The 64,632-nt window shown below is 49.4% G+C and overlaps 1 protein-coding gene across 1 annotated transcript; it reads right to left on the reverse strand.

Annotated features, from left to right (window-relative positions):
• Positions 1-5,950: 5,950 nt before the first annotated feature.
• Positions 5,951-52,883, reverse strand: LOC145721581 (multidrug resistance-associated protein 1-like). Its single transcript, XM_081819983.1, has 5 exons — positions 52,781-52,883; positions 14,692-14,868; positions 12,087-12,212; positions 7,623-7,760; positions 5,951-6,424 (listed from the first exon to the last, which is right to left on the reverse strand). The coding sequence occupies exons 1-5, from the start codon at positions 52,826-52,828 to the stop codon at positions 6,251-6,253; spliced, it is 663 nt and encodes a 220-aa protein (XP_081676109.1). The 5' UTR covers positions 52,829-52,883; the 3' UTR covers positions 5,951-6,250.
• Positions 52,884-64,632: the final 11,749 nt, after the last annotated feature.

Consider the following 64,632-nt stretch of genomic DNA (forward strand, 5'->3'; position numbering starts at 1 on the left):
CCTATGTGACATCGAAGGAAGGCCTTATATGATCACAGACAACTCGAATTCTGAAGTAGTCGAGAACTAATAACTAAAGAAGAAAAACGAAGGGCATGGGTGCTAGATGAGAACCCAGAAGGCATCCCATTCAACCGAAACCAAGCAGAACATTCTCGAAGCTGCCAGCTCGGGGCCTCCCAGCCACTGAGGCTGGAGCAGAGTAACTCCCGTCCCAGGAAGGAGGAGACTTAATAACGGGTCCCCCAGTCACTCAGAAAGGAGAAAAATTCAGACAAGCCCTGGAGAAAGGGCAGGGGGAGAAGAACGTCTGATATAGGCAACACAGAGAGAAAGCTACATTCCTTGGCATCTGTATCTGGCACTGGCCGATTTGGCCAGAAACCACGCGGCTTAAACCGATTTGGTACAACAGTCCCAAGCACTGGTTCTTTAAGGATGGGTCATTCATGAGCTCACACCGGGCAGTTTGGGGACCTTGTCTGGGTCCTTCGGCACTCTGGCCTTCTTGTCACACAGTCTCGGGGTCCCCGCACCTCTTTTCTGGTGTTGATTTCTGGGGTGTTTTTTTTTTTTTTTTTGGTTTCCTGCTGGCGAACTCCCACTCTGCACTGCCTTCACGTCCTGCAGTAAGGGGGTGTGTGATACAGTAACACAGCTTAGGGCGGGGGTGCTCCGATGTGGCCCCCCATCACCAGCAGCCAGGGTGCCTGGGAAGTGGTTAGAGAAGCAAAGGCTTGGGTCCCACCAAGACCTACTGATGCAGAGCCTCTGGGGGTGGGGCTCAGCGGTCGGTGGTTTACCAGGCCTCCCAGGTGATGCACACTCAGCTGTGCTAACCCAGGAGAAGGGCTTTTGATCTTAGGCAAGACCCTCCAACACTCTGGCCCTCCATACTCGCATCTGTACAATGAGGGGAGACTCACAGTCCTGCCTCATCGAGATGCTTCGAAAGGACTAAGTTAAAAAACAAAAACAAAAAAACCCACAACACCGCAGAGGGTCACTGTATGGCTCAGCCTCCCTCCTGACCCGCCTGCGCCGCTGGAATGGCTGTGTCACCAGCCTCTCTGTGTCCCACGCACCCTCCTCCTTTCAGCCGGGGAGGGGATGGGGGGGGGAGGCGGGTCCTCCAAAACACCTCCAACCTGAGCGTGTCACTCCCCACGCTGAGAATCTTCCATCGGGTCAAGATCGCAAGTCCTCATGGTGACACACAATCCTACCCTTGATTTTGCACGCTCGGCTCCTTGGCCCATGCAACCCAGCCAAGCAGACCATGCAGTTCCCAAACACCCACAAGTTCCTTTATACGGCTGGATCTCTGCACATGCTCGGTCCTCTGCCGGGAGCACCTTCCCGTGCAGCCTTATTGGCCTGGCCAACGGCCTCTCATTTCTTGGACACAGGCCTCGCCTCAATGGTCAGGTTTGTTCATTTCGGTCCTCACAGTCTGGCTGAGCACCGAGCACCACCCGCCCCCACCCCACACCGAATTACTAACGACCAACAGCATAAAGGAGAAAAGCCTTCAACACAGAGTTTACGACGCTTTCATAAACAGTCCAAGCTCCGTGGCTGCCTCTGGGCTGTGCGGGGTACAGACTGACCAGGAGGGGCAGCAGGGAACGTTCTGGGGGTCCTGGTAGTGTTCTAGATCTCAACAGGGGCTTGGGTGACTCGTCTGTCAGCAAACATCAAACAGTAACTTCAGATTCAGGCATTTCACTATGTAAATTCTGCTTTAAGAAAATCAGAACTGTTAAACAGATATGGAACTCTAGCTCGTGGTTTGCACGGTGAAGTGTTTGGGGGAAGGATCCTAAGGATTTCAAAGTAAGTTTCAGATACCAAAAAAAAAAATTAGCCGGTCGGCTAGTCGGCTGGCTGGTCGGTTGGTCGGCTGGTTGGCTGGCTGGTCGGCTGGTCGGCCAGATACGTGATCAAGCAAGATTAGCAAAATGTTAACTGTGAAATCGGACTGGTGAGTAGATGGGTATTCATTGTGTCATTCTTCCAACTTTTCTGTGAGTTTGACATGCTCACAGCAATATACTGGGGGGGAAATATATTCCATATTTATGGACAGGGCTAAAAATACTTCTTACGCCAAATGAACTGAGCAATTTTCCTGAATGTGCTAAACCAATGCTTTTCAACCGTGAACCACCCGTGGATCTTGTTAAAACGAGACTCTGACCCAGCAGGGCTCAACTGGCCTAAGACTCTGCATTTCTAACAGCACCTGGAGAATGCTGATGCAGCTGGTCCAAAGACCCCACTTTGAGAAGTCTATGCTAGGACCACATTAGCCCTTGACACCTCCAAGTGCAAATGGAAACACCCTCCTGCACCCACCCCACCCTAACTAGGAGGCTCAGGACCAGCAAGCGGAAGGATCACAGGCGGGGGCCAGACAGGAACCTCAAGAGAGCCCCGTGAGGCTTGGTCAGCCACTCCCAGATTCCAGGCAGCCCAGGCCTGGAGGAGAGGGGTGAGCAGCCCTACCAAAAAACCAAGGCCAGAACAGACATCTGAGTCACGCAAAGGGCACAGGGCCAGCTGGGGAGGACACCGCCCTCGGTGACTCAGCAAGACAGAGCCCGGAGAAGCCCAGCGCTGCCGGCTCCCGTGCAGGCCGGGCCACCCCAGGGGCATGGCTGACCGCTCCCTCCGAGGACAAGCAACGTATGACCGCAGCTCTGACCTCAGGAGAGCAGCTGGGGCTAGGCTCTCCGCATCTCTGGGGCTCCAGTGTGATGCAAGCCCTGAGGATGAAGGGGAGACAGGCAGAGAAAGCACCTAACAGTGTGTCCCTCCCCGATCACAGGCCTCAGATCCCAGGGGGAAGGGGCTGCGCCAAATGGAGCCTCCAAATGGGGCCTCAACCCATTTTCAAGAAGGGGGCACTGAGGTCCTGGAAGGAGGAGGGACTTGCCTGAGGTCACAAATCTAAGTCCTAGACCCTGATTCTCAGGCTTCCCAGGCTTCATCACGACTGGAGTTACACAGCTGTTTGTCCAGTCGCCCATTCAATGGCCGTCCCCTGCAAGGCCACAAGCTTCCTGAGGGTACCCCGTAGACTGCACTGTCCAAAGACGGCCAGACATCATGTGCCATCCCACAAGCTCTTCTTAGGACGAGACCTGACATCTCCCCCATCTAGAGGTGGGGGCTGTGTCCCCACCCGCCGAACCCAGGCCGACTTTTGGGATGGCCTCCACTGAGAGAGTGGCAGGAGTGACACTACGGGATGTCTGGGACTGGGTCATAAGCGGTGACACAGCTTCCACCTGGCTCTCTGTCTAGGAACACTCGCTCTCAGACGCGAGCAGCCCCACCGTGACGTCACCCAGGCCACCAAGACATGGACTGTCAAGTCCATTGGAGGCTCAGGCCAGGGGCCAGCGCTAACCACCAGACACGGGAGCGAGGGTGGCTACTGTCGGAGAGACCCCACGGGGGAGCCGCCCAGCTGGCCCAGGCAACGCCCAGGACTATGAAACCTAATAATAAACTACTGTTTCTTGGAACCAAATTCAAGGTGGTTTGTCACGGAGTCATAGATAACTGTAGTGAGGCACGAACCACATCGACTTCACACCCTGCTGTGTCCCCAGAACCAAGCACGGTATCCAAGAGATGCTTAACGAATGTCTACTGAAGGGCTAAAGGGAGCCTGGGGTCTACCCAACCCCAACCGGAGGCTCCTCTTCCGTGACACCCTGTTGCTTCCACCATCTGATTCAGGGTGTAAGTTAGGGTCTAACAGGCCAACCATCTTCTCTAAGCTTAGATTCCTCATGAAAAAAAGAATGGCTGGACACAAGAGTCAGGGTGTCCCAGGCCCCGGGCGTGGCAGAGCAGGCCCCAGGCCCTGGCTGCTGAGAACACAGAAAACACAACAGGACGAAGAAGCCAGCTCTGCGAGCACCCAGGCAAGAAGCTAAAGGAACTTTATCCAAATCCCCAGAGGGAACCAGAAATCAGAAACTCCCTCCCCCACAGAGCACCTGAGACCGTCCCCCGTGGAGGGTGGCTTTCTAGGTCTTACAGGGAACCTGAGGAGCCAGTCGAGCTCCAGGCCGCCCTGCCAGCTTCTCTCAGGCTCAGCTGACCCTCAGAGCAACCCAGGGTCCACCGTCACTCAGGTGGGTCTGACTTGTTCGGCGTGCGCTCTCCAGCTTGAAAGCACAGGCTGACATTTAATAAATGTTTCCTGATGGGGACACGCCACAGCCATGTACACAAACACGGAGGCACAGGAGACCCCAAGCCATAGACATCTGAGCCCTTCCTCCGTGCCAGGCGTGAGCTGGGATCCAATGGGTGTCCCAGGCATGGTCGCTGCCCTTGTGAACTTTATACACACGCAAACACACACACACGCACAAGAACACACGAATGCACATATGCACACAAACACAGACACATTTTCGTGCAAACATGTGACCAAAAACATATGCACATGCACACATACAAAAACCTGCACACACACCTATGTGCACAAACATACATGCGCACACACGGGCTCACACACACACACGCTGCAAATTTCTCCAACACCGTTCCTCCTTGAGCAGGTAAGTCCAAGATTGGAGCCTCTCAGAATGCACACCAAGACACTGGTTTCAAACAAACACTTTGGCAAGTGTCAACCTCCTCCATGCCAATTCCCCACAGGTGCCTTCACCACCCACAAAGGCAGCCTCGGCCTTTTGCTGAGGAGCAGGCCAAACCCAACAGAACCACAGCAGCTGAAAACTGCCCCTGCTGCAATTTCCCTGGTTAACAGCCGACTAACCACAAACAAAGCGTCAAATAAATGCTCCAAAGCTTCCCCTCCCACTCAGAATAAAACCCAATGGCTCAGGCAAACACAGGCAACTGTCCCCACATGTGAGATGCTGTGTCTTAGCCGTCTCTGGCCTCTCGCTGTTCCAGCCACACTGGCCTTTCCTGCAGCTCCCCTGACATTTCACGGCAGCTCCTTCCCCAGGGCCTTTGTACTTGCCAGCCCTCTGCCTGGACCCCTCTTCCTCTGGGTATCTGCTCAGCTCGCTCCCTCGCTCCAGTGAGGTTTCATGAGGGAGGCCTTCCCTGACGGCTCCTATCACTTCGAAACTACCCATGACCTTCAACCAACATATCAATTTCCTTTCCAGGCTTTCTTCTCCTCCTCAGGATTTACTGCCACCTGACTGATAATACTTGGCTCCTGGGTTACTGTTCGTCCGCCCCTCTCCCACCCACCCCCATGACAACGCAGGCATCAGGTGGACAAGAACTGCTTTATTCACTGCCACAGTCCTGTGCCCAGATTGGGGCCTGGTACGTGGCACTGGATGGAAAGAGGGAGGGAAGAAGGGGGAGGAGGGAGGGAGACGGGGAAGGTGGAAGGAAGAGAGGGAAACAGAGAGGAAGAACGGAGGCAGCCGTGGTAAAGGACTATGTCCCCCTTTATTCCATCAGCAGGAAGACTGGCTGTTTCTCCAGCCCACCCACTCATATCCATGGGTACATACAGAATTTCCATGTGCCTCCAACAGACAGAACAAACCAAGGGTCTCCAACTCAAATCCCCCAGGGGCCAGGCACAGACCGTAAAAGAAGCAAGACTATATAATGCAAGAGGGAGTGGTGGGGATTGCAGTAAAGTAGGGCCATGCGCCCCAGCTGAGGTCAAACCGCAGCTGTGGGGGATAATGGTCCGAACACTGCCAGAACTTCTCGTTTTTCTAGAAAACCTGCATAGTTAGAATTTATGGGAAATTGGGCGCCTGGGTGGCTCAGATGGTTAAGCGTCTGCCTTCAGCTCAGGTCATGATCTCAGGGTCCTGGGATCGAGTCCCGCATCGGGCTTCCTGCTCCTTGGGAGCCTGCTTCTCCCTCAGCCTCTCTCTCTCTCTCTGTCTGTCTCTCATGAATAAATAAATAAAATCTTAAAAAAAAAAAAAAGAATTTATGGGAAATTTCCTAACTTTTAAATGTTTGCTCACATGTTCTAAAATCACTATGGCAATCAAATGAGAAAACCTACATGCCTGCAAGACACAGCAGTTTACAGTTATAAATTCAATTCCCTCCTTAAGTCCCCCTAGCCAAAGCTTGGCCTCTATTTTTCCATCTGTAGAGTGGGATGATGATACAACCTCTCTCTGGGCCTTTGGGGAAATGGAATGAGATCCCAGATGGACGATATTGGCACAGATGTCTAACCCACGGAAGCTTGCACGGTGCAATATTTTTCTCACACGCGCACATGCACGCACACACACGTGTCTCTGATCACACTTACGGGGTCGTGGATGGTTTCAGAGAACAGGGGTGGTCGGTCCGAGAAACAGGACAGCACGAGCTGCATCAGCACGAGGGAAAAGTAAATGTAGAAAGTGACATCGCGAAACACGTCGATTTCAGCATCCTAAACGTGAGCGGAGGAAGGAAGAGATCACTTTCTGAAAGCAGCCTGCAGAGGCCGGGGTAGGGGAGCAGGCTGCAGACCCAGAAACAAGCTCTCCTGCCCTGAGCCACCTCCCCCAACAGGAGAGAGGCGGTTACATCACGGTGTGGTCCCCGATACCCCGTGAGGGTGGCCCACGTGGTGAAGGGAGGCTCGGGCGTGGGAGTGAAGCAGGCCCACATTCAAGGCCTGTCTCTTTGTACCGGCCCCCGATGTTGCCAGCTCACTCAACCTTTCTGCATTTCAGTTTCTATAAACGGATCAGCAGTTCTCAGTCGGGGGCGATGTTGCCTCCCAGGGAACACCCGGTAGTATCTAGAGACATTTCTGTTCACCCTGACTTGGGCACTGCTCCTGACACCCAGTGGGTGGAGGCCTCGGATGCCACCCCCACCCCCCAAACATCCTACGAAGGTCAGGACAGCCCCTTACAACAAAGACGTCTTGGGCCCAAAATGTTAATTAGTGCTGAGGCTCAGAAACTCCATCGGAATAATCGTGAGCCGTCAATAGGATTACTCATGGAAAAAAAAAAAAAAAACTTCGTCCCTGCCTGGCACCTTGGAAACATGACCTCAATATAGGTCAGCTGCCCTGAGTACAAAGACCGCCTGTACTGAACACCACAGGTGCTCAATAAATGCTCAAGATACCGACTGGCTTGAAGGTGGCAGAGAACAGCAGGGTAGCGTCTAAAAAAGCACGCTCCTCCGATTTCCTGGGAGCGGCGTATGGTAGCCAATGTGAGCCACTTCTTAGCCAGAGTGGCGGCTGATGGCACCGAGGTAACCCGGGGACAGGTATCGGGCCCCGCAGGGGGGCAGCCGCTCTGCAAACACCACTCCCCACTCAGCTCTGTTCCAGACTGACGGTAACTAGAGCTGAATTGCCTTGCTGTTTACTACCGAGAGAGGCTTAGAGGGTGGTGTGCATTTGCCTGTGGCTCCCATCCCTGGCCCCTGAAGCTACATAACTAAGTGGGGCCCTGAGGAAAGAAGGTTCTAGAACAAAGGCTGGATGAGCTAGGGAAATCCCTGGTTAAGAAGCTGGGCCCGGGTAGCACCCATCCTCTGGTTCCCATGGCAACGTAAGCTGGAAGGAGCAAGCATCCCTCCCAAGGGGCCGCTGCGGGAAGATGTGGAATAAGGCCACCACTTACCTCTTTTAAGGCAGTCATGATTTTGGATCGCAAGATGGCAAGGGCACACAGTAGGGCTACAAGCCAGAAAGTGAGCATGATCCCCGAGGACTGGACTCCCTTCCTTCTCTCGAGCTGAATCAAAAAGGTAGCAAGCAACTGCGAGAGAGAAGCATACAACAGGATTTGTCAGAAGACCAGGCCCCAGGCCCCCACAGTCCTGGCAGATGTTAGGCCTGGAGTAGGGCTGCCCTCAGCTCAGTGGTGCCAAAAAACAGCCTGGGGAGGACCCAGCTCCAGTGCCAGCCCTGCTCTTGCCTTGCTGGGTGACCCTGGACAAGTCACTGACCTCTTCTGAGCCTCCGATGCCTCTAACTACAGCATGTAACATGGAAGTGGTGGGAATTTAAGGAGACTGTGTATAGATGTGGGACAGGATGGCAGAGTCAGAGGGAAACTCAGTTTACAAGAGAGAGGCACACTTTTTCCTGAATGAATGGGCATCGCTGAGTGCCAATAAAACTTTATTTACAAAAACAGGCAGTGGACCGACCCTTCATTTACAGGTACTCCCAGCCCTGACAGAGACTAATTATATTCTCCTCTGGGCAACAGTGAAGACTGGTCTCTTTCATAAGGAGATGAAGGTTCTGTCATCTGCCTACATTTATACATCTCATCTGCAGGGAACTTTATTAGAATGACGGTGGGTGGGGGAGGTTGGGATTTTCTTTTATTCCTGATACGTGAGGCTCTCACTCCATTTCGCACATGACTTAACGATCAGGGAGAGAAAATAAGCGAGAAGGAGGAGAAAGAAAGACAAAGAAGGAGAAAGGTCATGGTCACTCCCGGGACAAGCAGAGCTGGCCTCCCAAGGCCCATCCCCAAAGCCGGTCATGAGCCAGACTTCTGAGGAGCTAAAGGTCACCCACGGTACCTGCCCTTACTCCCCAGAAGCATATCCACCCGTCTGTCCTCATCCATCCTCCTTGGGGGGACCCCTATTTCCCTCACTCTGCACATTTAATCCATCAGCAGCTCGCACTGGCCCTGAAACCAGGACTGATCCTCAGTTTACCCACCACTCCCCCTGGCCCCAGCCCCCTCCCCTCGCACTGCGTGACCCCATGGGCCCCCCACTGGCCTCCCAGCTTCCCCTCTTGCCCCAATAATACAATCTGTTCTCCACTCAGAGGCTACAGTCGGCTTTTCAATACACAGAGCCAGGCATGCCACACCCTTGCTCCAAACGTCTCCCTGTTTTAACCTGGGGTCCAAGGACAGGCTGCGGCTAGAACCCAGAGGTCCGTGAACTTGGACGGGAGAACAATTACATCTTCGCTTTCGCTCAAATCAGCACCACCGGTCACTGAGTGAAGGCAATAAACTGCACAGCATTAGCGGTACCTGGGGCCCTGTCACCATTAGAAATTGTATCTGAAAATATATAGGTGAAGGTGTCTCCCATGATCACGTATGCTCATCACAACTTGGAAATTCAGAAGCATTCCTACCCGCTGGTATATCTTGATTTGAAGTGCACATATATGTTTCCCTTGTTTTTTTTAATATTTTGCTAACTGTGTTTAAATACAGTTGGTTTTCCAAACCCAGGGCCCTGCACCTGAACAATGGATAAACACTGTGTGGTGAAACCATGCCATCAAACCCACAGAGCAACTTAAAAACAAACAAATGAAACATCTCTGGACACACACAAGGCGGCTGAACAGCAGGTCTGAGAAGTTCGCCTCACACAGCCCCAGCCAGCATGGTGCCATTCACATGACATTCTGGAAAAGGCAAAGTGATAGGGACAGAAAACACACCCACGGTTGCCAGGGGATGGGGGTGTGGAGGGAGGGGCTGACCACAAAGCGGGGGCAGCACGAGGGAACTTTTTAGGGGGATGGGACTGTTCTGGATCTCAACTGTGGAGCTGGTAGTTACATGACAGTGTGGGTTTATCACAACTCATGAACTTATCTTTTTTTTAAAAAAAGTGAATTTTACCATATCTAAATTACACCTTAAGTAAAAACATGGATGTCATCACAAAATCTTCATACGTGTGTGTATGCTGGGTTTCCTTTGCGATCCTTTGTATTTGTGTTAGGAGCATGATCCTCAGACCTGACTGGCAAAGGAGAAAGGGGCCCATGGCACAGAAAGTTTTAGAACCCACGTTTGGGAATGCAAAACAAAACCCACTCAGCCTGAAGCTCAAGGTCCTACGGGGTCAGGCCTCTGCCCTTCTTGCCGTCCCCGCTCCCCTCCTTACTCCCTCAGCCATACAGGCCACCCCCCCCATTTCTCCCTCTGACCCCAGGACTTTTGTACGTGCTATTCTCTCCAACTGGACAGTCCTCTGCCCCCAGCCTCTTCAACTTTTTAACATCGTGCTCATCGTTTAGCCTCAGCTCCATCACCCCTTCTTCCTTAACCCCCAGACCAAAAACATTCGCCAAACTTCACCCCATGGCACTCTGCACAAGAGCAAACACTTTGTGCCTTTTGGGGGAATCGTCCATTGAGTATTTGTTTGCACAACTGGACATATGCTCCGTGAGGGCAGGAACCGTGTCTATCTTATCTCCAATTCCTGGCAATCTGCTGGCTGCTCTCATCCCATAGCCCGGGTGCCTGTATACGCCTGCCCCCGGGGGTGTGGAGAGAATGTCACTGTAGCACAAACAGCAGGGCCGATCCTTCACTCCGTCATGGAGCCCACAGGGGAAGAGAGACACTGCGGCTCTCACAGGCCAGTTCACCTCTTAGCTAGCTCAGAGCCTCAAATGGCATAAAGCCCAGTGACCCTCAGCCCATCACACCCATGTCGCCAGCATCACAGACATACTCATGAATGAAGAATCAGAAGACCAGGAAGAGGGAAAATTTAGGCATCACGAGCCAATCCAGCCAAACCCAGTCCACCTTTACACCTTCTTGCCCAAATTTCAGGCCAGCAAAATCAAGCTCTTCATTTGCCAACTCCCTCGACACATTTATGGAGTGCTTATTACATGCGAGGCATGGTGCCCGGCTATGGGGACACAGAGGTGAACAAAGCCCACAGGGAGAGCCAGGTTTTGGCAAAGAATCCCACAAACAGTGGAGCAGACCCTGGGGTGTGAAGCCGGTTCTGCCACTTACTGGCTGTGTGACCTTGGGTCAGTTCCTTCATTTCTCTGTATCTCAACGTGCTTATCTATGAACATAGGGATAGTGAGCAAAAATCCCTAAATGAGTTAATATGTAAAGGGATCAGGACTGTTAACAAGTATAATAAAGATTCATGGCCCACAGGACACCTGGACAGCTCAGTCGGTTAAGCAGTTACCTTTGGCTCAGGTCATGATCCCAGAGTCTTGGGATCGAGCCCCACATCGGGCTCCTTGCTCAGCAGGGAGCCTGCTTCTCCCTCTCCCACTCCCCCTGCTTATGTTCTCTCTCTCTCTCTCAAATAAAATCTTAAAAAAAAAAAAAAAAAAGATCCACAGCCCTCCATACTCTGGTTCCAACTTGCCTTTCCTTTCCCATCTTCTGTCACCTCTGCTGTCCACCCCCTGAAGCCCCACTCCACATTCCTACTTCACAGATGACCACTCCTTCATCCCCAGCCTCTAACCCTTCCTTGGACACACTGCTCTCCCAGCTCAAAACGTCCTGCCCCGAACCTGCTTCCCTCCTCATTCTCCAACATGCAAGGGCTAGGCTCACTGAGAACTTTCCAGGCTTCTCCGAGAACCAAGGTATGGGGTGCATATGCAGGAAGGGCCCTTAATTCAGAGCACATCACTGTGGCATGCGGGCACTAAAACCATGGCCTCTGCAGCGACCACCCCCCGCTCAGCTATGACCCTGAGGACATTTGATGCCTCTATGCCTTAGTCACCTCCCCTGCCAAAGGGGGACAAGGTTGTTCTGAGAATAGATGAATTCTAATTTCTAATTTCAAGACATGTAAATCACCAAGAATGGTGCCAGGCACACATTAAGGACTTAAGCTGTAAGAAAGCTGTTACCCTGGCTGTGTTTCCCACACAATAATGGACCCCTGTGGGGCAGGATAGTTTCCTATTCAGCTTGGCATCCCAGCCCTTAAGCCAGAGGCTGAAAGCTCAAGAGGCCTTTAGGTCCCAGACAATTAATATAAACGGCTGAGCCAGCCAGTAGGAGAACAGAACACAGCCGAGACAACAAAGGTGGTGCCCACCATCAGCCTCAGTGGCAAAGGAGGGCAACAGGGCACAGGGAAGACTGCGGCCAAGTGCACGGCACATGCCCCCTTTAAAGGCTGCACTCATCTCTCAGCTCTGGCTGACTGTTGCTCCAGAAGACTATGAGGCTGGGGTTGCCATCTTTGAATTTTTCAAGAAAAGCCAGAGTTTTGGATTTTTATTGTGAGATGTTCTCATTTCTACACGCTGGCCACTAATTTTGGCCTCCACGGTGCCTGGCGGATAGCTAGCTCCCACTTACCATGGTGATGCCCAAGAGGGTTGGGCTGACCAGAAACACTGGGGCCAGGAATTTGCCCCAACTTCTTTCCCAGAAAGAGTAGAAGAGGTCTGCCCAGCAGACGATCCACAGCAAAAATCCCAAGGCCTGGAAGAAAAGGACATATATGTCTTACAAGAGATGGCACTGGAACTTCCCCCAGCCGACCCCTGCAAAAAGCTCAGCCTTGGAGGGACCAGCCAATCCCTCAACTATCAGCTGCGGTCCTTAGATACAGCACATAGCCTCTGGAGCATGGACAAGGCCTAGGTAGGGGGAGCCACCCTCGGGACCATCACACACTAGCCTGTAACCATGCACCCAGGGCATGACTGTTTGGTCGGTCCCTGGTCTTCCCATCCCCGGAAAAGTCAAGAGCTTGGTCTACAGCTTACCTCCATCTGCTACACTGGACACTTGTATAAGGCACCTCACACAGTAAGCATTCATTCAACAACATTCACTGGGTACCTACTAATGGCCACATTCTTTTCAAAGTGCCAAGGATACGACAGTGAACGAAACAGACAAAAGTCCCTGCCTTTGTGGAGCGGACATTCTAGTGGGGGACAAAATGGGTAAGAAACAAACTGAAAAACACATAATGCCAGAGAGTGATAAGTGACAGGAGGAAAAAGAAAACAGGTAACACAGGGTGGTCAGGGAGGGCCCTTGCAATCAGGTGACATACAGGTAAGGAGCCAAATGTGGATATTTGAGGGAAAGAACAATTCAGTTCCAAGGAACAGGAAGTGCAAAGGCCCCGGGGTAGGGAACATGTGTGACAGGTTTATGGTTGCTGTAGAAGGAGCGATGAGTATGGTAGAGAGCTGAGGAGGAGCCTGGGACCAGATCAGGCTGGGCCACAGTGGGTGAGGATTTTATTCCCCATGGTGAAAAGCTACTGGAGGCTTTCTGAGCAAGGCTTTTTGTTTGTTTGTTTCTTTGTAAAATCTGTTTTACATTTTAAAGGGAGATGTTGCTCCCCCCAAAAAAGTACAAAGTGCTCCCAAAGGTCTGAGAGGAAGACATTAAATCTGGATAGCATAGGGAAATGGATAGCATTTGGTGTGGTATGAACGAGACATGTTTGGATGGGGGTACTGTAGGCAAAGCTTCAGTAAAAACACTCAAGTTCTCCTGTTTTGGGGGAACTAAGTCTTGGGAAACATGGCTTTAGAAATGAAGTGAGATACTTGCTAAGTGGAGAAGAGCGAGTAGAATGAGGAGTGTGACATGCAACTGTTCTCCACATGTCTTCCCTGAGAAAGCTTATTCTTGAAGGGGAGACACGGTCCCTGTACGGTGGACATACCAGGCAACACTTTGACTAGCGATCAAAATGAACGCCCTCAATCCGGGGTGGATGAACACCACATGACCCTAGGTGTAATACCCCCAAGGGACACCACCCCCTCCGTGGTTTTCCAGCTGGACATGCGTTACCCACATCATGAGGACACATCATGCAGGCTCGAGCTGAGCAACTCCCTTCCAAACAACTGGTCCCCGTTCTTCCAACCCGTCAGTGTCAAAGGAAGGTGAGGTGTTCTTCCAGATTAAAGTCTCCCAAGAGACACCAGGACTAAAGACACCACATGAGGGACACCCGCGTGGCTCCATCGGGTTAAGAGTCTGACTCTTGGTTCAGGCTCAGGTCATGATCTCAGGGTGGTGAGATGGAGCCCCACGTTGGGCTCCACATGCAGCATGAAGTCTGCTTCAGATTCTCTCTCTCCCTCTCCCTCCCGCTCACTCACTCTCTCTCTCTCAAATAAATAAACAAAATCTTTTTTAAAAATGAAAAATAAAAGCAATGCATGAATCTAGACTGGATCTTGAATGGGATTGGGGGAGTAGTTCTAGAAAGGACAGGATTGGGACAAGTGACAAATTGAAATATGGACAGATTTTTTAAAAAGTATTGTGTCCACATTAAATTGCCTGAATTTAGTAACTGTACTGTCGTTACGTAAGAGAATGACCCTGTTTTGAGAAAAGACACGCTGGAAGAACCAACGAGTAAAGATAACACGGACGCTACCGGTTCTCAAATGATTCAGAAAAAACAGATCAGGTGTGTACGGAGAAAGGAAGAGCCAATCATAAAAAAGTGTGGCAAAATGTTAGAACTTGGTGAGTAACGGGTATTCAGCGCTGGGGGGATTTCCTGGGATCCTCCTTGCCACTGTTCCACAGTTTGAAATTGTTTCAAGGTAAAAACTTTTTTTTTTTTTTTTTTTTTGGAAATAAAAAGGATAGCCTCGGGCCAGGTAGGAAGACCTCCTGATTATCCCCCGATAATCTCTCAAGGTCGAGCCTCGCATGCTCACTGTAATGATGGGGAATCAAGGGCTCAGGGAGGTCGGAACATATGTTCAAGGTCATACAGCTAGGAAGAGGCACAGCCCGCATTTGCACCCACGTCTAAAACCAGAGCCTCAGCCTTCAACCACGACGTCATGTCTGCCTTCTAGAAAAAGGAACTCGGGTGGTTAGAAGAAACATGTCGGTCTTCACCAACCACCGGTCCCGAACCCAAGCACACCCCGCCTCCCCCACCACGAGGAAATCCTAAGTGACTTACAGTTTTGGTTTTGTTGAGATAGGTCATCTGAATGTAGCCCCGGTCATGGCGTGAGAGATAGAGGAAGTAGAAGGGAAAGCAGACCCAGAGGTAAGAACAAGGCACCCACACGAGGAACGTGTTCTGAAAGCACTTGGTGAAGTCGGGGTTGCTGGTGTTCCACGTGATGTCCCACGCCTGAGGAGAGAAACAGATACAGGGTCAAGGGGCCGCACCAAGGAGGGACAGGCGTCTGTGTGGAGATCAAAACCGTGCAAGAAAATAGACAGGACCCTACACCCGAGGCCCTCTCGGGTAGAACGTGCAAACTGGAAAGATCAGGAACCAGAAAGACTATGAAACAAAAATAAGACACGAAGGTAGGTCTTGTCTCACAGAACAGCTAAGTCCTGGGACCTGGGGCAAGTTCCACTGTTGCACAAAAGATGGCGTCTGCCATTGAAGAAACCCAGAAGGGTATTCCCCTGTCAACTGAAGAGTCCTTTCGTCGTTATGCATCATTCTGCTTTACCATCTTGTCACCTGAGGACTTCAGAAAGCCTTCTTGTTCGCCCCCATCACCACCATCATGGTCACGGCCATTACCACCATTAGCAGCCTCAGCATCATGGATAACGACCAAATTGTAGTCCTCTGTGCTAGGTTCTATTCTAAGTGCTTCGTCTGCATTATCCCCCTTAACTCCGTCAGTACTTCATCAGCCCTTTTTCAGAAGGGTAAGCAAAGGCACAGAGAGGTTTGGTGATTTGTTCCAGGATCACACAGCAGGTAAGATCTGGAGCTCAAATCGAACTCAGCCAATTTGGTTCTGAAGTCCCTACGGTGACCCACGAAGTTACCCAGCCTCAGAAACAAAATTTGTTTGAAGTGCTTTTTAAAGAACCCGCACGTGTTTCACTAGAAACGGGCCAAATAGATAAGCAGAGACATAATAAATAGATCGGGTATATCGGCCCAAGAATAAACGACAGCCAACGTTTAGGACTTCTGTAAAGGGAGAAGTGAATGACCACTGACCAGTTCTACAACTTTGGAAAAGTTATTACCCTATCTTACGGTTTTAATTGACTATTTCTACCATGACTGGGTCAGATAAGGTCAGAGATCTGACACAGGTGCCCCCCCCCGCCCCGGGGCCAATTTGGCTCACAGCTGGTTTGTTGTTAATGCTGCTGGTTCAGCACACTTCAAAAAAAAAAAAAATCTGAGGTTCGCTGCCAGCATTTAAAATCAGAAAATTTCATATAAAAGTTTAGATCTGGCTTTTCTTAGAAAATTAGAAAATGTGGGGTGCCTGGGTGGCTCAGTCAGTGAAGCGTCTGCCTCCGGCTCAGGTCATGATCCCAGAGTCCTGGGATTGAGTTCCACATCAGGCTCCCCGCTCAGCGGGGAGCCTGCTTCTCCCTCTGCCACTCCCCCTGCTTGTGCGTGCACGCTCGCGCGCTCGCTCTCTCTCTCTGACAAATAAAATCTTTAAAAGAAAATTAGAAAAGGGCGCCTGGGTGGCTCAGATGGTTGGGCGTCTGCCTTCGGCTCAGGTCATGATCCCAGGGTCCTGGGATCGAGTCCCACATCGGGCTCCCGGCTCAGCGGGGAGCCTGCTTCTCCCTCTGACCCTCTCCCCTCTCGTGCTGTTTCTCTCTCGCTCGCTCTCTAAAAAATAAATAAAATCTTAAAAAAAAAAAAAAGAAAGAAAGAAAATTAGAAAAATCTGACGGCACCGGACCCAAATTCCTGCTTCACAACCATCAGCAGGGGCTGGGGAGCAATACCTCTCAGGACAAGGCCCACATGCTTCAAGCTGGCCCCAGGCCCCATGCAGCCTACCTCCCTCCTAGCATTTTTTCCCCATCACTAGTCGGTGAGCCTTCTAGAAAGCTCCAGCTATGTCTGATCCCTACAGCCGCCCCAGAATCAGGTTAAGTGAGACCACCAAGGAACTCCAAGGAACCTGGAACCTTACCACTCTGTATCAAGCGTTCAAGCCACATTCAAGACCGTTGAAGATAAGCAGGTAATGGGAACAAAAAGATCATTTCACTTAAAAAACATATTTGACAATCTGATCAAAATACATGCTCTGAGCTTCTCAGAAAACAGACCTAGTTATGCACAACAATGTGAGTATATTTAACACTCCTGAAGTGTACACTTCCAAACGGTTATTAAGATGTTTAGAAAAGAAAGGATTTGACTTTAAAAAAGAGCGAGCGAGCGAGCTCTAGGTCTTAACCAGGTACCTAAACTGGTTCTTCAGAGGTGTAATTATTCTGTGATATAAACAGTTATTTCTCCAGAACCAAGAACAGGAAATCATTGAAAAATAAACTTTAAAAGGTCAACGCACACAAAGGGATTAGCTAGGAAACTTCTAGACACAAAGAAACCCTAAAAAAGGACAAAGGTTATGCCTCTGTGGATTTGGACATTTGGAAGACAGTCTTGTAAATAAGTGTGGTTTATATCAAAGACTGATTATTTTAACTGGTTTCACATCACTTGTAATTCTTAAGGTGATGGTGGAAAAGGGGATTAAACTGTTGGTGGTTAATTATACACAGAACCATTTCTGAGCAGTTGCCAGAAAAAGCTCATTCCAAAGGAATTTGCCCTTCTAGTAAAAACAATGCTGGGCCTTAGTATATGCAGTTATGTATACCAGAAGCCTGGTTCATGTGTGAGTCATTTCTTTTTTTCCTTTTTTTTTTTTTTAAAGATTTTATTTATTTGACAGAGAGAGACACAGTGAGAGAGGGAACACAAGCAGGGAGAGTGGGAGAGGGAGAAGCAGGCTTCCTGTGGAGCAGGGAGCCCGATGTAGGGCTCGATCCCAGGAACGTGGGACCATGACCTGAGCCGAAGGCAGACGCTTAACGACTGAGCCACCCAGGTGCCCCCATGTGTGAGACATTTCTATAACCTGATCCTTGCCCCAGTCATTCCTTGCCTGGACTACTACAATAATTTCCTAACCATTCCCTGCTTCCAGCCCTCCTGTCCCCACTCAGTCCTCCCCCACTACAGCCAAAGTTATCTCACTTATCTGGACATCCACATGTGCGTCCATAGATATATATCTACCCACCCACCCATCATCTACCCATCTATCTCTCCACCCACTCTCTTCCCATGCATCCATGCATCTGTGCATCTACCCACCCACGCACCAACTCATCCATCCATCTACCCACCCATGCACCAACTCACCCATCCATCTACCCACCCATGCACCAACTCATCCATCCATCCATCTACCTGCCCATGCACCAACCCATCCATACATCTACCCACCCATGTACCGAACCAACCAGGCATTCATTCATCCATGTTTCTATTAATCTACTTTTAATAGGTCATAACTTTTATGTGTTAAAATTTTTTCAAACTACACAAAATGGCATACATACAGTGAAAAAGAAGACTCCCTCTATGAATTTGCAACCCCCCATCGCACCCCCAAGGCAAAACTACCGCTACTAACATCTTGTGTATTCTTCCAAATACCTTCCAGATAAAGTGTTATCAATTTTGTTTCCCTAACAAGTACAATACATAGTCCGTTCTGTACCTTGCTTTTTTTTTTAACTTAATATTAGAAACCGATTTTTTCAGTAACAGGGATATGTTTTATTCTTGAGAACTTAATTGTATTTCTTTTGAATAAAGGTAAAAGTGACAAGCCATCTTCCCATCCCAGTCCCTAACCCCCCAGGGTCCTGTCTCTAGAAGCACCCATCACTGGTTTCTTGTGTGTCGTTCCAGAAAATATTTTATGCGTGTGTGTGTGTGTGTGTATATACATATATATATATATATATATATATATATATATATATATATACGTATTTTCTGTTATCAAATGGAAGGAAGCATACTCCTCACACTGTTCTGTACCTTGCTTTTTTTTCTCTTAAGTTTTCCTTTTTAGTTTATTTACTTACATAATCTCTACACCGAGCCGGGGGCTCGAACTCACAACCCCGAGATCAAGAGTCACGTGCTCTATCAACTGAGGCATCAGGGTGCCCAGCTTTTTTCTCTTAATAACAGGCCTTAAAGGTCATCCTGTACTGCAAAGGAAGGGTTTCCTCATTCTTTGCTCCAGGTACTTGCTATTCCACTGTATGATGGACCTGACTGTATCTGACCCGCCTCCTGCTGACAAGGACACTGGGTTGCTCTAACAGACAAATAATACAGCGGTGAACTGATAATCCGGTAAGTGCTTCATTTCACACACACGCAAGCCTATTTATAAGATCACTTTCTAGAAGCGAACCTGCTGGGACAAAAGGTGCATGCATCTAAAATTTAGACACTGCCCTCCAAGGGGGTATGAGTTTATACTCTACCTAACAAGGAACAAGGGTGACTCCTTCCCAAACACCATGTATTACAAGCTTTTTGATCTCTGCAGATGTGGTAGTAGAAAATATCTCACTGTAGTTTAAATTTTTTTTCCCGTTATAATGAGGGAAATGGAAGATCTAAAAGCAGTAAGATTTTCCTGCTCAGAAGAATATTCACAGACTTAAATATCTGTGTTAAGAAATGGGACAGATCAGACTGTCCTCTCTCCTCTGGGTAACAACCACGGATGGCTCCCTATCGCCTTTCAAAAGCTGATCCTTGCTGTGCTTCATGAGGTCTTCCACGTCTGAGCCCCGTCTGTTTCTCCTACAGTTTCTCCCACCCTGTTCCCCAGTGTGTCAACTCAGGCATTCACTCAATGAGGCATTTACCACGCATGTGTCAGGCATTGTTCAAGGCACTGGAGATTCGGGAGGGCCATGGTCCCTGCTTTCAAGGCACTCCCTAGCTGCCGGTCAAATGAATGGTTCTTTGGGATACCTCTTCCTAGATGCTCTCCCTGCAATGTCTTTCCACTATAACAAACTCCTATACATCCTTCAAAACCCAACTTGGGTATCTCCTTTAGGAAGCTTTCCTCCCCACTCCCCAAATCATCAGGCCCACCCCCCAATCTTTGCGATGGTTTTCTTACTTGTCACTACCTCTGTCCTACAAGGACCATGCAAGGACCTCAGTGCTAGGACCATGTGTACTTATACTCTTGACTCCTAGCCTCTTCACCTGGCAGGTACCCAAAAGTTATTGAGTAATTGGCTCATGCCATGCCTCCTCTTGCCTCGCTTCCCCTCCCCAACATTATTTCCTGCTTTGCTTTTAAAAAAATAACAATCCAGGGCACCTGGGTGGCTCAATCGTTAAGCATATGCCTTCAGCTCAGGTCACAATCCCAGGGTCCCGGGGTCAAGCCTCACGTTGGGCTCCATGCTCAGTCGGGAGTCTGCTTCTACCCCCACCCGTGCACTCTCTATCAAACAATTAAATAAAATCTTAAAAAAAAAAGGAACAATCCATCCAGGTAGAACCTGGCTAGGAGCCTGGGCTTCCAGGTCAGGTAGAGGCGGACTGAAATTCCAGCCCTGACCTCGTGTAAACCTGTGCAGGTCACTTCACTTCTCCAAGCTCAGTCTCCTCCCCAGTAAAGTGGTCAGGTAAACCAAGGGCCTGGAGGGGTTGCGGCCAGTAGCAAACGGCACAGTGTGTGAGAGATGCTTCGCACAGGACCGGCACGCTCTAGAGACAAGGGGTGACTTTAGCAGCTGACGCCAAGAATTCACCATGATCCCCACCACTGCCAACAGCGTGGCCCAGACTTGGGAGGCTCAGAGGATAGGCAAAGGCGCGAGTTAGGAAGCAAGAGGAAACCGGAGAGCATCTCAGGACACGCAACTCCTGGCACAGAGAGGCCGAAGAAACGCTCAGCTCAGCGAAGGCAGGAGCCAGCCCTTCAGAAGGCAGCTTCCTGCTCCAAGCCACAGGCCCGCCCCAGCCCAGAGGGAGAGCCGGGAGGGAGGAGCAGGGGGAGGAGGCAGCGGGTATGTGGAAAGGGGAAATCTGCTTGTGAACGTGAAATTTCATGGCTGCAGGAGGCAGCCAGCATGTCACCTGCCCTCACCCTGCCTCAGCCAGCCAACGGCGGCCCTGACCACTGTCACCGGAGTGAAGGCAATAGCATCCGGGCCTCCGGTGTGTCCCTCACTGGCTGGGACCCTAAGGAATCTTCTGTGCAGAGAGATCCCCTTGGCCACCCCTGGAGACCAGCAGTGTGACCCATCGCTGTTTGGGGTCTGCGCAGGAAACAGCAAATGCAGAGGGCCACTGGAAGGCTTAAGGAAGGCTGATAATTCATGGAGAGTCTGCTGGCTACTTGCTGCTTGCGACCCCGGGGCGGACAGCTACCCTGCTCTTCCTTCCAGCAGCTCCGGATCCAGGAGCTTCAGAAATCAGGCTCTCTCCCATCGGCCCAATACTGGTGACAAAATTCAACCCTGGGAGAAGCGAGTCCAGAAAACAGTCACCAGCGCTGATCCAGGCAGCACACCATGGGGAACCCGGCCCGAGAAAATCTCGACATAGAAAGTGCATTGCTGGCTCCCCCAACCCAAGCTTCTCTTCACAGGACACCTCGACAGCTTGGCCACCCTTTTATGTGTCTCCCCTCCCTACCCTCAGCCCTGATGCTTGAGGATGGGGAGGCGGGAGGGGCAAGTCCAAGGCTGCTTGGCCCATGAGCTCTGGGAGTTCATAACATTTCTACTGAGTGCTGTCATCTCACATCCCTCTCTCTCAGGGCAGAATAATGACAACCAGCACACTCCAAGCACCGATGTACCAGGCATGTCCCTCAGTCCTCACAAGGAGAGGCACTGCTGCTATGCCCATTTCACAGATGAGGAAACCGAGGCACCAGAAACTAAGACATCTTGACCCAAATCAACCCAATCACAGCAAGGACACTACTCTCTTGTCCCCAGTGAGGCGGGGTGAGGATGTGGGATCTACAGGGGTCTCAGCTATTTACAAGGGAAGCACCAAAAGTTGGGAGGGGAAGGAAGGAGTGTCACCTCCGTGGAGAGTTGAGAACGCAGTGGACATTATAAAAGGTGGAGATGAAAGAAACTGGTACTTGGTACCAACAGGGGGGAAGGGAGGTGCTGCTGGATCAAACTTAACCTGCAGTCCTCCCTCCCAGTGGACCTCTCCAATAAATTCACTCAATTGTTTACACAAGTTTAAAATGAATTTGCCCTCACAATACAAAGCATCCTAATGATACAAATTCCGATCCACTGAGTCAACTTTTATATAATATGATTCAGAATTCGACATGCATGAATAGGGTTTATACCATTACGAGTAGCATACTTCTGGGTAAATCACTGATCTTCTCTGAGGTTCAAATAGCCCACCAGCAAAATGGGGCTACTACCATCTTCTCCCCAGGGGACCATAAAAACCCATATAAATGTTGATTATTACTATTATATACAACCTCTTCAGCTGACTTTTTTAGAGCCTACTTCCTTCCTTCTGTTCTCCCCTTTTTCTATTCTTCTCATCACCCCACCCCATCTCACAAAAAGACTACCTATCCCCTTGTCTCCTAGACCCAGTTTTCTTCTCTTTGCTCTGTGACCTTAGACGAGTTACTTAACCTCTCTGAACCTCATCTCTAAGGTTGAGAACACCTATCTCCTAGAGCTATTCCAAAGATTAAATAAAATTACATACACACAGGGTCCCGCACACTCAATAAAGGACTATTGGCAGTAATCTTAATTCTTACTTCAGTAATAAAAATAAATGAAATTTATACCATTATACTCTCAAGATGGTGATCTTATATTGTTACTGATAACAATACCACCTACCATTAACTGAGCACTAATTATGTGCCAGCACTACTTCTATGCGTTTTAAGTGAATCAATTCGTTTAACCTCCATGACCACCTAGAAGGGAGGTTTTATGTTGATGCTCCTTTGTTAGATGAAGAAACGGAAATATAGAAGACAAATAAGCTGCCAGAGGTCACCCAGCTTGTATGTGACGAGGCTGGGACTCAAACATAGGAAGCCTGACTAGAAACTGGGCCTTCTGGAGCTGGGCCTGTGTCCGTGAAAAATCTGGGCCAAGAAGAAAATGTGAGTCCTCCTATCATCACCAAGTTCAGAACCCATTCCCTGTACTCATTGCCTATGACTGCAGTTACAGATCACCATCAACTTGGTGACTTAAAGTAACACACTTGTTGAATTCTACAGTGGTAGGGGTCAGGAATCTGAAAGGGGTCTCGGTGGGCTACAATCAAGGTGTGGGCAGGGCTGCGTTCTGTCGGGAGACTCTAAGGGAGGACCCATTTCCTTGCCTCTTCCAGCTTCCAGAAGCCATCCACATTCCTCGGATCACGGCCCCTTCTGGCATCTTCAAAGCCGAGAGCATCAGACCAGCGCTGGTCAGGCTGCCACCTCTCCTCATTTCTGCTCTTGTGTCTCCTTCTTCCACTGACAAAGACCCCCGTGATTTGGGGGCCCACCCAGATAAGCCAGGACACCTCCCATCTCAAGGTCAACTATGAGTAGTAGCCTTATTTCCATCTACCATCTTCATTCCCCTCTGCTGTGCAACATCCCATATTCACGGGTTCTGGGGACTAGGCCAGGGGCACCCCCTCCTCAGCTCCATTCAACGGCTCTCCATCGCTGCCCTGTGCTGGGTCAGGTCCAGAAGCCACCCCAGGGCTGCCAAGCCCCACACGGAGTGGTCCTGAGGCTGACTGGCCCTCTCAGCTCCATTGGCCGGTCACCGAAGCACCGTATGCCGGAGTGTCTCCTCAGCGGGGGCCCCACGGGGCTTCCCCCCAACAGCCTGCCGCTCTGGCCTGGCCCACACAGCTTCTAGTGGGAAACAGCCCTGCCCAGGGCTCCACGGGCTGACCTCGGGACAGGAGGGGTGGCTCCAGAGGGGAGGGCAAGCAAACGGCCAACAACAGCCAGGTACACGATGACAAATCTGAACCAGGGCTCTGGGTCAATTGCATCTGGGAGTGAGGGTTGCTCTGACCTATTTAGTTACAAGGACCTCCTTTGAACTTGGCATCCCACTGGGGCCTGAAGGTCCTTTCCCCAATATGATCGCCTCAGTAAGTCATGACAGGTAGCTTTCTACCACTCAAGCGGACAATTCTGTATCAGGAGACTACTGTGTTCCAGTAACATTTGGAGGTCAAGTTTCTACTCTCAGAGGATCATTCTATTAAAACAGGCAAATACGAAATAGATAAATTAACAGCTATATGCATGTGCAATGACAGCAAATGCCCTAAAGAAGAGTACAGGGGCGGGGGAGGGGCGGGCAGAGAATAATGGTGGGGTCTGGGTGCTATTACAGAAAAGAGCTCTGGGCCAGGATGACAATCGAGCAAAGACCTGCAGGGAAGCAATTACATGGCACCTTCCTCCATCAACAGAAACAAAAAGACCGAGGGCTTATGAAGGTTCTTAGTGGCCTGTGCCAGGACCAAGTTAAGTACTTTACATGCCTTATCTCCCATTTAATCCTCACTAACAACTCTGGGAGGCAGCCCCTAGAATGAAACCCATTTTACAGATAACAGAAACTGAGGCCGAGTCACATAACCTGCAAGCAGCATGGGTAGCCGGGAATTTGAATCCAAGTGTAGATGCCTCTGCATACCTAGACAGTTGTTCTGTTTGCTTTTTTTTAAATCACATGCATCTACTACTGTTCCCATTTAAAATTAGTATAAAAGGGTATACAGATGCTTCTACAGGCAGGGAAATTTTCTTAGAAGGATTAAAAAAAAAAAAGGCAAAAAGCTAACAGGGACTATCTCCGGGGAGGGCAGAGCTGGAGCTGCTGAGAAGACACTATTCATTTTGTTTTATTATCTTTAGCACAGTTTGGATTTTTCACTCTGCATGTATTACCCCTAAACTAATAATAACAAAAGGAATTCACGCTTTGAATAAATAAACAGTGACAGCAGGAATTTAAGGGTAGACATTTCTAAATGCTGAGCTGGGAACAAAGAGAAAGCACATATTTACCGGACGCCCAAAAGTTGAAATGTCCGGCACAGTGCTAAGTGTTTTCCAAGCACAATTCCATTCAAACCCTTACAAAATCAGGACTCTTAGAACTCTCTCTTTTCGGACCAGGGGACTCTGAGGCCCAGAGAGGTTATGGAACTTGCTGAGGGTCACAGAGCCGGAAGGAGGCAGAGCCAGGCTTTGAACCCAGAGAGTCTGACAGTGAGCCCTAACCTCCCAGGCTGCACCACCTCTCAGCCAGGTGCTTGCGACTCTAGGGGATTTGCAAGGCCCACAGCCTCACTGCCCAGCCTGAGGCCGCTTGGAAGGTGACATTCTTTGAGGCAGGGCATCAACTAAACGTCCTCAGGCCTTAGGGAGTCCAAGTTCATTTGTGCAGAATGGAGAAGCAACGTTCTGACCCAGACGTGGAAATATGCTACAACTACCCCTCACCCACCTACCCAACGTGCTCAGTGCATGGGGATGGTTAAGAACACAAGGCTGGAGGGTCTAGGTTCCAGTTTCCACCCCATCACAGATCGGTGCCTGAAAGCAGGGTTTCTCAACCTCAGCACCACTGGTATTTGGGGCCAGAAAATTCTTTGATTTGAGGAGGCTATCCCGTGCATCAGAGGATGTTAAGCAGCGTCCCTAACCTCTGTCCAAGAGATGCCAGTAAGCACATATCCCATTTAATCCTCAAACAACTCTAGGAGGCAGGTGCTATAAACCCATTTCACAGAAACTCAGGTCCGTAACCTGCAAGCAGCATACACAGCTGGCTGTGACAATCAAAAATGTCTCCAGACATTGCCAAATATCCCCCCAGGAGGCAAAAACTGTCCCTACCACCCTAAAGCAGTGGCCCCACCAGGCCTCAGTTTATCTGTGAAACGAGACTAGTTCTAGAACCCAGCCATTACAGAATAATCAGGAGGGTTAAATGACATGACCCAAAAGGCTCCAGGTTCAGTTCCTGGCCAAGAAACTGATCAATAAAACACAGGGTTGGTTGGTTGGCTGGTTGGTTGGTTTCTTTCTTTCATTCATTCATTCATTCATTCATTCACTCTCTCCATCACACAATGAGTATTTATTGAGTACCTACTCTGTGCCAAGCTCTGGACTAATCAAGGGGATGTGGGGATAAATCAGACACAGTCCTGCCCCCTTGAGACTCACACTAAAGACAGGTCACGACACATAACTGCGAAGAGCAGTGTTCACTATACAGGAAAGGGAAAGGTGTGGGGACAGCAAGTAGCAAGGTGAGGGTCCGGGAAGGTGACATTTCAGCAGAGCAGAGCACAAGTGTCAGAGAGAGACAGGCAAGCAAAGATCAGGGGGGAAGCGCGTCCAAGGCAGAGGGGCAGCGGGGGCAAAGGCATGGAGGAGAAGATGCCGTGTGGGTATGCACCTTTCCAAAAATGCAGAGGGGAGGGACAGAATAAATAAGATGAATACAAGCAAGAGCAACAAAAACTAGGGACCCTGGAGTCGGAGGGCCTGAGTTTGAATCCAGCCGCCAAGGCTCACTTTTGCCCCTTGACCTTCAGAAAATCAGCTAACCTCTCCGGTCCTGGTCTCCTTCATCTGCAAATAGATCTAGTAATGGAACCTGCAGTGCAGACTGCAGGGTCAAGGGCTTAGCTTGCTCGGAGATGCCTAACCAGCTCTGGGCAGCATGGGCCAGGGTCCGCGCAGGTGCAGGGCACGCTGGCCACGAAGCCAGGGCGAACCCATGGGGGCTGCCGCTCAGGCTGATCAGAGCACTAACAGGACAGAAGCCCGTAGAAAGCACAAATGGTGTGCCAGGCACTGTGTTCCTGCTTTATTTTTTATTTATTTATTTATTTTTAAGTAGGCTCCATGTCCAACATGGAGCCCAACACGGGGCTTGAACTCACGACCCTGAGATCAAGACCTGAGCTGAGATCAAGAGTCAGACGCTTAACCGACTGAGCCAGCCAGGCGCCCATGCTCCTGCTTGAACGCCCACTGCTCTGTTCGTCATCAGAGCCACGCCCTATGAGGCAGGTGCTGCACCATCCCCATTTTACAGAGAAGGACACAGAGGCAAACAGGGGCAAGAAGACTAGCTGGAAGGCACATGGGTGGGACCTGGAGTGAAACCCAGAAGGGCCGGCTTCAGAGCCCCAGCAAAGGCACAGAAGGAAATCTGCGGGGCCAAACCAAGCAATGAGCCCCGTCTTTGAGGCGCAGAGGTGAGATGACAGGTCGCTTACAGAGTCTTATTCAGAACCGATCCCAAGGCGAGATACCCGGCAAAGGGAGAGCTGTAAAGCAGAAGCAAGCAGAGAAAAGGAGCACGGGGAAGCCAGGAGTCAGGTCAGTCGGGTCGGGGCCTGCTGGGCTTGTGGACATTAATCCTGTTGACAGGGACGGCATGGGGCCTCCGCTTTCCCAGGCACAGGCCAGAGACAGCCAGGGAGGTCTCAGGCTACACCGCGGGAGGCCGGTGCAGCCCATGGTGGTGTTGGGGGGGCGGGGGAGGGAGGACAGTAGGTGCCAGCATCACGCGGGCCACCATGGCCCCTGCCTGCTCCTGGGCTGAGCTGCAGCCTGTCCTCAGCCTCTGAGTCATCAGAGCTAAGAATAAAGCCCAGAAATATTAAGGGGGAGGGGGGGTGGGATGGAAGGGCCACATCCAGACCTTACCCCCAGCCCCCAGGAAGGCAGGGCATGACCCTGCACAAGCAAGAGCCCCAAATCCTCACTGAACTCTGACACCCAAGGTGCAAAATTGAACATCTTAGCAAGACAGGGACAGGGGTGACCTGCCAAGCCAAGACTCCTGTCTTAAAAGGACTGACAGCCAAGCAGAAAACAGAGCCATGGCTGCCTGTCACAGGTGTCCCAATGTCAACAGCAGTAGACAGCGTGCTCTGACCTGCCTTGACCCCAACTCTCCCCGTGACAGGCCCTGCCCTACGAAGCACACACCTGCCCTCATGGTCTCCATCCGGCCCTGACCACTTTTGCAGATTTCGTCCCCAGCCACTTCCTCTCCTCTATCAGACCCTGGAGCTTCACAGAATCCTCCATGTGGTCCCATTCCAGGGACCGGAGAGGGGTCAGGCGTGTGGCAGCCAGAGGAAGAGATCTGGGGACACAGCAGTAAACAGGACAGACAGCGTTCATCCATTTACTGAGCACTGCTTCCAGCTGCTGAGGACCTAGCTGTGAACAGCAGGGCAAAGGGCCTGCCCTCCTGGAGCTGACAGCCTTGTAAGAGGAGACAGAGAGTAAACAAGATAAAAGGAAAAAATATACACATATAAAATATATATATATACACAGTGTGTATAAATACACACACATGCACATATATGTATGTGTGTGTATGTGTGCTGGTGTGTTATAAGAAAAGGACTCAGAGGGGCGCCTGGGTGGCTCAGTCGGTTAAGTGCCTGCCTTCGGCTCAGGTCATGATCCCAGGGTCCTGGGATCGAGCCCCGCACTGGGCTCCCTGCTCAGCGGGGAGCCTGCTTCTCCCTCTCCTCCCAGCTCGTTTCTCTCTCTAGCTATCTCTGTCTCTCTCTCTCAAGTAAATAAATAAAACATTAAAAAACAAAAAAAGAAAAGGACTCAGAGAAGTGGGAAGACCTTGCTGAGAAGGTGTCTTTCAGTAACACATTTAAGAAACCAGGGAGTAGGCCAAAAGGCCATTGGGGGGGGGGGGGGGAAAGCACAGGAAACAGCAAGTGCAAAGGTCCCGTGGTAGGAACACATCTGGCATTTTGCAGCAACAACAGCGAGGTCAGTATGACTCAACAGTAATGGGAAATGAAGTCAGGGAGGAAGGCAAGGGGCAGGGAGGGACAGACTATAAAGGACTCCCAGGCCATTACAGGCATTTTTTTAACTTTCACTCTGAGTGATGTGGGGACCATGGATTTCATGCCTTCATCTGATTTATTTTTTCCATGGAGTGGTTCTCTGGAAATCCACCTCCGCAAGTTTTCCTGCACGGAACATCTGACAACGTTTGGAGACATTTCTGGTGTTACTACTGGGGTAAAACTTATGCTCTAGGCCTTTTGCGGGCAGAAGCCAGGGATGTTGCAAACACCCATAATGCAAGGACAGCCCCACAGCAGGGAGGTGCTCAGCCCTAAAGAGCAACAGTGCTGGGGCTGAGAAACCCCATTTAACAGAGTCCTTCCCCTCATCAAGTTTAGAATCCATACTCCCCAAACACGCCCCTTATCACGCAGAGTTTCAGCTCCTCCCGACGTGACACTGGGCAAGCAACCGAGCCTCAGTTTCCACAGCTGTAAAGTGCAGATACCAATGGAACGAAGAAAATAGGCCCGCAATTAAGTACAGGCCGGAGCATACAGTAGGTGCTCAATAAATGTCACGGCTATTATTGGGATTACTTCCAGATCCACCTCTTCCTATGTCCCTGCCACATTTTCATGAGTTACATGCAAAATATTATCATTTCAAGCTGCAGTGGGTGCATGGTATCGCATACAGCAGGTGGTATGGACAGAGCCAGCAGGAGGCAGGGCTGGCTGTGCCCGAGCCCAGCCGACACTCCTTCATGCCTCCGTACCCCTGGGCGGGTCGCGGCCCCCGCCTCATCCTGCCCTTGCCCAGCCCTGAATTAACACAGCCCCCAAAGCACCCACTCTGCTCGCCAGGGGCTCTGCTCGCCCGGGGCACTTTCCGAAGGACCATCCCTTCCTCCTCTGCAGGGAAGGTGCTCTGGAAATACCATTAAATGGCAGGAGCAGGGGCGCCTGGGTGGCTCAGCTGGTTAAGCGTCTGCCTTTGGCTCAGGTCATGATCCCAGTGTCCTGGGATCGAGCCCCGCATCGGGCTCCCCGCTCGGCAGAAAGCCTGCTTCTCCCTCTCCGTCTCCCAGCTTGTGCTCTCACTCTCTCTCTGTCAAATAAATAAATAAAATCTTAAAAAAAAAAAAAAAAACCTTTTTAAATGCCAGGCGCTGGGAATAACAGAAAATATCAACTTCTTTTTAAATTGATTTTCATAGGCAGTATGGGACTCTGATTTAAATATATGTGTGTGTACAGATATATGTGTATATTTCTGTGTGTGTGTGTGTGTGTGTGTGTGTCAAATAGTAACAAGTTACTCTTGCCTCCCTCTCCCCACCCTCTGCAGGGTCCCATGCATCCTGGCCCTGTATACAAACCCAACCACATTTGAGTTTCCTGAGTACCCTTCTAGAATTCTTTAAGCAAATACAACTACATACTCTTATTTTTCCCTTTCTTTACCCAAGAGGTTTTATACCAAATACGACAACTGTATCCTGATGTTTTCAGTTAAAAAAAAAAAAAAAATGGATCTTGGGGGCCGGCCTTGTCCTCACTTGTTACCTTCTTCTCGAAGCATCCCCACTCCCCCACGGAATGGGCAGGACCCGGTCTATTTACCCAGGCCCCTACCAGGCCCACTACTTGGGTTGCTGCCGATCTTTTGCTATTCCAAACAATGACGCAAGGAATCCCCTTAGAAAGTACTCCTCAAGCTGAAGAAAACACAGAAAGCCTGACCTGAAGGTCAACAGCTTCACTTCATCACTACTAAAGCCTCACAGGCGGAAAACAAGGTGGTGAGGGTTAAGCTTGATAACCCGGAGATACACAATGAGAATCATAAAAGTGGTGATAAATGCTGGCCCGGTCAACCCTCTGGGAATCCAGTCCATACAACATCATGAAGTATATCGGAAGGAAATGGGATCAAATAAACGGGATCCCGATCCTGGAGAGTGACGGGCACCCCCACGATCCCGCAGCAGCAAAAACACAGAAACCACCTCAGCGCCCACTGGCCGATGGAGGGATAAAGAAAATGTGCTGTAAACGGTCACGACAGAGTATCATCCCGACATTAACAGAGAAGGGCATCCGGCCGTGTGTGACGACACGGATGGACCGTGAGAGCTTTATGCTAAGTGAAATAAACCAGAGAAAGACAAATACTGTATTCTCATTTACGTGTGCAATCTGAAACAGCGGAACTCGGGCACCTGGCTGGCTCAGTCAGTGGAGCATGCAATTCTTGATCCCCGGGGTTTCCTGAGTTCGAGCCCCACGTTGGGTGTAGAGATTATTTAAAAAAAAAAAATACACTTTAAAAAATAAAAATAAAGGGGTGCCTGGTTGGCTCAGTCGGTTGAGCAACCGACTTCCTGGTTTCGGCTCAGGTCATGATCTCAGGGTCTTAAGATCGAGTCCCGTGTGGGGCTCCACGCTCAGCGGGGAGGGAGTCTGCTTGAGATTCTCTCCCTCTCCCCCTGCTCCTCCCCCACGTGTGAGCCCATGTGCATGCACTCTCTCAAATAAATAAAATCTTTATAAATAAAAAATAAATAAAAATTTAAAAAATTAAAAAGCTAAACTCCTAGAAACAGAGCACAGTGCTTGCCAGGGGCTAGAGGGTGGGGGAAACGGGGAGACCTTGGTCTAAGGGTACAAACCTTCACTTATAAAATGAATAAGCTCTGGGGATCTAAAGTACAGCATGGTGATGATAGTTAAAAATACTGTATCATATACTTGAAAGCTGTTACGAGAGTATATCTTAAAAATTATCACCACTAAATAGGGGGGAAAAGGTAATAATGTGAGGGAATGGAGGTGCTAACTAACCTTACTGTATCATCACTCCACAATATACACATTTATCAAACCTTCACGTCATACACCTGAACTTTACCTATGTGATATGTCAACATCTCAATAAGGCTGGGGGGAAAAAAAAATCACTAAATGCAGGAGCATACATTCCTGGCAGCTTACAGCTCTACAAATTTTTTTTTTTTTAAGATTTTAATTATTTGACAGAGAGAGCAAGGGAGAGAACACAAGCAGGGGGAGCAGCAGAGGGAGGGGGAAAAGCAGGCTCCCCCTGAGCAGGGAGCCTGACGCAGGGCGTGACCCAGGACCCTGGGATCACAACCTGAGCTGAAAGCAGACACTTAACCTACTGAGCCACCCAGGTGCGCCAGCTCTACAATTATTATTATATAATGTTTGATTTTTTTTAAAATTTTATTTATTTGAGAGAGAGAATGAGACAGAGAGAGAGCATGAGAGGGGGGAGGGTCAGAGGGAGAAGCAGACTCCCCACTGAGCAGGGAGTCTGATGCGGGACTCCAGGATCATGACCTGAGCCGAAGGCAGTCGCTTAACCAACTGAGCCACCCAGGTGCCCCTATATAATGTTTGATTTTTAAGAAAATAACAGAAGCCATCTAAACCTACAGTGTCCAATACACTATCTCACAGGGCTACTGAGCAGTTGAAATGAGGCTAGACCAAATGGAGACAAGCTCTAACACACACACGCTGGATGTGAAAGACTTAGCATTAAAAAAAAAAAAAAACCACATAGTATCTCATTAATTACATGTTGAAATGCTAACATACTGCCTATATGGAGTTAAAATATATCGGGCACCCAGGTGGCTCAGTAGGTTGAGCGTCTGGCTCTTGGTTTCGGCTCAGGTCATGATCTCATGGGTCGTGGGACTGAGCCCCACATCGGGCTCCACGTTCAGCAGTGAATCTACTTGAGATTCTCTCTCCCTCTGCCTCTGCCCGCAATCATGCATGCTCTCTGTCAAATAATAAATCTTTATAAATAAATCATTAAAATCACGTCACCTGCTTTTTATTTTATTTTTTTTAATGTGGCAACCAATTAAAACTCCAAACATGGCCTGCATTCTATTTCTATCAGATGGCACCCATCCAAACAGTGGATGGTAGAGAAATCATCAGGGAAATGAGAGCACATGGATTTGCCTGAAAAGAACCTAACCAGGACCTCTGGGATCTCTTTGATAAACACAAGGTCCTTTTATTAACATGAAATAAAGTAAAAAGTGGTGCGCCACTAGAAGATAGGGGATTCGTTCAATCCATTCCACACCTCCCAAGTATCTTTTGGGTTACCCGGGTTATTACCCAGGCTCCTAACTGGCCGCCGGCCTCCCCTCCACCCCGGAGCCAAAGGGATAGCTTCAAACTGCAACCCAATCCTGAGGCTCTGCCTGAAGCTCCTCACTCACCACTCTTGTACCATTCCATGCCTCAGGGCCTTTGCACAATCTGTCCTCCCTGCCTGGAGCCCTTCCCCACTCACTGCCCTGGCTTCAACTCAGAGGCAGCCTTCGGGCCTCGGCAGAAGCAGCCCTTCCTCATGGAGGCTCACCCCCTCCCCACCCCGCCAAGCACATCCAATCCCTCATTTAACGCCTCACGGAGCTCTGTACATTTACGGTAGAGCACTCACCATATGGTCGTTAAATATTTCTTTCAGATACTATTTGATGTTTTACATACTATCTTAATACTCTAACGCTATATATGTTATGGGATACGCACTACATTATATAATACATTATGCGTCATACCTGTGACTAACAAAAACCATACAAATGGCTATTTGCATAGGTCATGGGTTGGCAGACTACAGCCCATGGGCCAAATCTGTCCCCCAAACTAGGAATGGATTTCACATTATTAAATATAAAATGTAAAACAGATGATTTGCCTGCTGCCAAGCGTGGTCGCTTGATTTCGCCCTGGCCCGCAAAGCCTAAGCTATTGACCACCTGACTCCTTCCAGAAAACGCTTGCCAACCCGGGCCATAGGTCAAAAATCGTTGAAGGTCAGTAATTTCATGTGACCTGATCTGATGCCACTTACCTCAAACATTATATTTTTCCCTATCTTGCCCTCCCCTCGGGCTGTCAACTCTGTGGGGGCACCGAATGCCCAGGTGGTGCTCCCGGATTGTTCCCCTCCCACCTGCGGCCGCTCCTGGCACATGGCGGGCACTCAGAAGCACCTGTGAAAGCTATGGGCCGGACACCACCGTCTCCGCAAACTATAAACCGGATGCGGCCGACATGTGCGACCATCACACGAGGCACACGGCCGGCCAGGTCTAAAGGACACAAAGACAAGTAAGGTCGCAAAATCAACCGCGGGGATGGATGCACACCTCTGTGGCTATCCTAGAAACCACCCAATTGTTTACTTTAAATGCATGAATCATATGGTATGTGAACTGTATCTCAATAAAGCGCTTAAAAAAAAAAAAAGATGAATAAGACCCAGGGTCAAGTTAACTATGTGAATTCTCACCTCCCATATGCTGTCTTTGAAACCTAACACGCCCCTCTAAAACTACACACCAACCCCGCTTCATCACCTCAGTCAGAAAATACATCATCTAGACAGGACTCGTTTGCATTTGTTAAAAATAAATAAATTTGAGGGGGCGCCTGGGTGGCTCAGTCGTTAAGCATCTGCCTTCGGCTCGGGTCATGATCCCGGGGTCCTGGGATCGAGTGCCGCATCAGGCTCCCTGTTCTGCGGGAGGCCTGCTTCTCCCTCTCCCACTCTCCCTGCTTGTGTTCCCTCTCTCACTGTGTGTCTCTCTCTGTCAAATAAATAAATAAAATCTTAAAAAAAAAAAAATACTTAAAAAAATAAATTTGAATGCAATGTCTTTTGCCATGGCTATGTTGCTTGTAAATAGATTACAAGTCCCCTTAACCCGAGATTTCTCACCCTTGGCACAGCTGACATCTGAAACCAGACAATTCTGTTGTGAGGCTGTCCTGTGCATGGCGGGATGTCCGGCAGCATCTCTGGGCTCTACCCCCCCAGATGCCAGTAGCATCCTCTCCCCCAAGTCAGGACAACAAAGATGTCTCTAGAAAGTGTCCATGTCCCCGTGGGAGGGGGGGTGGCACAATCACTCCAGTTGAAACCCGCTGTCCTTTTTTCTTTTAGATTTTTTATTTATTTATTGAGAGAGTGAATGAGCGAGAGAGAGAGAGAGAACACACACACAAGCTGGGGGGGGGGGCAGCAGAGGGAGAGGGAGAAGCAGATACCTAGTACTCCAAAGACCATCCACCTGCCTGTCCATTCTTTTAACACATTTACTGAGCCCTGCTTTGTAACAGTTGAACCACGACATCCACCCTTGTATCCTGCCCTCAAAAAGCTTAGCATCTGGTACAGGAGGTAGGATGGGTACATAAATAGCTATAGCAAAAGATTTTAAAAGTACCAAGTGTCACTGAAGAGTTACACGTAAGTGACAAGAGATCTCCAGAGCACACAGAGCACCCCTTAACTCACCAAGCAAAGGGGAAGAAAACTCAGGTTCCTCATCCTCACAGCAGGGACAACACCTGCTTCTCAGAGTCACCTTGAGGACTACATCTACACGTTACATTATTTCATTTTCATCCCCCAGTGGGATGTTCCCATTTTGCAGAGTAAGCAGCCAAAGCACAGAGAGGCAAAGCAACTTGCCCAAGGTGGCACAGCCTGTAAGTAGAAGAAGTGGACGTCAACACAGGCAGGCTGGCTCACCACTCCAACCAATGCCTCCCTGAGAAGTCAAGCAGGGGACAAGAGATGGGCACTTGGTGACCGGTCTACTAGTGGCAGTCACTGTCATCGCTGTTTCCACTTGGGAGCTCAGGACAGGTTTCCCGAAGGAGGTAAAAACCTAAGGGCTGTAAACATGCCAAGATGTGCCGCAGCAGAGACGGGGAGCGCAGAGCAGAAGCCAGAAGGTCGCTGGACAAGCTCTGGGTGTGTATGGCCATCAACAAGTAGAACAAAGCGCCAGGAGGGGATCAGGCGACACACAGGGCCAGGAGGACAGGCCGGGGCCTGAGCGAGCTAAGCAAAGGAAAACCGAAGCTCCATGTGGGATTCCCACCAGGAAAGTGCTGCATCACCCACACGTTGCAAAAGCGCCTGGGCATTGTGAAACCGAGAGCGTTCAGTTTCTGGCTCCCTCTTCTCAGTCCCTTCTCTGGAGGACAGCCCCAAAACAGGAAACTGGGAAAGCCACCGTCAGTCTCCAAAAGTCCTCTGAGACGCCCCGGGCCCCTGCCCCAGAGCACCCGAGCTCGCCCTCCTCCCTACCCCAAGGTCTCTCTATTCCGAATGGAAATCCCAGAGGCATGCTCCCCATCCATGCCAGACAGGGTCACGGGGATGGGGGGTGGGCGGACCGAGGATAAGCGGTATCCAGGAGCCGACACCTGGGCTCGAGCCCTATCAACAGCACTTCCTGGCTATGTGCCCTTGAGGAAGTTGCTCCACCTGTCTGACTTTCGGTCACCCACCTCCCCCCAGACTGTGAACCCTCCCGTGTTGGGGGAGGGGGTAGTCGCTGGGGGCCAAGTTCACCTCTGCCACCTCTACCCCATTGTTACTGCCACTGTTATTGCGGTCACGACAGCTCAGAACGCCACGTGCCACAACGCCGAAGCCACCCAAGAGACTTGGCCAGAGTCACTGGGCACAGCCTGCTGGAAAAGACTCCACTCTGTTCCCCCCCCCGGTCCCCCCCCCCGCCCTCCTGTCCTGCCATTGACCTGGAAGCACCCACAAACGGCTATTTTAAAACAGGCCACTAGGGACACTCCCATCTCAGTGGCAGGACGGTGCCACGCCTAAGAGCCTGGACTCTGGGCCAAACGGCCACGGTTCTGTCCCAGCTCTGCTGTGGGACCTTCAACAAGGTACATAACCTTTCTGGGCCTCAGGTGCCCCATCTGTAAAATGAGGACAATGGTCTATCCACTTTATAAGGCTGTTTGGAGGGTTCAATGGAAACCATTTTGAACAGGGCCTGGGACTCACGAGCACCGGGAGTGTGAGTTAATACTAACTAGGTTATCAGCCTTAACCTAGCCCTGCAGGGCATGGTCGTGCGCCCACAGCAGCCCACGACACCCTCCCCCCCAGCCTCTGATGCTCTGGCCGGGAAGGTCTCTCGAGGCTCTTCTATCGCACCCAGCTTCTTCCTATCTGTGCCCTGGCCTGGTCAGCTCCTTCTCGTGCCTCCGTGGAGGCCTCAGATGCCAGCCGGTGGGGAGAGGCCTCACCCATCTGAAGTGCCCCCTCCGCCATTATTCACCAAGACCCAAACGTGTTATTTCGCTGCAGCAACCCCCGTGTTTCTGTTCCTATAGCACAGGGAAGGGGTTCCCAGCCAGACTCTGGGTGACTTCACCTCTCTGTGCCTGTTTCCCCATCCACAGGTTATTTACTGTCGGGATGAAAACATCGTAAAGCATCTAGAACATTCCCTGGCACTTAGGACATGCTCTGAAAGTCTACGCTCTCAACTATTTTCCCTGCAGAGTTCCTAGTGTCTCTTTCCCTCCTACCTGGAATCTCCCCAAAGCAGGACCACGCACATCCTTTTAATTTGCCTGCACACGGCACACACTCATTCAATACTTGCTCGACAAGCAGAAGAAGGAGTGAATAAATCTATCTGAAGAGCAACCCAGAAACATGCAAAGAAAAGCCAGAGACTCCGTCCCGCCTGAAACCCAACAATCCCAGTTATGGGCATGGGTCCAAAGGAAATAATTCCAAGAGCAAGAAAAGGAACAATCTGGACACACTGGCCCATTCACAGCCAAAACCAGGAAGCTCCCAGGCAGGCGAGAGCAAAGCAAAACGGGGGCAGAGGATCCTGTTGAAAATGACCCAGTTGTCATGAACCAAAGCAAGGGGCCACTCCCAGCCCTGGAGAGGCCACCAGGAACGAGGGGCAGGCACCGGCCCCCTGGGGTCCACGTTCTAGACTTAAGAACTAGGGCAAAGACACCATCTACAAGTAAGGACTGCCTAAGAGCCGGCTGCGGTGTTAGGGGAAGGCTCTGATCAAGGAAACACTGCTTAAGGCGGAAGGGGACAGGGGTAGATTTTTTTCCTCAAGGGGTTTGAATACCGTTGTAGCAAAGCCTTCCACAGCCTGTAGACACAGACTGCAGCACGGTGCACATCTCATCTTGTCTAATCCCTGAAGCAAACCTGAGAACACAGGTACTACTACTGTTCTCCATGTTACAGACACAGAAACTGAGGCACAGAGTCCAAGGGTTTCCTGACCTGAGCCAAGAAGGCCGTGTTATCCAGAGAAGCAGAAGTAGTTAACGGCGGCTGACTGGGGAGGGACAACCTAGACCCACATCACCGTCTGGTACTTTCCCATCTCAGCATCCTCCAGGATCCTCGGGCTCCCCTTTGGACCAGAGCGAGGGACTGCTGTGTACTGATGATGAGGACACTTTCAACAATGACAAGGGATGAGGAGTAGTAACAGTAACTGCACTGAGAAACGGGGCTAGCGCATGGGTCATACTTGAACCCTTTTAAGTTTACAACTCTATGAGGGAGGCACTGCTATCAGCCCCATTTTGCACATGAGAAAACCGAAGCACAGAGAGGTCAAGTGACTTGTGCAAGGTCACACAGCCAGCAAGCAGCAGAACTGGGATCTGAATGGAAGCTACACTGGCAACCTACACTCTTACGTCCCTCTGAGCATCTTCACAACTGTGGTCCCCGTGAGACAGGGAAGCCATATGTGTCACTCACCAGGGCTGGATTCCCAGCATCAGACCTACGGCAGTAAAAGGATTCACAGTAGTAGGAAGAAGGGAAGGAGGGACTGGAAGCTACTATAATGCATCGATAGTAAAGCCCACGTCTCGTCTTAGGGCGCCTGGGTGGCTCAGTCAGCTAAGCGTCTGCCTTCGGCTCAGGTCATGATCTCAGGGTCCTGGGATTGAGCCCCACTTCGGGCTCCCTGCTCAGCGGGAAGTCTGCTTCTCCCTCTGCCCCTCCCCCAGCTTGTGCTCTCGCTCGCTCTCAAATAAATCTTTTTTAAAATAAATAAATCCATCCCACGTTTCTTCACATTTTCCTTTGACATCAGTTTCTCCCAATCCGTGCATCCTACAACCTTTCACTGGCCCCATTTGCAGAGCCCAACATCTCTGAAACTGGGATGCATGTCACAGCTGCCAGCCTTTTGGAGTCGATGAAATGCAGGACCGCCCAGACCCTTTTCTTATAGAACTCACCTTGGGGGATGGCAAGAGGCTTTTTCCAAAGTTTCCAGAATCAAGAAGGAAAAATGAAAGATGCCCTGAGAGATGGCAATCGCCCCCGCCCCACCTCCTCACTACTGCTCCACAACAAGGCATTTAACTTTAATTGGGGGGGGGGTGCGGGGGGAGGGGCGGCGGTAATTGTCAAGCTACCTGACCAGGCCAGCTCGGGCAGAGCTGCCAACCACACATCCGACCATGTCCCCCTGCCAACTGCCTTCTTGTCTCCACGGTTCTGTCCCCAGGCCAGGCTGTTTTTGCCAAAGCCAGGCAGGGCAGAGGCAATAAAATCTCCTAATTGACAAAGTACAGCCCTTTCCAATGGGCATGGTCACCAACAGGCCACGGTTTCTGCCTGGCCCCACAGGAGAAACTCTCTCGGGACGCCTGGGTGGCTCAGTCGTTAAGCGTCTGCCCTCAGCTCAGGTCATGATCCTGGGGTCTTGTGATCGAGCCCCACATGTGCTCCGCGGGAAGCCTGCTTCTCCCTCTGCCTCTCCCCCGCCCCTGGCTTGTGCTCTCTCTCTCAAATAAACAAAATCATTAAAAAAAAAAAAAAAAAAGAGAGAGAGAGAAATCCTCTCTGCAAGCACAGTGTGCCTTCTGACACCCACACTCGAATAGGATTTGCCTGGCAAAAGGGTTACGAATTTCAACCACTTCAGGGTCCATAAGCTCCCTTCTCCCCCATGTCCGTACGGTCCTCGGGGTGGGGGGGGCGGGTGGGAAGCAACAGTATCCTGAATTCACATCCGCACGTAAATTCCCATTCACACCCAACCTGCACGGGTTTACTGGAGCTCTAACATCAGGTGTGGGGTCAGGACTGAAAGCCACTAGCAGGCCACGGCTAGCTGTATACAGTGTCACGCACACTCGGTCACCAGTCACCCGGAAAAGACAGAATTGCACAGAGTTAGCCAACTAGCAAACCATTACATGACCCAGAACGCCGCAGCACGTGGCCTGAATCCAGGCGAGGGCTTCTCAAGTTCAGCACTGGGGACGTGTGGGCCCTGATAACTCTTTGTTGTTGGGGGGGGGGCCCTTCCCTGGGCCTTGTGTAACTGCAGCAGCATTCACCCACTGGATACCAGAAGTACCCTTCCTCCAGCTGTGACAATCTAAAATGTTTCCAGACGTTGACAAATGTCCCCGGGGGGGCAAAATCGCCGGGTGCTGAGAGCCTCGGATCTGGGCAGTTTGCAGAATACCCTCTTTTCTCATTTTAGTAATGACCTAGTTAATAGCTTTTCAGTAAATACACGAATATGGCCACCCTGTGACTTCGCATTCTAAAACTTCTAAAGTGATAGGCAACTGCGTTTGGGATACAGTGATTTAGGTTTTAAAAAAAGTGAATTGGTTTAAAGGCAAGTACTAAGTATGTGGAAGCCTCTCCCAACTCCCTACTCCCACCAAAAAAGCACAAAACCAAATGCTCACTTGCCCTTGTCTACCCTGTAACTGGAGGTGGTCAAGCCCAGGACAAGGCTATTCAGGAGACCCTCAGAGACCACTGACTAGGGACAGGCCATGGGTGAGAGCCCAGTCCCATAAGCACTGAACCTCAGAGGTTCGGTCTCCTGCAACGGGGTCTATGACATGCCCCTCCAACACCCACCCACTCGAGACTTGCTTCACATTTTCCCCAGGAGCTCCCTGTGCAGAGGCTGAAACAACAAGGCCAACTGCCTCAAGAGGGAACAATTACTAGCAAATTACTTAATGAGGTTCATGTTGACATTTCATCAAGTAAATATGTTAATTAAAAATGGGTCATAGCCAAGATGCACTAGTAAGTGAAAAACAGAAAAATGAAGAATATGTTTTTACAGGATCCCATCCTTGTTTTTAAAAGATACTATCTAGGGCCCCTGGGTGGCTCAGTTGGTTAAGCGGCTGCCTTCGGCTCGGGTCATGATCCTGGAGTCCTGGGATCGAGTCGAAGCAGGGAGTCTGCTTCTCCCTCTGACCCTCCTCCCTCTCATGCTCTCTGTCTCTCATTCTCTCTCTCACAAATAAATAAAATCTTAAAAAAATAAAAAAAATAAAAAAATAAAAGATACTATCTATTTAGCATAAGGGGAGAAAACAGACTGATTTGAAAGTTAAAACGCCAATCTGCCAATAAGAGATTATCTCCAGAAGAGTGTCATTATGGAAGAATTTCACTTTTTACTATACTCGTCCTGTACGGTTTCATTTTATAAAACTCTATCTCTTACAATCTCAGACCAAGAAGAGAGTCCAAGAAAAAGTCCCTTTAAATAATTTAATCCCTGCCATGTTTATGGTACAGAAAACCTAGAACTTTCCGAGTATGCAAATGTCAGCGGCTCTCAGAATTGTCACAACTTCACTCGTATGCCATCGATTTAAATACTTAAGCAAGTCTTCTCACTCCTAAACTATGAAGAAAACCATGGGTAAAATGAATTTCTCCACACATCAGCCCAATTTCAGAGCTGATACCCAACACCCGGGCATGCCTTACCCAGACCTGGAAAACACTACAGACACCTGGTAACACCATCACAGATACCCGGTAACAACCGGGCCAATTAACCTGAATTGTCTCAGGTCCTGGGGACAGGTGTCTGAATCCCTGGGGTCAGACTGGGCTCTTTTCCAACTCTGCCAAGGCCTGCCTGGGCCCAGGAGAATCATGACACCTGAAATGCCCCCTCTCCACTGCCCTCGACTGTCCACACTGTCCCCTACTGTCCAGCCTCCTCCTCCATAACCACAGGGAGCATCTGCTCGAGCTCTGCTAAGCATCCTCTATGACTTCCCTCTTCCTTACAACTATTTAAGACATGCAACATAATCATGATCCCCCCCCCACTTTACAGGTGCATCAACTGAGGCTCCCAGAAGTTAAGTAACTGGCTCAGGGTCACATGCTGGGAAGCGGCAGGACCGATGTGCAAACTGGAGTTCCTGAAACTGCCCTCTTGACCCCAGCCATCTACCTCCCTGGGTTTCTGTGGAGCTGTACCTTCTTGTCCAGGCAGCCAGCCCCCTGACTTCAGCAGCTAGTGCTCATCCCTCCTGTAGCCCCGTTGAAAATAAAGAAGGTCTGACTCAGGGCTGAGCCCCTTCTCCAGCCCCTCCCCCCGCCAAGTATGCAAGTAAACGAGGTGAGCCACCAGACCCCAACACCGAGTGTGGTGTGGCCCACCCAGACCCCAGAGATCTCCATGGGACAAAAAAGATGAGAGAGCCCCATGACATGGTAACAGCAGCCCTCAGACAGAGTCTAATCTACCATGTGTCTCTTCTCTTTGACCTTGTTAGTGACTTAATGATCTTGAGGAGGATGCCTCATCAAAGGGCTCCTAGATAATCTAACCAAATTAGAACGGCCAGGTCACCTTCCCAGCAACCGGCAGCTCCAACTTTCGTCTGGGCCACTGGTCTCAAGCCTCAAAGGCTGACAGGAGGAACCAGGGAAGACACTGTTATTAATATGTACCCGTCATCTGCCCACAGTAATAAAAACAACCATAATAATGGGTATCCTTAGACCATGCTAGAAGGGTGAAGTAAGCCAACCCGTTTTTAAAAAAAAAAAACAAGGCTCGAGCTAGAGCGAAATCTGTCAAGTGTTCTGAGACACTCACTCCACCCCTGAGAATATGCTCTAAGGACTCAGGCAACAGGCATTCTCCATGCGATACTCATTATAATGTTTTCTTTAAAAGAAAAAAAAAAGAAAGGAGAGACAGCCATCTAAATGTCAAACCACAGGTAATAATTATGTAAATTACAGCCCACCAAAACAAGGAACTATTGCTATGACACTATAATTTAAAAAGTTATATGGGAACGTGGGAAAATTCTTACACCAGTAAATGAAAAACATGAACACCGAAAATGGTCTTGCACTGTCCAGCCCACCCTTGCTAAGTACACACAAATCTTGACAAGAATCAAATGTTAACACGCCAGTAAACAAAGAGTGGCCTGTGAAAAAATACCTGTGGCACTCATCACAGACATGGGGCAAGATTCCCAATATATCAAAAGCTCCTGCAAATTGACAGGAAAAAGGCAAAACCAGGGGAAAGATGAGCAGAAAAGACACAGGAAACAGACGCACAGAAAAGAACACGTGTATCACTGGGAAATATGTTGCGGGATGCTCAGCTTCTAACGGAAAGAGAAATGCAAATGAAATAAGGTATTTTTCTAATCCATCGAATTAAATTCAATGACACCCAGTGCTCAGGAAGATGCAGAGAAACGCAAATTCTCATTCATCGTCAGCGGCAGTGAACTCGCTACGTTCTCCTTTCTGGAAAATAACGAGCTAAAACCTATTAAAAAAATTTTACGTAATTTTGACCTATGTACTAGGATGCTTACTGGAGCACCATTCACAGGAACAAAAAATGGGAAATAATGCAAGCGGTGATTATTAATAGGGAAAAACAGATGAGTTAATTATAACAAATATATATTTGATATATATATAATTCCAAATATAATGTGGAATATCAAAGAATTATGAATAAGTTATTTTTTTATTTAAATTCAATTAGCCAACATATAGTACATCATTAGTTTTTGATGTAGTGTTCAATGATTCATTACTTGCATATAACACCCAGTGCTCAACCTATCACGTGCCTTTTTTTTTTTTTAAAGATTTTATTTATTTGACAGAGAGAGACACAGCGAGAGAGGGAACACAAGCAGGGGGAGTGCGAGAGGGAGCAGCAGGCTTCCCGCTGAGCAGGGAGCTCGACACGGGGCTCGATCCCAGGACCCTGGGATCATGACCTGAGCCGAAGGCAGACACTTAACGACTGAGCCACCCAGGCACCCTCACGTGCCCTCCTTAATGCCCATCACCCAGTTACCCCATCTCCCCCACCCCCCTCCCTTTCCGCAACCCTCAGTTTGTTTCCCGGAGTCAAGAGTCTCTCATGGTTTGTCTCCCTCTCTGATTTCTTCCCAGTCCATTTTCCCTCCCTTCCACTATGATCCTCCGTGCTGTTCCTTATTGAATAAGTTATGTTTATTAAATATCATTTACATATCACATAAAGATTATTATGCAAATAGTGAGATTCTATGTATTGACATGAATCATATGTTCAGTAAAAATAAAAACCAGAGCAATGATTTTAACCTAACCCCTTTTATTTAAACATGTTTATGTTTGTAAACATTTCTATGATCCCAGAAAAGACTGGAAGACGACCTCGGTTTCTGGTTAGCTCCAGGGAGCAGCAGGTAAACACTACTTTTAAATACCTCTGTGACGGGGGCACTTGGCTGGCTCAGTGGGCAGAGCCTGTGACGCCTGATCTCAGGGTCGTGAGTTCAAGTCCCACACTGGGAGAGAAACCTACTTAAAAAATAATAATAATAAATAATAAAACATATATCCTTGTGATTTTTTTTTAACAAGGAGTATGGCTTTTGTAAATAAGACAACAGATGAAGTCAGAAGGTTTATGTGTAAAAAAAAAATTAAATCAAGCTGCATTAGCAGGATGAGATTCTGAGTACAACTTCACCCGTTGTTAAAATGTTGATGTCAAAGCTCTTTTGAAATGACAGAGAAGGCAAAGAACAATAACAGTGAACCCTATCTTTTTAAAATGGGAGTAAAACCCAGCACTCTCCAGCTAGAACTCCTTGGAATACAAGGTTTAACTCAGCCTGACAAAACTCCTCTCCGGTACACGGAGGCAACGTGAACCTGGTCAATTTCCAGCTTGCTTACTCTCACCTCAAATGCCAGGAAAACAACAGGTACTTAATAAATGCTGATGGGTCCATTAGTGGACAGCAACCACGGGGCAATCAGAACTATCAGATTTTCAAAGCATAGATCCCTCAACCCAGCCATTCCTCAAGGAGGAACTTATTCTGCTGAGTCATTTGCATCGACTTGCATACATATGCAAAGAGGAGTATCCGGCAATCCTCCAGGCAGCACTGTGTATCCTGCCAAAATTCGGGAACCAACCCTGACACCAACCAAGGAGGGACTGAGATAAATGTACGGCACAGTCACAGAACAGAAGAATGTGTGGCTTATAACCAAGGGTTACTTCCTTTTTCTTTCCATTTGCACGGACTTAACGTAGAAAAAAAAAAAGTCAAGTCAACATCAGTTTTTAAGTGTAGGGAGCAATATACAGAACATTATTTGGAATATGAACCCATCTAGGGAGGAAAAAAAGATACATGTACCCTCTCACCCCTTCATACATATTGGCATATGCCTGGCATTTTTCTAGAAGGATACCCAAGAAACTAGCATCAGTGACAACCTCTGGGAAGAGAGAGGGGGCTGTACTCAAACATTTACTTTCCCTCTGTATTCTCCTAGACTCACCTTTTTAAAAATAATAGCACAATCAAAACAGTTACCATGCAAGATCTTCACGCAATCAGCCAGATCATTTCGACATTTAGTTTGTCGTTCTTGTTAAGATTCTATTATTTTTTAAGTAATCTCTACACCCAATGGGGGCTCGAACCCCCAACCCTGAGATCAAGAGTCACACCCTCTTCTGAGACCGCCAGGCGCCCCTCAACATCTAGTTTTAAAAGAGTTTCCGGGGCGCCTGAGTGGCTCAGTCGCTTAGGCGTCTGCCTTCGGCTCAGGTCATGATCCCAGAGTCCTGGGATCAAGCCCCGCATCGGGCTCCCTGCTCTGTGGGAAGCCTGCTTCTCCCTCTCCCACTTCCCCGCTTGTGTTCCCTCTCTCTCTGTGTCTCTCTGTCGAATGAATAAATAAAATCTTTAAAAAAAAAAAAAAAAGAAGAGTTTCCTAGCAATTTAAAGGAAGTCATCTTAACTGGTCATGAAATGCCACTGGAAGAGAATCATGGGCAGCTGGGGGAGCGGGGAATCCCAACTTGGTCTGACCCTGAACGGTTTTCAGCTACGGTTCAGAAACAGATGAGACTCATAAAAAAAATTGAATTTAATTGTAAAAAACCTGAGACTCATTCCAACATAAATGGATCAGAAGCCCACGCCTCTGCAAGTATGGCTCTATTTCCTCGCCAAGCTTCCTCTTTGGAATTTTCAGGCCCTTATTACCACAAGCTGTTTTATTTGTGCTTTTATGCATTTTTGCAGAAGGCTGCAGGCAAGATTTTTATGGGATGGGTTCTGTAGTTCCTTTGAGTTAAACTCTGTGCTACTTCGACCACTCCAGGCACCCCAGGGCCTTAGCACTTGCGGTTGTCTCTACCTAATACTTCCTTCCTAGTCCTTTCACGGCCAGCTTCGCCATGCAGATCACAGGTCAAATGTTACCCACTCCGAAAGGCTGTCCCTGGATATCCCTCCATCATAGCTTGTACCCCAACCCAAGTTCCTCCCAGTTTGTGTCTCCGTGGCATTTACTACTACCCAAAATTGTTTTGGTCATTCCTAGTGTAAGTTCCATGAGCACATGCACCTCATCTACCTCGTTCACGGCTGCATTCCCAGTATCTAGAACATAGTCGATGCTCCATTCACAAAAGACTGACTAAATGAATAAGAAACGCTCGTGGCAAGAACAGGCGATCAAATCCCGTGTTTTTAAAGACCACTCTGAAGTTCTCCGTACTGGGAAAAATAAATAAAACGCTCTCCAAAGAGGAGGGCGCCCCCAGTCAAGTAGCCACCTAAGAGGCCAATAAAAGGTAGACTGAGATTCTCAGAGAGGAAAGGGAAAAGCCCCATAAAACGTTGATTACTACCCTTCCCGGTCATCTAGACCCATTTTCCAGGAGTTGGCAACCTCCCCCGAGGGCATGAATCCCACAATTAAGGTAAGGGGACACTTAAGTAGAACCTCCACTCTGTGATTGTCCAGCTCTCCTGGGGCAGTTTAAAATGAGGGAGTGAAGCTTCCAAGCCAACCTCTATCATCACACACCCTCCAGCCAGAATGGATGAGCACAGAGAAACACAGGGTCGGATGGAAAGAGGCAAACACGCACGCCAAAGCCAGCAAGCTCCTCTCCAGGTAACTGGAGTTGAACCTCCCAACGGTCTCATTAAGCTTCTCCAAGGCAATCCCGGTAAGCCAACGAGTTCAAAGGCCTCAAATCTCATGGGAAAATGCAAGGACCCGGGCAAGTCTCGCCCCAGATTGTTCTCCAGATTCCTACACACCAATGACTGTGTGACTTCAACACCCGAGGGACATGGGGCGATGTCTGGAGGCATCCATATTGGCACAACACGGAGAGGGGCCACTGGAGCCCAGCAGGCAGAGGCCAAGGATACCGCTCCACAGCCCACAGGGCACGAGAGAATCTTCTGGCCCCAAATGTCCAAGTGCTGAGGTTGACAAACTGCGCTTCACACCTACCACCCACTGTCCCTAAACAGGCTTTCTCAAAGCCCCGCCCCAATCCTCAGCCTTCAAGAGGTAAGGACAGGTTCCATACATCCATCAGAAGAGACGCTGTCCCAGTTTCCACGCCAGGCTGGGGGAAGCCCTCGCCTCAGGATGGTCAACCCCTTGTCATTATTCCAATCCCTTTTATGAGCACTCTGTTTTTTGCAAAAGGTTCAGGCAAGTCTGGATGGGCTGGAGTTTTACTAACCATTAAGATAGGATAATAAAAGTTAGACCTCATCCCACCAGAAAAATCTAGAGCCAACAGACACACAAGACGCTTCAAATTCCTGGGGCAGCCGTGATTAGTTTCTCTGCACCCCCCCCACCTACCCCCACCAGCCAACATGACCTTGATGGAGCCAGCGGTCTTTGCACCAGCAAACTAAGGAGTCAGAGGGGCCCCAGGCACTTCACCAGAAGCTTAGGCTTCGAGGCAGGGGATGTCCCCGCAGCTAACTGGCCACAGGTGCCAGGCGAGTGCCCTCAATGAAGGAAGCAGCCCAGGTGAGAAAGCACAATGGAAAAAAAGCGACCAGCACTGGGCTCTAGAATTGAAGCCACAACGAGGAGGGGAAATCGCAGCAAACGGGAGCCCGCAGGCCTGTTCTGGGGAGGGCAGCCCCGGTTGATCATGGCCACATACAAATGCAGGCCCCCCCTGCTCTCAGATCTTCTGATTCTTCACAAGTCAGAAATCCACATTTTCCTGTGAACTCTTTCAAAAATCAGCCAATCGTAGTGATGACGGTAATCCATAACCGAAATAAAGCCAAACCAGCACACTGGTAGACTAGATCTTGACCTCTCACACTCAAATTCAAACGCTGAGCAGAGCCTACTCTGTCTGAGGCACTGGGTCCTGGCAGAGGAGGGAGGGCCAAGGTTCAGCGCTGACCCTTGCAAGGGAGACTCTAAGCCGTCAAGCAGGGAAGCCAGAGGGCTGGATCTCCCTGGGCATCCATTCCAGACAGGTCAGTGACTATTCTGTCCTTAGAGACCTCTGGAGAGAGGCTGCAGCCCAGCTCAAAAGCCATTCCAGTGCTTCATGTCATTTATTCCTTCCAGAAATATTTACTGGGCACCTACTAGGTCCCAGGCACCATTCTATGTGCTAGGACTGTGGCCATAAATAAACACAAGCCAAAAAAAAAACAAAACACACACTGCTCCTGTGAAGTTGACCTGTTGGTGGGAGTTTATAGAGAATAAACAAAATAAGTAAAATATCTGATGTATTAGATTGGTTGGGGGGGAAGGGTAGAGGAGGGAGTGCAGGGAAGGACTGGGGGCAAAAGGAAGTGGCAGGGAGTCAGAGAAAAACTGCCTATGTGACATCTGAGCAAATATTTGAAGGTAAAGGAGCCTTCCACGCAAGTGCAAAGGCCCTGAGGCAGTCAAGTAACCAGTCTGGCAGGAGTGAAGTGAGACAGAAAATAGCAGATGAGGAGCTCAGAGAGGCGATGGGGCCAGATTCCCCCGACTCTTGCAGGCCTAACCCTTTTGGATTCTATCTGAGCGAAGTCTGGACTCAATGCAGGATTTCAAACAGAAGGGGGGACCCGACCTGACCCGTGTCTTGAACAGGCCCCCAATGGCTGCTGGGTTGAGATGAGACTCTAGGGGTCCAGGATGGAAACAGGGAGAGCAGTACGGAGGGAATGTTCAAATCCTTGAGTGAGCCGATCCACAGTGGTGGCTCTGGCCAGAATAGTAGGGGGGCGGAGGTGGGGGGAGGCTGTGAGAAGCTGGCAGATTTGGAAACATTTTGAAGAAAAAGGCAACAGGATGTGCTGACAGCTGAGATGTGGAATGGAAGGGTAGGGAGGGTCAAGGATGCTGCAGGTTTGGGGCCTGGGCCTCCGAGAACAGGGCTGGTATTAACTAACATCAGGAGGGTCCGAAGTTCTGCTTGGGACAGGCTAGGTTGGAACACTCCCCCCTTCTCCGGTTGGAAAGGTGAGTCCACCACCACATTCAAAAGGCAAGTCACCTCCAAAAGTATCACCAATGGAGCCGGTCCAGCTGGGGAAAGGAGAATAGGGCAAAGCCATAAGGCAACCCGGGAACCCCGAATTAGCTGTTGCCCTGCCCTGTCCTCTCAAAGGTTCCCCCTTTCTCCTCCCCAAGCCATTTACTTTATTACCTTGGTCCCATCATGCTGCCACTCCGGGCCTTGGATTCCTGCATTCATGCAGGAAGTGGGGTGAGGGGAAGACCCCATTAGTTCCAGGGTCCCTTTTAGCTCTAACCATCCAAAGGAAGGGAGAGGGGGAGACTGGAAAGAGGGGTGAACAAAAAGGGGAAGAAGACGGGAAGGTGGAGGGAAGCAAAGGGATGAGTCTGAAAACCAACAGGAAACTTGGCGGGGGTTGGGGGGGTAGGGGAGTTGGGGGTGGAATTATATTCTTCAAAGACTGTTGTGAAGCCAGGAGGAGCTATTAAGGGACAAATTACACTGACGCCAAGGCCAGATCTTACCCCAGGGGGAATTTCTAATAGCTTCTAAAATATTCCTGTTCTCCCACCCCTTGACTGCCGATTCAAATATTCAGAGATTTACTGAATTCTCGGAGGCAAATAGCAGCTCAGGGGTGATATACTAGCAGGATTCCATGAACGGCAACACGGACCTGCTACTTCCGTTCACCACCAGCCACAGCAGGGGCAGCAGCAAAAACTAACTAGGGAATTCCAAGCGGAGTCGACCGCTTACAATTACTGAGCGCTAAGTGTATACCAAGCAGCAATATTCTACGCACCTGCGAAGGATTCGCTCATTTGTTCCTACATCACTGCTCTTTGCTTCGTACTGTGTTATCACCCCCATTTTCCACATAGGGAAACTGAGGCATGCAGAGACGTAACTCTCCTGAGCTGCAGAGCCAGGATTTGAAGCCAGGGGATGCAGGCACTCTGCTCTGAGGCACTGCACTACTTACTAATATTTTTTCTCCACTTTTTGACATGTTTGCAATTTTTCTACACTGGGTCTGCAACGTAATAAATAATTTTTAAAACTTAACCCCCAGGCCTGGGATCGAGTCCCGCACCGGGCTCCCTGCTCAGCGAGGAGCCTGCCTCTCTCTCTCCCTCTGCCTGCTGCCCCCCCCGCTTGTGCGCTCTCTCTCTGACAAATAAATAAATAAAAAACTTAACCCCCAGGGAGAGGCCCAGGCCCATTCTCCCAACCATCATATAAACACCAGCCACAAAACAGCCCCCTCCTGCCAGCAATGATGGAAAAAAACAAGCCAAGTGTTGGTGAACTCGGCCCCTGTTTGGGTAATGAAGTTCCTCTCTTCTCATCCCAGAACATCTGCCTGGGTGAAGGTGGTTAAGTCACTGGAACCCTCATCATGGGCCATTTCCACGTTCTGGTTTTTCTGGACATTTCCTGAAGCTCAGAGGCAGGCACTGGCCCAGGAACAAAGCTCTGATAAGAGTCTCACGTGGGCCAGTCCCTTTAAATTCTGAACACACGACCTTGGTCAGGGAGAAGCCTGGCATATTGGGGCAGGGGGGGAGGGGTGAAGCCCAATCCCTTCCCCACCAAATGAAGAAAAAGTGAGTCCAAAGGAAGGACAAGCAACTGGAAACCTACAACTTCATCTTCAGAAAGAATGATTTAAAAAGCATTGTTTAACTCTGTTCAGGGCACAGGCTGAGCCTCTTACATAGATGATCTCACTTACTCTTCAAACAACCATAACCATAAAAAGCCCCAAAAGTTGGGTGTTTTGTGGGTTTTTTTGGTTTTTGTTTTGTTTTGTTTTGCATCCTGCCCCCATTTTACAGATGAGGAACCTGAGCACAGAACGTTCTTGGCCCAGGTCACACAGTTTAACTGGCTAGGAGGCTGGCCTTGAGTATGCCATCCTAGAAAACACAGAAGCTACCTTCTTTCTGTTCCATTTGGTTTCTCCTGCTGCCTGGAAGTTCTCCGGCCAGTTCTCCAACTCTGGTTCCAGGCTCCAAATCCCCCCTCCCCCCCCCCAAAACTGGGGCATCCAGGAATCCAGAAGGAGAAGAGACAGAGGAAAGTCTGCAAGGTCAAAGACAGGGTGAAGAGGGAGGGTCTGGCCGTGAAGACCAGCCATTGCCTTCCCCAAGCAAAACCACCACCTGATCATTTCTGTAGCAAAAAGTCCAAAGCGGAAAACACACAACTGGTTTTCCTGGGTGAGCTTCTTAAGCGAAATCAACGTACAGCACCCCCAAACACACTGTGCTTTGGAAAACCTCGTTAATCATGGACTGACAGCAGTCATCAATAAAGCACATCCTGATGCAAAATCTAATTTATGGTGGCCTATTTTTCCCCCTGTGTAACCTAGGAGAAGGAAATAAACAAGGAAACACTCCAAAATTCACAGCAACACTAGATCAGATCCCCCTCTGGGTCTGTGCAGAAATAATCTTGGTGCTGTTACTTACACCTGGTATAGGGAGCAGGGACTCCACAGGTTTTTCCAGAGCCCTACTTTGCAAATGCTCTGTTCTCCAATCCCCCCCCCAAACCTGAATGCAAAAGCATCTCTCTGATTTTCAGCCCAAGAATAAATCTCTGATCCCACTGGCCTGAAAATTGGAGACATACTGAGGTGTATTTGGTTGATACCCCCCAAAATAAAGCCTTCCCCTGGGGCCCTCAGAGATGACTTTTTCAACACTCCAAAGGCATTTTGCAAGGAAAGGGCCATAAAACAGGACAAGGAGGTATTTTTGGATGCTAATCACCAGCTCCAAAGAGCCAAAGCTGTTTTTCTCTCCTGAGTCCTACACAAAAGGGGGAAAAAACTATCATGTCCAGATTTGCCTATTGTGTTTACCAGTAATCAAGATAGTGTGACACTGACGTGCCCTCCTGGAACAAAGGGGTAAATCGCATTACAGGGAAGCTAAAGCCCAAGACAGTGGGGATTAAACCACCGAAAGTGGATTCGGGAGCCGGGACCATGCGCAGCACTGAACACGCAGAGGAAAACTTGCCAGGGTAAAAGCCACGTGCATCCCCAACAGAGAGGAGCCTCACATTACAGAGGTGGGATGACAAAGGTACCAGGGTCTGGGGCATCCTGGGTGGGGGGAACCCCAAAACCTACCCAAGGGTCAGGTGAGACATGGCAGCGGTGAGCAGCCCTACGTTCTTCCCCGCCTGTTCCCCAAATTCCCCTATAGTAATTAAGGAGGCAGACAGAAAGTAAAAAATGGCAAAAAAAAAAAAAAAAAAAAAATGTAACCACAGGAGAGTCATGTTGATGCAGCACAACCGCGAAGGGGGCAAACATCCCTTCCCACAGCCCCGAGCCTCTTCCCAACTCAGACCTTTGGGAAGGGGGCGTTCTTTGTGAAAAGGGGGTACCCCAACCCACAAAGGAGATAGGAGAACTTAATCCAGGAGACAACCCCCTGTGCTGCCCGTCCCCCCATCCCTGGCGTCCCCTTCCGCGGAAGGTTATTTTTAATTGCAGGGGGCAGCCTCAAAGCAGGAAGCCCTCTCCCCCAGGCTCTGGCCCCCCACGTCTCCCCTAAAGCCCGGGACCCGGGCACATGCAAAGCCCCCGCCCTGCTTCCCGGGAACTGAGCCGCCCAAGTTTCCACCCCCCCCCCAAAATCAGCGGCAGCCGCGAAGGGCCGGGCGCGGACCCCCACCTCCCACCCCGCACCCCCGCACTGGCTGCAGAGCCGGGCAATGCGGCTCCGCGCGGCCGCGGGTGCCCTAAGGACTGCGGGCCGGGCCCTTCCCGCCGGGTGCTTCCCCTCGCCGGCCGGGCTCCCAGCCGGCGGCTGCCCCCTCCCGGCGGCCCCACGCAGCCCAGGCGGCCGCCGAGTACGTACCCAGAAGGGGTCGGAGCCATCGGCGCTGCAGAAGCCGCGGAGCGCCATGCGGCGGGCGGGCGGGCGGGCGGACGGGCCCGGCGGCTGGCGGCTGCTGGCGGCGGCGGCGGCGGCGGCGGCGGGAGGGCGGGAGGCGGTGGCGGAGGGGGCCGGGGCCCGGGCCGCAACGCCGCCTGGTTGGCCGGCGCGTCACGGGGATGCGGCGCCCCGCCCCGCCCCGCCCCGGCGCCCCGCTCCGGCGCCCGGCTCCCCTCCTGCCCGGGGGCGCGGGCGCGCGGGGAGGTTGCGCTGCACCCCACTGCGCCCTGCCCGCCGCCCCCCTCCTCCGGCCCTACAGCCCGGCGGGGGCCCGGGCGGAGGCGCGTACCCTCCGGGAGCGGCGGCACCCTGCCACCCGTTTTCCAGTCCCGCGGTGGCGGCGACGACAGCAACAGTAATAGTAACACCAGGAGAAACCCGGTACTGAGCCCTGGGCCAGCGAGAGTGCCAGACGGCTTAGCTGCGTCCTCACTGGATCCTCGCTAGCGGCACGGAGCTTGAGTGGCTTCTCCAGGGCCACCGGGCCAACGCAGCCCGCTGACGCCCAGAGCTGACACGGAGGCAGTAGGAGGTGGATACCCTTCGGAGTCAACCCTTCACAGATGGAGAAACTGAGGCCCAGAGAGGTGAAGTGGCTTGCCCAGGGTCACACAGCTGCCAATAGCAGAAGTGGGATTTGGAACCCATGACCCATCTGACGCCAGAGCACTCAAGGCCCCCAAAACTCCAGTCTCCATCCCAAACAGTGATCGCCCCCACGTGTGTACAAAGCACCTTGGCATTTTCTTTTTTTTTTTTTTAAGATTGTATTTATTTATTTGAGAGAGAGAGAATGAGAGACAGAGAGCATGAGAGGGAGGAGGGTCAGAGGGAGAAGCAGACTCCCTGCTGAGCAGGGAGCCCGATGCGGGACTCGATCCCGGGACTCCAGGATCATGACCTGAGCCGAAGGCAGTCGCTTAACCAACTGAGCCACCCAGGCGCTCCAGCACCTTGGCATTTTCTCCATCTTTGAGCAGCACTCAACAAACAGGCAGGTTACTGATCATCACCTTAGAGGTAAAGAAACTGAGGCCTGGAGACATACAGACCTTTCTCAACTCATGTGGGGGTTACATGGGATAAACCCATGGAAGCTGAAAATATCCTAGGTTGAAAATGCATTTGATGTACCTAAACTACCAAACATCATGGTTTAGCTTAGGCTACTTTAAATGGACTCAGAACACGTACATTAGCCTACAGTTGGCAAAATCATCTAACACAAAGCCTTCATAATAAAGTGTCGAATACGTCCTGTAATTTACTGAATACCATACTGAAAGTGAAAGAATATTTGTCCGTGTACCAGTTTATAGGTGCTCTTGATTGTGTGACTGACTGGGGGCTGCATACGGTGAGAAAGTATCATAGGGCGTCTCACTGGCCTGGGACAACATCCCGATGCAAAAATCGAAGTCCAGTCTCTACAGAATGTGTACAGCTTTCACACCATCGTGAAATCGAAAAATCATAAGTCAAACCGTCATTTAAGTCTGGGACCGTCTGCAGGCATAATTAACAGGCATTTAGAGTCATGGAGCTTCCTAAGGCCGTGTTCTTAGCAATGAACGTGAATTAACTTAAATACAACAACCCCATGAGGTTAGTATTATTATTATCCCCATTTTGCGGTTGAGGAGACTGAGCCCCAAAGAGGCAGAGTAACTTGTCAGGGATTATGTAGACAGTAGGTGGCTAAATCACACTTTGAACTCGGGCAGCCTGGTTGGGAAGAGAGGAATCTGTAACACTGACCATTTTGCCATATCGCCTCAGAACCGGTTAATGTCCAGGCAGTCAGTGACACAGGAGCTGGGCTGGGGCCTGGGGGTTTTCACTGTGGATACTTGCAACACCTTTCTCCCCTCCACTCCTTAATCCCCTGCCAGATGTATAGTTTCCATCACTCACACACACACACACACACACACATCAGGGGCACCAAAGAAAACAAAAAGAGTGATTGAATATGAGACCCCCACAGGACCTAGGGAGGGAGATAGGATTGGTTTCTATGATTTTTTTTTAAAGATCGATTTATTTATTTTAGAGTGGGTGAGAGAGAGCATGAGCGGGAGGGGCAGGTGGAGAGGGAGAGAGAGAATCGCAAGCAGACTCCCTGCTGAGCCCGACACGGGGCTCGGTTTCATGACCATAAGATCACCACCTGAGCCAAAACCAAGAGTCCGACGCTTAACCGACTGCACCACCCAGGCACCCCTCTGTGATTTTTTTTTAATTGGCCCAGGTTCCTCTGAGAGTGAGTTTTTAAGGGATAAGTACTTTGAAGTGATAATGCTCCTTGGGTAGTTGCTTTGAGATTTAACATTCAACAAATACATTGAATATCTATTATAGGCCAGGTCTTGCTAGGAACGAGAGAAAGCTGCTGTTCCTATGGAGCGGAAAGTGTTAGGGTTGTTTTTATTGTTGTTGGTGGGTTTTTTTTAAGTAATCTTTACGCCCACCGTGAGGCTTGAACTCAAGGCCCCAAGATCAAGAGTCGGACGCTCCACTGACTGAGCCAGCCAGGTGCCCCAAAGTGTTGAGGTTTTTTTTAAGTATTTTTTTTAATGGTAGGGGAACAGGTTAATTAAATTATCACATGAAGAAAGGCCATTTACAGCTGTGGTAGAAGCTAGGAAGAAAAGTGGGAGAGAGCCAACAAGCGTCCTGGCTTGCTGGCAGTGGAGGTCAAGGAAGGCTTCTGGGAGGATGGAACTTTTGAGCTGAGATACAAGTGATGAGTCGGGTCTTGGGCCTGCAGAAAACAGAACAGGACAGAGCAAGTCCTCAGAAGAACCGAAAGATGCTCTGGGTGGCAGGAATCCAGAGACAGAAGCAGAAGGGACCCATCCGGGGCAAGAGGCATCAGAAGGGGCCAGAACTTGTAGGATCTTGTTGGCCGAGGGAGGGGTTTTAGCTCGGCCCTGAGAGCCATGGGGAGCCACCGGTAGGTTTTCAGCAGGGCAAGACAGGGCCAGCTATGTTCCGTTTTCATCCACACATTTTGTTCATTCTTTCAACAAATAATGATTGAGCAAACATATGAGAAGGTTCTTAACATCATTAGTCACCAGCGGAATGCAAATAAAACCCCAGCCATGACAACCTACTGGAGTGACTAAATTGAAAATACAGAGTTTCCGCCAAGACGCAGAAGTAGGAAAACTCTCCTACTCCGTTAGCGGGAGTGTAAATTGGTTCAACCACTTTGGAAAACTGCTAGGTACTTTCTGCCAAAGCTAAACACACGACTACATGGTGACACAGCAACTTCGCTCCTTCCTGGGGCGGGGCGGGGGTGGGGGGGAGCAGCACTGATGTGCATCAAAAAACATCTATGAGAAATGTCCATAAGTTTTATTCATATAGCTAAAAACTAGAAGTAATGGGAATGGCCCATCAGTAGTCAAAAAAGATTAAAATTGTGGCACGTGCACCCAGTAGATCACTACACAGCCAAAGCATTTTTTTTTAAAGAATCACGGGCACCTGGGTGGCTCAGTTGGTTAAGCATCTGCCTTTGGCTCAGGTCATGATCCCAGGGTTCTGGGATCGAGCCCCACATCGGGCTCCATGCTCAGTGGGGAGTCTGTTTCTCCCTCTCCCTCTGCTGCTTCCCCTGCTTGTGCTCTCTCTCTCTCTCTCAAAAAAAAAAAGGAAAAAAAAAGAATCAGGGGCACCTGGGTGGCTCAGTTGGTTAAGCATCGGATTTGTGATTTTGGCTCAGGCCGTGATCTCAGGGTCATGAAATCGAGCCCCACGTCACATCCCATGCTCAGCTGGGAGTCTGCTAGAGAGTCTCTCTCTCTCAAAAAAAAAAAAAAAAATCAAACTACTAACACATGTAACAATATGAAAGACTGGAATGTCACCGAACATAGTAAGGAACAAATGAAGCCAGACACAAACGAGTACATTTTTTCAGGATGCCATGTGTAAGAACTTCAAGCACAGGCATAACTACTAGACGTTGATCTGAGTTAGAACAATGGGTATGTTGGAGGTGATATTCATTAGGAGTGGATACAAGAGAACCTGCTAGGGAGCTGGAAATGTCCCATAACTGGATCTGGTGGTAGTTACATGGTTTATACACACACACACACACACACACACATTTTAAATTCATTTAGCTGGAGGGCACCTGGGTGGCTCAGTCTGTTAAACATCTGTTTTCGGCCCAGGTCATGATCCCAGGGTCCTGGGATGGAGCCCTGAGTCAGGCTCCCTGCTCTGCAGGGAGTCTGCTTCTCCCTCTCCCTCAGCCCCTCTCCCCTGCTTGTGCTCTCTCTCTCTCTTTTTCTCAAATAAATAAATAAAATCTTTAAAAAAAAGTAAATAAAAAATAAAATAAAATTCATTGAGCTGGACATTCCAGGTGGTTGTACTTGGCTCTATAAGAGATACACCTTTTACATAAACATTTAAACCAGAAAATAAATAAATGAGTGTACCATTTTCCAGGAACAGAAACTGAGGGTTAAGTGACATGATGTAACCTGCAGGGTCCCATAGCTGGGATGTGGCCAAGAGAGGCCCAGCCCTCCCCGGCTCCCCGAGCTCCTCCCACCACCGCAGTGGACCCCAAAGTCCCTCCCTTCTTCTCTCCTTCCCCTTCCTCCCCATCTTAGGCTCCCGGCTCCCGTACAATGAGAAACACCCGAGACCCAGCGGCTCTGGGCCCTGGGCCAAATCCACCTGACTGACAACTAACAAAATAGCTGTTGATGAAAATGCAGGATCTAGATTTTAGGCACCGGCCGCCCGGGTAGACCGTGATTGAATGAATCCAGCAGACCGAGCAGACAAGAAGGCTAGGGAGATCCTTTTGGGTTCTCCCTGAATCCTAGCAACCTGTTCCTGTTTACTTATCACTATTTGCAGTCATCTAATTATTTGCTCCATAGAGGCTTCCTCATGCACAGTCCTGGAAGGTACTAGCTACTGCCATCCCTCACGTGAACTGCTACACCAGCCTCCTAACTGGTGCCCTGCGCCTGTCCCTCCCCACTGCAATCAGAGCTCTACACAGCAGCCAGAGGGGACCTGAAAGCAAGAAAGGGGTCCTAAAGCAAGCCAGAGGGGTCCTAGCAAGAACGCTGCTCCCTGTCTAAAGCCTGCCACAGCCTCGCACCGTGCTTTGTACAAGACCGGACCAGATAGGAGGCAGCGATTCTGGGTATGCACCCACAAGATTCAAAAGCAGGGACTCCAACAGATATTTGCACCCCCATGTTCCTAGCAGCATTATTCAAGAGAGCGAAGAAATGCAAACGACCCCAAAGTGTCCACAGACAGATGAATAAACAATGTGGTAGATACACACAATGGAAAATGATTCAGCCTTAAAAAGGGAATTTCGAGGCGTGCTACAAGCTCCAAGCCTTGAAGACACTCTGCGAAGTGAGAGGGCGGTCAAAGATGGGCAAATACCGCGAGAGTTCACTTACGTGAGGTTCCCAGAGTAGTCAAGTTCATGGGGACAGAAAGGAGAATGGTGGTTGGCAGGGGCTGCAGGGAGGGGAGAGGTGGGGAGATCGTGTTTAATGGATGTGGAGTTCCAGTTCTCTGCAGAAGGAAAGCACTCTGGGGAGGGATGTGGTAAGAGAACATTCACAACATCACACATCACAACAGTGTGAATGTGCTTAACGCCACAGAACCATCCCCGTCAGAAATGCTCAAGACGGTGAATATTATATTATGTATATTTTTGCCACCATCAAAGAAATAAGAATAAAACAAGCCAGGTAGAGTGGCTAAAAAAAAAATCCGACAGGGCCCTCTGTGACCAGGCTCCTGTCCATCTCCACCGGTCATCTTGCCGCCCTTTGTCCTCAGTCCCCTGGGTGGCAGCCCCACAGAGGGCTTTCTATTCCTTGAACACACCAAGCTCATTCCCACCTCCAGACTTTATCCCTGCTGATCCCTCTGCCTGGAACACTCTTCCTCCAGATCTTCAAGTGGCCCGTGGTTCTCCTCACTCAGGTCTCAGCTCCAATGTCACCTCCTCAGAGAAACCTTCCCTAAAGAACTTAACCCTGAGTAGAGGCACCTGGGCATCCCAGGAGGCTCAGGTGGTGATCCCAGGGTCCTGGGATGGAGCCCTGCATCTGGCTCCTTGTTCAGTGGGGTGCCGCTCCCCCTGCTTGTGTGCTCTCTGTGTCAAATAAATAAAATCTTTAAAAAAAAAAAAAAAAACTTACCCTGAGTAACCCCATCCCCTCTAGCTCATCACCTGCTTTATTTTCTTCATAGCATTTAACACTCCCTGAAAATGTTTAATTGGCTCTTCTCTCCTTCTAGGATAAGGACATGACCTTGTTTCCCTTCAGGAACTCACCCAGCAAATATTTACTGAGCATCAGGCAGTGTCCTGGGCAGGAGCTGGGAAACTACTACCAGCCCTTTGTTTTTTTGTAAATAAAGTCTTAATTGGAATACAGTCCCATACATTGCTTTATGTACATTGCTTTGTTCATTTTTTAAAAAGATTTTATTTACCTATTTGTCAGAGAGAGGGAACACAAGCAGCGGAACAGCAGGCAGAAGGAGAAACAGGCTTCCCGCTGAGCAAGGAGCCTGATGCGGGGACTTGATCCCAGGACTCTGGGATCATGACCCGAGCCAAAGGCAGATGCTTAACTGACTGAGTCACCCAGGTGCCCCTGCCTTATGCATTTTTTTATGGCTGCTTCATCCCTACAAACTCAGAGCTGAGTAGTTGCAACAGAGATAGCCGACTTTGGGAAACAGCAGAGAACCCAGCAGAGTTGGAGTGGAAGGAGGGAGGGAGTGGGGAAATGAGGCCAGATCAGGTAGGGCCTCTCAGACCAAAGAGGGGGAGTAGGACTTGGCTTCTTCTTGGAGTGAGGCGGGAAGTCATGGGAGGGAACTGAGTGGAGGAGCAGTGTGACTTGGATTAGGTCTTAACAGGTCACTCTGGCTGCTGGGTGGAGAATAGGCTGAGGGTGGGCTTGGCAGCCAGAGTGGCAGTAGAAACAGGGTGTGATAAGATCAAAGCAAAACAGGTCGGTGAATAATGGGGCTAATATCAGCCTTGACTGCAAAGTGGACCCAGGGTCCTGTTTCCCTGAAACAACAAAGTGAATTTACTGTGGACTGTTGTGTTCAGAAAGCCCTTCATTATCTGAGGCTCTGTACCAATGTTGGAAATGAAGCAGCTTCTCCGTGTCCAGGTGACAGATCTTCGAGGAGAGAGAAAGGTATTTCCTTGGTACTGATAGAATTTCAAACTGTAAATTTTCTACAATGTTAGAAAGCAAAATTTCTCAGCAAGTAAGAAAGGAACGGTTGCTCAAAGAAGGAGGTCACTCTGGCATCTTAAAGGTGGCGTGTATCCTCGGGAGAAATACTGCCTCTTGTTACCTTTGCAATCAATTAGTTTTGTTGGGTCTGTTATCCCAGCCAGAAGAATGGCCAAGCTGAGATTTTCCACTCTCGGTCTAATTTTCGCTTGCCCAGAATTAAGGATCATTCACTGCATTCTGTTGTTTTGTCCCTTAAGTGTATTTCCACCTAGGATAGTCCTCCACTTTTTTTTTTTTAATAATATTTTGTTGCTGAAGAGAACAAGCCAATTATACCGAATGTCACACATTCCGGATTTCTCTTTCTGTTTCTTCCTTGGAGTGGTTTGATTTGTTCCTCTGTCTCTTACATACTCTGTGAACTTTGCTTTTTAAAACTGTTTTTATTTGTTTACTTAGAGCGTGTGGGTGTACGAGTGGGCGTGGGAGTTGGGGAGGGACAGACAGAGAGAGAGAATCTCAAGCAAATTCCCTGTTGAGTGTGGAGCCCGACTCGGGGCTCGATCTCACGACCCTGAGATCATGACCTGAGCCGAAATCAAGAGTTGGATGTTCAACCCATTGAGCCATCTGGGCGCCCCTATTGTGTGAACTTTGGATCTGAAAGCTTCACTGGATCCAGGTTAGTAAACACACTTTCTGAAATAGGTGCTACTTGGCAAGGACAGTTTTAAGAGGATCTGTCTTCCACATAGGCTTAGCACCCCTCTCCTAGCTAGTCAAGCAAGAGAAATGAAAATGGATGTCCACACAAAGACTTGTACTTGGATGGGCATTATTCATAATAGCCCCCAAACAGGAAACAAGCCAAATCTCCACCAACAGGTGAATGAGAGACAATTTGCAATATATCCATCCAGTGATAACTGCTCGGCAAGGAAAAGGAAGTACACCTTAGATCCCTCTCTGAATCATTGTGCTGAGTGAAAGGAACCAGCGAGAAGGGCCACCTGCTGTGCAGCCACAAAAAGCAGAACACTAATTGCCTGGAACCTAGGAAAGGAGGAACTGACTGCAAAGGAGCATGAGAGAACTTTCTGGAATAATGGACATTTCCTTTCTGTATCTTGAATACAGTGGAGATGACACAGACATATACATTTGTCAGAACTTATGTCAGTGGCTACTTGAAATGGGTGTGTTTTATTGTATATAAATTACATCTCGGTGGAGGAGAAAAAGGAAACCTGTTTAGGTCTCGGTTTCTGTGTGTTCTCTCTCCTAAAACTAATATCCCTGAGAAAGTGTCCGAGGTCCAAGGTGTTCCTTCCTTTTACAATTGTTCTTCCTCCATCTTACAAAACTAAGGCAATACTTCTTACTCATTTCAGAACTTACTGAGAACTTGGTAGTGCTGCAATATAAAAACCTGAATGCCAAACAAAGGCATTGTGTGAAATCATAGTATGTGGCTAGGAAAGAGAATGATCCCAAGGACCAGATGACAAATCCTTTTGCAATTCAGGTGGTTTCCTGTTTGCTTTCAATCCCCATGGAGTAAGCATGGCTTGTTGAGTGATAGGTGACTATAAATAATTCTGTTTTTTAAAGATTTTATTTATTTTAGAGAGAGAGAGAGCACAAGCAGGGAGAGGGGCAAAGGGAAAGGGAGAGATCTCAAGCAGACTCTGCATTGAGCGTGGAGCTGGATGTGGGACTTGATCCCACAACCCTGACATCATGACCTGAGCTGAAACCAAGAGTCAGACACTCAACTGACTGAGCCACCCAGGTGCCACTACAAATAATTTCTGACAATGAATTATAATGTGATATGTGGCAAATTACATAGGAGTTCAAATAGTGTGACCTTGAGTCACTTAGCAATGACAAAATTTCCATTCTGGTCTCTATAAAAACAAAACATTGGACTAGCACTTATTCTAAACTCTGTCCCATTCCAGCCATGAGTAATATGCATCCACAGGTAGATGAACCTGAAAAAAATACACATAAAAATAGCCAGCCCCATTCTTCTCATTAAAAGACTTATTTAGAATGAAACATTTTATACCTTGTACATCTGAAACTAATATTACACTGTACGTTAACTAACGAATTTAAATTAAAACTTTTTTTAAAAGTATAAAACAAAACAAAAGAATAAAACACTTTTTTAAAAGATTTTATTTATTTATTTGACAGAGAGAGACATAGCGAGAGAGGGAACACAAGCAGGGGGAGTGGGAGAGGGAGAAGCAGGCTTCCCGCGGAGCAGGGAGCCTGATGTGGGGCTCGATCCCAGGACCCTGGGACCATGACCTGAGCCGAAGGCAGACGTTTAATGACTGAGCCACCCAGGTGCCCCAAGAATAAAACATTTTAATATATAACAATTACTCATCAAAATGTAGTATGGTTATATTGTTCTGACCAATTATATTCAGATAATAATTGTAGTGATAATTCAGAGAAAAATTTTAGCACTTACAGCCTTTAGGAACACAGGACAGTTTTCAAGATTAGACCCCTGGGGAAACAGGACTTTAAAAATAAATAAATAAATGTCACTACACATAAGCATTTTTGTTGCAGAGAAGTATGATCAGGGGATTAATAAAAAAAAAAAAAGGCTTTCGAGTATATTACCTTAAGATAGAAATCTGTGGGGGGAGATGAATGGAAATAGGAGTTCAAGGAGGGAAAAAAAGAGGGAAATAAAGTGTTCAACTGTTCAGAGCCTGTTCTTGTTTTTTCTTTTTTCCCCCTACGAAATTTTCCATTTGTTTTCATGATGTTGTGTGATTCTGCTTATGGATTTTTTTGTTTTGTTTTGCCTAGTTTTTATTTCATAATCATAAACTTCCCTCTGCAATCTACACTTGGAGGGGAGTAAGGAAAAGGGACCCAGGCAGCAATGGCGATCTCCTTGCTGCTCTTGTCCTGTCTGGACCCACGGCGCTCCGGGGCTCCCACAATATTCAGGCCCTCTTACACCTTGCCAGAGACACAACCTTGCCATCCAACCACTCAGTCTTGGCAGCGCCGGTGAAAAGCTGGGAACGCGCTTGTCGTCGGGTCCAGTATTTGCCGTGGACCGGATGCCAGGACCAGTGTGCTTCAGGATGAAATTCACATCCTCAAATTTCTCCCCATAGAGGGCCTTGCGGCCAAGGCCGTGGTGGCATGTGACGTCACCACCCTGACGCACAAATCCCGGAATAATCCTGCGAACGCTGGGCCTGCTAGAACCAAATCCTTCTGCCCCAGCACGCAGAGTACGAAAGTGTCCTGTGGTCTTTGGAACTTTGTCTGCAGACAGCTCTGAGGAGATGTGGTCCAAGGGCTGGCCATCAGGGGCTGCCTTGACCATGGCTGGGCGAGGCTGGTGGCAGCAGACCAGCCGCTTCTGCTCATGGATTTTTTTTTTTCTTTTTTGTCTTTTATGAATGATGGCAGGTATATTCAAAAGTGTGAAGTGGAGGGGCGCCTGGGTGGCTCAGTCGGTTCAACATCTGCCTTGAGCTCAGGTCATAATCCCAGGGTCCTGAGATCAAGTCCTGGGTGGGGCTCCTTGCTCAGTGGGGAACCTGCTTCTCCCTCAGCCTGCCGCTCCCCTGGCTTGTGCACTCCCTCCCTCCCTCCCTCTCTCTCTCTCTCTCAAATAAATGAATAAAAAGTCTTTTAAAAAATAAAATAAACTTATGATAAATTGTAGATGTTGACTTAAAAATGTGCAAGGGGCACATAGTTCTTAGAAGTTCTTTCAGGAGAAACACAAGGAAAATACTTGAAGATCACTAAATAAGACCTCGGTCCATCTGCTAAGCAGTACCCGTGTACCAGGCAAAATACTCAAAATCAAGACTGACAGGGTCCCTGCTCCCATGGAGCTAACATCTAGTAAGTAATAAACAAATAAAAACAAAGGAGAAAACAACCCAGTCTCAGGAATCGATACTTTGGGAAACATAATACAGGTGACCCTTGAAAAACACAGGGATTAGGGACGCCAACCCGTCCCCCACCCCTCACAGTTGAAAATTAGCCAATGACTTTTGATTCCCCAAAATCGTAACCACCAAGAACCTACTGTTGACAAGAAGCCTTACCAATAACATGAACAGTCGATTAACATAGATTCTGTATGTTATCTGTATTATATACTGTATTCTTACAATGAAGTAAGCTAGAGAAAAGAAAATGTTATTAAGAAAACTATAAGGAACAGAAAATACAACTATAGTACTGTACTGGATTTAAAGAAAAAAGTCTGCATAAAAGTGGACCTGCACGGGGCGCCTGGGTGGCTCAGTCGTTAAGCGTCTGCCTTCGGCTCAGGTCATGATCCCAGGGTCCTGGGATCGAGCCCCGCGTCGGGCTCCCTGCTCCGCGGGAAGCCTGCTTCTCCCTCTCCCACTCCCCCTGCTTGTGTTCCTGCTCTCGCTATCTCTCTCTCTGTCAAATAAATAAATAAAATCTTTAAAAAAAAAA

The sequence above is a fragment of the Leptonychotes weddellii genome, chromosome 5, assembly GCF_054177405.1.
Source record: "Leptonychotes weddellii isolate Sample4059 chromosome 5, ASM5417740v2, whole genome shotgun sequence".
Lineage (NCBI taxonomy): Eukaryota > Metazoa > Chordata > Mammalia > Carnivora > Phocidae > Leptonychotes > Leptonychotes weddellii.

Bases quoted from the DNA above. Each gene is read 5' to 3' on its own strand.
- LOC145721581 (XM_081819983.1), bottom strand. From the start codon at position 52,828: ATGGCGCTCCGCGGCTTCTGCAGCGCCGATGGCTCCGACCCCTTCTGG. The intron at 7,761-12,086 runs GTAAGTGGGAGC...TCTCTCTCGCAG, and splicing joins CCCTCTTGGGCATCACCATG to TTGCTTGCTACCTTTTTGAT. The intron at 6,425-7,622 runs GTAAGTGGTGGC...GCTCACGTTTAG, and splicing joins TCATGACTGCCTTAAAAGAG to GATGCTGAAATCGACGTGTT.